This window comes from Lolium rigidum, chromosome 5 (assembly GCF_022539505.1).
Source record: "Lolium rigidum isolate FL_2022 chromosome 5, APGP_CSIRO_Lrig_0.1, whole genome shotgun sequence".
In the NCBI taxonomy this organism is placed as follows: Eukaryota; Viridiplantae; Streptophyta; class Magnoliopsida; order Poales; family Poaceae; genus Lolium; species Lolium rigidum.
Window position 1 is genome coordinate 20,933,410 of NC_061512.1, and position 72,089 is coordinate 21,005,498.

Below are 72,089 nucleotides of genomic sequence, written 5' to 3' on the forward strand. Positions count from 1 at the left end.
GATTATGAAGTTAACTATTGCTATGATAGTATTGATGTGATCTATTCCTCCTTTCGTAGTGTGAAGGTGACAGTGTGCATGCTATGTTAGTACTTGGTTTGGTTATGTTGATCTGTTATGCACTCTAAGGTTATTTAAATATGAACATTGAATATTGTGGAGCTTGTTAACTCCGGCATTGAGGGTTCGTGTAATCCTACACAGTTAGTGGTGTTCATCATCCAACAAGAGGGTGTAGAGTCTAGCATCTATCTATTTATTCTGTTATGTGATCAATGTTGAGAGTATCCACTAGTGAAAGTATGATCCCTAGGCCTTGTTCCTAAATACTGCTATCGCTGTTCGTTTACTGTTTTACTGCATCTATACTTCCTGCAATATTACCACCATCAACCACACACCAGTCCTGGACAGCAAAACACTTTTCTGGTGTCGTTGCTACTGCTCGCATTTATTCATACCACCTGTATTTCACTATCTCTTCGTCGAACTAGTGCACCTATTAGGTGTGTTGGGGACACAAGAGACTTCTTGCTTTGTGGTTGCAGTGGTTGCTTGAGAGGGATATCTTTGACCTCTTCCTCCCCGAGTTCGATAAACCTTGGGTGATCCACTTAAGGGAAACTTGCTCGCTGTTCTACAAACCTCTGCTCTTGGAGGCCCAACACTGTCTACAAGAATAGAAGCTCCCGTAGATATCAAGCTATTTTCACGGCGCCGTTGCCGGGGAGGAAAGGTAAAAGGCTCTCATACTCCGGTCCCAGGTAAAGTACTTTTTCTGGCGCCGTTGTGTGTGTGCTCGAAGCTATTTCCTTTAGATCCTGCAATTGCATCTTTTTGTTTCTTGTTTACACTAGTTAGGCATAATGGACAACAATGAGCTTCTTATTCTATTTCCTGATTTAAAACATGGATTGTTTGATGCGAAAATTAAAAAATCTATGGAATCTTATTTGCATCTGGTAGTAATATTAGTATGAACGCTTTGAACACCATTGTTGATAATGATATAGAAAGTTCTAAGCTTGGGGAAGCTGGTTTTCATGATCTTTTTAGTCCCCCAAGCATTGAGGAGAAAATTTTCTTTGATGATACTTTGCCTCCCATATATGATGATTATAATGATAGTGGTCTTTTGGTGCCACCTACTATGGAGAGTAAATTTTGTTGTGATTATACTATGCCTCCTACGCTTGATGAGAATAATAATGATAGCTACTTTGTTGAATTTGCTCCCACTACAACTAATAAAATTGATTATGCTTATGTTGGGAGTAGTAATAATTTTATGCATGAGACTCATGATAAGAATGCTTTATGTGATAGTTATATTGTTGAGTTTTCTCATGATGCTACTGGATATTATTATGAGAGAGGAAAATATGGTTGTATAAATTTTCATGTTACTAAAACACCTCTCTATGTGCTGAAATTTTTGAAGCTACAGTTGTTCTATCTTCCTATGCTTGTTACTTTGCTCTTCATGAACTTGTTTATTTACAAGATTCCTATGCATAGGAAGCATGTTAGACTTAAATGTGTTTTGAATTTGCCTCTTGATGCTCTCTTTTGCTTCAAATACTATTTCTTGCGAGTGCATCATTAAAACTGATGAGCCCATCTTAATGGCTATAAAGAAAGAACTTCTTGGGAGATAACCCATGTGTTTATTTGCTACAGTACTTTTATTTTGTATTTGTGTCTTAGAAGTTGTTACTACTGTAGCAACCTCTCCTTATCTTAATTTTGTTGCATTGTTGTGCCAAGTAAAGTCTTTGATAGTAAGGTTGATACTAGATTTGGATTACTGCGCAGAAACATATTTCTTGCTGTCACGAATCTGGGCCTAATTCTCTGTAGGTAACTCAGAAAATTATGCCAATTTACGTGAGTGATCCTCAGATATGTACGCAACTTTCATTTAATTTGAGAATTTTCATCTGAGCAAGTCTGGTGCCTCAATAAAATTCGTCTTTACGGACTGTTCTGTTTTGACAGATTCTGCCTTTTATTTCGCATTGCTTCTTTCGCTGTGTTGGGTGGATTTCTTTGTTCCATTACCTTCCGAGTAGCTTTGAGCAATGTCCGAAGTGTTAAGAATGATTGTGTCACCTCTTAACATGTGAATTTTTGATTATGCACTAACCCTCTAATGAGTTGTTTCGAGTTTGGTGTGGAGGAAGTTTTCAAGGGTCAAGAGAGGAGGATGATATACTATGATCAAGAAGAGTGAAAGCTCTAAGCTTGGGGATGCCCCGGTGGTTCACCCCTGCATATTTTAAGAAGACTCAAGCGTCTAAGCTTGGGGATGCCCAAGGCATCCCCTTCTTCATCGACAAATTATCAGGTCATTTCTCTTGAAACTATATTTTTATTCGGTGACATCTTATGTACTTTGCTTGGAGCGTCGGTTTGTTTTTGTTTTTGTTTTTTTTGAATAAAATGGATCCTAGCATTCATTGTGTGGGAGAGAGACACGCTCCGCTGTTGCATATGGACAAGTATGTCCTTAGGCTTTACTCATAGTATTCATGGCGAAGGTTGAATCTTCTTCGTTAAATTGTTATATGGTTGGAATCGGGAAATGCTACATGTAGTAATTCTAAAATGTCTTGAATAATTTGATACTTGGCAATTGTTGTGCTCATGTTTAAGCTCTTGCATCATATACTTTGCACCCATTAATGAAGAAACACCTAGAGCTTGCTAAATTTGGTTTGCATATTTGGTCTCTCTAAAGTCTAGATAATATCTAGTATTGAGTTTTGAACAACAAGGAAGACGGTGTAGAGTCTTATAATGTTTACAATATGTCTTTTATATGAGTTTTGCTGCACTGGTTCATCCTTGTGTTTGTTTCAAATAACCTTGCTAGCCTAAACCTTGTATCGAGAGGGAATACTTCTCATGCATCCAAAATCCTTGAGCCAACCACTATGCCATTTGTGTCCACCATACCTACCTACTACATGGTATTTCTCCGCCATTCCAAAGTAAATTGCTTGAGTGCTACCTTTAAAACTTCCATCATTCGCCTTTGCAATATATAGCTCATGGGACAAATAGCTTAAAAACTATTGTGGTATTGAATATGTACTTATGCACTTTATCTCTTATTAAGTTGCTTGTTGTGCGATAACCATGTTTTCTACGGGACGCCATCAACTACTCTTTGTTGAATATCATGTGAGTTGCTATGCATGTCCGTCTTGTCTGAAGTAAGGGAGATCTACCACTTTAATGGTTAGAGCGTGCATATTGTTAGAGAAGAACATTGGGCCGCTAACTAAAGCCATGAATCATGGTGGAAGTTTCAGTTTTGGACATATATCCTCAATCTCATACGAGAATACTAATTGTTGCTACATGCTTATGCATTAAAGAGGAGTCCATTATATGTTGTCCATGTTGTCCCGGTATGGATGTCTAAGTTGAGAATAATCAAAAGCGAGAAATCCAAAATGCGAGCTTTCTCCTTAGACCTTTGTACAGGCGGCACGGAGGTACCCCTTTGTGACACTTGGTTAAAACATGTGTATTGCGATGATCCAGGTAGTCCAGAGCTAATTAGGACAAGGTGCGGACACTATTAGTATACTATGCATGAGGCTTGCAACTTGTAAGATATAATTTACATGATACATATGCTTTATTACTACCGTTGACAAAATTGTTTCATGTTTTCAAAATAAAAGCTCTAGCACAAATATAGCAATCGATGCTTTCCTCTTTGAAGGACCTTTCTTTTACTTTTATGTTGAGTCAGTTCACCTATTTCTCTCCACCTCAAGAAGAAAACACTTGTGTGAACTGTGCATTGATTCCTACATATTTGCATATTGCACTTGTTATATTACTCTATGTTGACAATTATCCATGAGATATACATGTTACAAGTTGAAAGCAACCGCTGAAACTTAATCTTCCTTTGTGTTGCTTCAATACCTTTACTTTGATTTATTGCTTTATGAGTTAACTCTTATGCAAGACTTATTGATGCTTGTCTTTAAGTACTATTCATGAAAAGTCTTTGCTTTATGATTCAGTTGTTTACTCATGTCATTACCATTGTTTTGATCGCTGCATTCATTACATATGTTTACAATAGTATGATCAAGGTTATGATGGCATGTCACTCCAGAAATTATCTTTGTTATCGTTTACCTGCTCGGGACGAGCAGGAACTAAGCTTGGAGATGCTGATACGTCTCCGACGTATCGATAATTTCTTATGTTCCATGCCACATTATTGATGATATCTACATGTTTTATACACATTATATGTCGTATTTATGCATTTTCCGGCACTAACCTATTAACGAGATGCCGAAGAGCCGATTCTTGTTTTACTGCTGTTTTTGGTTTCGTAAATCCTAGTAAGGAAATATTCTCGGAATTGGACGAAATCAACGCCCAGGGGCCTATTTTGCCACGAAGCTTCCAGAAGACCGAAGACGTAACGAAGTGGGGCGACGAGGCGGCGACACGCCAGGGCGGTGCGGCCTGGGCCCAGGCCGCGCGGCCCTATCGTGTGGGCCCCTCGCGTCGCCCCTTTACCTGCCCTTCCGCCTACAAATAGCCTTCGTCGCAAAACGCCCAGTACGGAAAGCCACGGTACGAGAAACCTTCCAGAGCCGCCGCCATCGCGAAGCCAAGATCTGGGGGACAGGAGTCTCTGTTCCGGCACGCCGCCGGGACGGGGAAGTGCCCCGGAAGGCTCCTCCATCGACACCACCGCCATCTCCATCAATGCTGCTGTCTCCCATGAGGAGGGAGTAGTTCTCCATCGAGGCTCGGGGCATGTACCGGTAGCTATGTGGTTAATCTCTCTCCTATGTGCTTCAATACAATAATCTCATGAGCTGCCTTACATGATTGAGATTCATATGATGATGCTTGTAATCTAGATGTCATTGTGCTAGTCAAGTGGATTTTACTTATGTGATCTCCGGAGACTCCTTGTCCCACGTGTGTAAAGGTGACGAGTGTGTGCACCGTGTGGGTCTCTTAGGCTATATTTCACGAGAATACTTATTCATCGTTATGAATGGCATAGTGAAGTGCTTATTTATATCTCTTTATGATTGCAATGTGTTTTGTATCACAATATATCTGTGTGCTACTCTAGTGATGTTATTAAAGTAGTTTATTCCTCACTGCGGTGTAATGGTGACGAGTGTGTGCATCGTGTAGTACTTGGCGTAGGCTATGATTGTGATCTCTTGTAGATTATGAAGTTAACTATTGCTATGATAGTATTGATGTGATCTATTCCTCCTTTCGTAGTGTGAAGGTGACAGTGTGCATTCTATGTTAGTACTTGGTTTGGTTATGTTGATCTGTTATGCACTCTAAGGTTATTTAAATATGAACATTGAATATTGTGGAGCTTGTTAACTCCGGCATTGAGGGTTCGTGTAATCCTACACAGTTAGTGGTGTTCATCATCCAACAAGAGGGTGTAGAGTCTAGCATCTATCTATTTATTCTGTTATGTGATCAATGTTGAGAGTGTCCACTAGTGAAAGTATGATCCCTAGGCCTTGTTCCTAAATACTACTATCGCTGTTCGTTTACTGTTTTACTGCATCTATACTTCCTGCAATATTACCACCATCAACCACACACCAGTCCTGGACAGACAAAGCACTTTGTCTGGTGCCGTTGCTACTTGCTCGCATTTATTCATACCACCTGTATTTCACTATCTCTTCGCCGAACTAGTGCACCTATTAGGTGTGTTGGGAACACAAGAGACTTCTTGCTTTGTGGTTGCGGGGTTGCTTGAGAGGGATATCTTTGACCTCTTCCTCCCTGAGTTCGATAAACCTTGGGTGATCCACTTAAGGGAAACTTGTTGCTGTTCTACAAACCTCTGCTCTTGGAGGCCCAACACTGTCTACAAGAATAGAAGCTCCCGTAGACATCGGACCACGCTAGACGTCGACCATGCGGGCCTATGGTCGATGAATCATGGATGAAATGCAACTGAGGTTTAACCCAATTGCGACCCCAACTGCAACTAAACTTTAAACCCCAATTACAACCCACATGAAACTTAGGTTTATCCAAGTTGCGGTACATATGCAAATTGAGTTTTAAAAAACGATATGCAACCAGAAAAAACTAAAAAAATGCATAAATATCTACCACACTTACAACCCCCACATGCAAAATGCAACCGAATAAACCTCAGTTGCAAACCTACATGCAACTGACAACATACAATTCAACCGGGAAAAACTCAGTTTAAACCATATGTAACTGAGGTTTAACCAAAGTTACAAAACACATAAAACTGAGATTTTAATTTAGTTGTGACCCACATTCAAATGAGGTTTAACCAAAGTTGCGACCCCATTGCAACTGGGTTAATATCCAGTTTCGACTATATTCAATTGAGGTTTAATTCAAATGCACCCACATGCGATAACTTAGTTTGCAACCCCGCATGCAAAAAAAAAATGTTTAACCCATTTGCAAAACCACACACAACTAAGGTTAATCCAAAGCTGCATTTTTTCCCGATTATAAAACAATATGCGGGAATTTTTGTAGTTACAATGCTCGAAGCAAAAAAAAAAGTATTGGAGGTTCATCATCACATCCATTTAGTACATACCCAAAAAGCTAGATTAAAGTGCTAAATTACTAGTAAAGCCTAGTGGACCTGAGTATACTCCAAAAAATTCGCATCAATTCCTAAAAATCAACATAAAAAAGAAACTAATTAATCAAATGGATTTAATTTTGATTAGATGTCCCTTGTGTTAGGAATAACATCCATAAAAAAATCAGATATATAAGCATTACTAAAAAAAGTACAACAAAAAATACAAGAAAATAAAACTAGGGGGGTTCCAAAAAAATTTAACAAGAACATGGCCCGCAAAAAAGAAAAATTGAAACAGCAGCACACAGAAAAAAAACCCGCAGCCCATTTGGGGACAACAAACCACGACCCATCAGGCAGAAAAGCGGCCCACATAAAACATAAGAAAAGAAACAGGGCCCGAAAAAAGAACGGCCCAAAAAAGAAAGGAACAGGAAGCCCACAGCACAGCCCGACCGGGAAAACACGAAGAGAAAAAGCCTCGTACTGTACGTTAGCACGAATCTAACAGCAAAACAATGGACGGTTTGATACGTGACTGAGAGCTATTAAAAACCAGGCGACTTGGAATTAGCAATTCCAAAAAAATAACGGTTCGGTTTAGTTCCATCGCGTTTCGTCTGTTCCGTGTTTTCCTCGCTTTGGTCCCGCGCTACGGGAAAAACTAGTTTTGCCGTGTTGGCAAAAAACACGGTAAATCCGTTTCGGAACACGGCAAAGCGATCACCGTGTGGCAGCTCACGGCGAAGAGCACATGGCAAAAAACAGCTCGGCAAAGGTGCTTTGCCGTGTGTCTAACTGTCCGGAACACGGCATAGGCTTTGCCGTGTGCCTAACTGTGCGGTACACGGCAAAAAATGAATTGACGGTTTCCCTAGTTAACTTGCGGTGGCGGACTTTGCCGTGGGCCTCTCTTCCAATAGCACGGCGGAGCTAGATTCCAGAAATAAAAAAAAATAGAGGAGCGCCGCCCACAGGCGACGACCCGGCTGCCGTTCTCGCTCGCCGCCGGTCTTGGAGGTGCGGCGCTGGAGGCCAGAGGGCTGCAGGATTGAGCTCGCCGCCGGACTTGGAGGTGCTGCTGCTCGCTTGGCCTCATCCGAGTTGACATGCTCGTCGGCCATGAGGAAGTCGTCGGAGAGGAGCCGCCGCAGGTCGCCGAGAGTAGCCGCTGGAGGCAGAAACGCGATGGGGCTCTCCCTCGACGTCTTGTTGGCCTGGCCTGCTGGGAGGCGGCGGACTTCGGCGTGGAGGACATGGCCACTCGACGGCCGTGGGAGGTGCGCAAGTCGGACGTGCTCGCCGGCGGGGAAGACCCAGGCTTCACCCAGCCGTGGAGGGGCGCGAGATGCATCTGCGTGCGGTAGTTGGGATCTGGTCCAAGTCCGGCGGCGGCGCGTTTGAGGCAGAGGCGGAGGAGATTGGAGGTGGGTGGGTGAGCGATGGTCTCGTCCTGTGTTTGAGCATAGGAAGAGATAAGGCACAGGCTATTGATAGCTTTGAGCTGGCCACACACTGTCCACCGGGGAGAGAGCGGAAAAGAAAAGAAAAGAAAACAAATGGAAGTAGAGAGGACGGAGAGGATAGAGAACGAGCGAAGAGATCATGGCCGTTGATGTTTAGACGATCCAATGGCGCGGAGGGCACGATCCGCAGGAGTTTCATTTCGGCCAATCAGGAACTACGGTCTTTGTCGAGTGTCTAGAAAAACACACGGCAAAGCTTTCGCTCTGTCACGGCCCCGTTTCGTTCGACCGAAGTTGCCACGTGTCTCATTGTTTTGCTGAGTATATATTGTTTGCCGTGTGTTTTTTAGATCTTTGCCGAGTAGTTTCTTTTTGCCGTGTGTTCTTCAAAATTTTGCCGTGCGTTCTTTCTTTGCCGTGTGTTTTTTCAAATTTCGCCGAGTATTTTTTCTTTGCCGTGTGTTTTTTTGCGGACGCACGGCAAAGCTTCTCTTTGCCGTGTTCCGCAGAAGTATACACTCGGCAAACAATCTTGTACACGGTAAAAACAAATTTTCCGGTAGTCCTCGCAGAACTTTTTACCATTTGGCATAGTCCTCAATTCCTTATAAGTATATAGTTTTAGGGATGCTTCTCTTCCCATTGTTTCATCATCTACTGCTCATGCATCATGGTCCAAATAACAATTGAGAACGAAGAATCTGTATGGATAATGTAGTGCTATAGAGTATTTCAGGGAACTGTACAATTATAGGAGATCAAAACGTGCTGGTCGTAAAACTGTTAGGTCACAAGACAAACGAAGGGAAGTCAAATAGCTTGACAAATACATAAAACTGAACTGTTTAATCCAAAAATTAAAAAAGAAAAAAACAAATATAAATTGCAGCAAGCACAGCATTGAGGCAGAGAGTGCTCTGGCATCTTAGTGAACACCATGCACGCATCCCTGAGACGGTAGCATGTTGTCGGTCCCCACCATTGCAGTTTCCAACTTTCCATCTAGGGACAGCGAGGTCGTTGTGATTGTGAACTTGAAGCATGACACATGCCTCCTCGATAGAGCACATGCTTGAGGAGGCACGGAAATGTTAAGGCATCAAGACAGGCATAGGGTAGAGAGTATACAGAGAAATCAGGACCTGAAACAGGGGGATTTCAGCAGAAATATCTAAAGCTTAGTAATTTGATCTGATGGCTGCAGTATTTGACATGATAAAAATAATTAGTGCTAATCAACTGTAAGGATATATAGGACATGGGTCTGCAAACAGAGCAACTAATGCTACATATATCATATAATGATATATCATAAGAGCGCTATAATATTTGATTCGGAAATGGATGCGACAAGAAGACTTTATATGACAAGTTGTGCATTATAAATAAAAACTTATGACAAACTTTACACTTATGCACCAAGTAAGTCAAGCCGAAGTTGCGCAGAAGAACAAGTAAGGAGCACAATATTTGACTGCATGAGATTGTAAATTACATCAGATTAAATATAAAGAAGCCTGTGCATTACAAGATGGCAGGGGCCAATCTAGCATGTAGCCGTTGGGTTCAGCTGAACCCAATGAATTTGCACTAATCTAGTACTATTTGATTGCTTCGCACTATTATATTTTGCATGGACCCTGTAGTTTGATAGCCATGAACCCATTACCATATTTTCCAAGCTTCAACCCTGCTAGACGGTTGCAGGTCATGCACAAACATGAGAAAACTCAGCCAAAAGCTAGTTGAACTGGATCAACTGACAAAGAAACCCCATCCATGATGTGCATCAGTGTGCTGTCCTTCTCCTCGTCTGTCCAGGAGTGTTGCTGCGTCATCAACTCCCAGTCCCAGTGCCCCTTGTTCTGAGCATGCCCGTTCTTGAAGATAGAGACACGGCGCAACGCTGTGCATGCTCTCATGACAAAATTGACAAGGTAAATCTGCCTCTCTCTTCCCTCATAACCAACTATAGTAAACTCCTCCAAGTGATGGTGCCGAAGCTTGCTTGGTTTCCAGCGTATCTTGTCACCGGGCTCTTCTATGCAAGTTGCAATGTGGATGTGGAGGACCTCCAGAGCGGGCGCCGTCTCGATCAGGAGGCGGGGCCATGAGACATCCCAGGACGAAGGCACATCGGCGATCAGACACCGCCTCAGGTTAGGCAACAATGTGGACGGGGATCTAGACGGCACAATCCATCTGTCAGGTCCACTGATCCTGAGAATCAGATGTGTTATGTCTGGCATGTATTCAAGAAGCGACTCATGATCTATCTTCAAGTTTTCCTTCAAGTATTCGCGAAATCCTCGCATTGTCACACCGAGGCAAGACGTGAGGTTAAATTTCCTGAGACGGGGAAATGAGGCAGACTCGAGGTACACTCTAGGTCCCAGGAAGGCTAGGCTCTCGAGATTTGGAAGAGCCCTTAGACGGAACTGTCTGAATCTGCACTTGTCCACAACAAGCTCCCGGATTTTTGACATGGGGGCGTCCACGAATATGACCTTGCCGCTGCACTGGCAGGAGATGAGATGCAGAACCTGCAGCTGCTGGCACAAGGTGAAGACGCCCTGGTAGGCTGCCTCGGGCGTCGATTCCGGTATGTCTTGCAGGATCAGCGTAGTGAGCGCGCCGTACTCGTGCAGCGGTGGGAGCACGCAGCCTCCAAGCTTGAGGCTTTGCAGGCGTGACGCGCTGGGCTCCTTAGAGCATCTCTAGCAGATCCCGCAAACCGCAAACCGCATACGCGCGTATGCAGGCCGCGAAAAACGCGATATGCAGGCCGAAATTTGCTCCGGCCGAGCAGATCCCGCATGCGCAAACCGCATAACAGCATATTCGGGAATATGCTGTTATGCGGTTTGCGCATGCGGGATCTGCTCGGCCGGAGCACGCACGAAACCTGTATACTAGACTGCAAAACAGGGTTTTTGCACATTTCAACATTTCTATTCAACCTAGTTTATTTCTAATGCATAATATAACAGAATAAAACATAATAATTCATAGTTCAGCACACAATACAACAATAATCCATATTACAACAAGAGTTCAAATCCAAATAATTAAACAAATTATTACAAATACAAATGAATGTTTGAATCATACATCAAATAAATGTGAAAAATGTTCATCAATGGCCACCATGCCTCATCCAATGATGCTGAATCAGATCTTCCTGGAGTTGCTTGTGAGATCCCGCATTCTCAATGTTGCGGTATGTCTCAAGAAATGCTTCAATTTGATCCGGATTTCGGGCTGGCTTCACCCTAGTGCCGACATTGTCAAAGAAGAACTCCAAGTTCAAATCCCTCTCATCTTCGATAATCATGTTGTGAAGAATTACACAAGTTGTCATGATATCCTTGAGGGTCTCTTTGTCCCAAAACCTACTGGGACCTCTCACAATTGCAAACCTAGCTTGCAAAACACCGAAAGCTCTCTCAATGTCCTTTCGGGCTGCCTCTTGTGCTTTTGCAAATTCAGATTCAGCTCTACTAAGAGGATTTCGATTGTTTTCACAAATGTTGACCACTCCGGGTATATGCCATCGGCAAGGTAATAACCCATTGTGTAATCATGGCCATTGACGGTGTAGTTGCAAGCCGGGGCATCACCACTAGCTAGCCGGGCAAGAAGATGAGACCTATGCAAGCACATTGATATCATTGAGAGAACCCGGCAAACCAAAAAGCAATGCCAAATCCATAGATCCTCAGAGGCAACAGCCTCAAGAATAATTGTTGGATCATGGCTTTTGCCACAATATATGCCCTGGTATGCCTTCGGGCAATTCTTCCATGTCCAATGCATACAATCTATGCTGCCTAGCATTCCCGGCCAACCTCGAGCCTCATTTTGTGCCATCAGCCTCACCGTGTCTTGTTCATTGGGGGCTCGCAAATAAACAGGGCCATACATACGAATCATCACTTTGCAAAACCGCCGGACAGATTCCATTGATGTATCTTCACCAATGCGAAGATACTCATCGGCGTAATCGGCCGGGATGCCGTAAGCTAATATCCGCATGACCGCGGAGATCTTTTGATGCGCGCCGAAACCTAACAATCCGGCAGACATTGCGCTTGCGCTTGAAATAGCGAGTATTTGTCTCGCAAGTTCGCACAATTTTGTTGAAAAGAGATCGCCGCATTCGGTACCGGCGGCGAAAAAGATGAGGAGGATATGTCGGTACCTCGGCGAAGTAATCGCGCATCAACAGGTCGTTGCCGAGCTTGCGGTTGCGTGGAATGCAAAGGCGGCCGACCTTCGAGCCGCCCCGCACCTTCTTCCTCGCCTGTCCGCGAGCTCCTTCGCGGCGACAAGCACCACCGTGTCCTCCATGTCGTCGTCGAGCAGCTCGTCCATGTCGGAGTCGGAGGAGTCCGATGAATCCTCCATTAAAAACGGCGCCGCGGGGCTCAACGGCATCTACAAAGGAGCCGCGAGTGAGGTGGGCGAAGGCCGGCGAGAAATGGCGAAGAACAAGCCGAAGAACAAGCATACCTTGCGACGGCGGCGGCGCTCGAATCGCGGGCGGCGGCGCCGAATCTCGGGCGGCGGCGCTCGAATCGCGGGCGGGATTCGCTCGATTGGGTCGCCGACGGCCACCCGCGAGCGGCGATTCGGTGCGGCGAGCCGGCGAGGCGCTCCTACGCGGGGGGCGAGGTCGGACGTGCCCGAGATCTGCGGCGGCGCGCGGCGGCGGCGCTCGCTCGCGGAAGGGGCGACTGAAAGTTCCTTCGCGCGAGTTTTTTCCCTTCGCACCGACGCCTCGCACGCGATGCAGACCGGCCTGCATAGGGCACCAAAAACTGCTTTTGTGCGGTTTTGGGCGACGCGGATGGCGGCCCCTGCATCGAAATTTGCGGTTTTGGCGGCTATGCGGGATCTACCCTGGTCCATTTTTTGGCCAAAAACCGCATAGAGGCGATGCAGGGCGCGTTTGCGGGATCTGCTAGAGATGCTCTTACAAAGGCCATGGCTGGCAAAGTTGTGGACTGCACGTCGCCAGAAAATTGGCTTAGCAACAACGTGGAGGTCATCCACCCCACAAGCATCGATGGCCTCGGCGATGAGCTGATTCATGCAGGCGGTGCTTGGGGTTGGGGTGACAAAGAACTCGAGCCTCAGCCTACTGATCTTCCTGCGGCGGACGGCGGATGCAGCAGAGTCCAGGAAGCTCTCGACTGACCTGGTCAAGGCGCGCATGGCGCGGTGCTCGTACCTCCTGATGTTAGGCATGAGCTCTCGTGACACTTGAGTCCTGTCGTACGGAAAACTAGCCTTCCCGACTTGGTCGTGGAGCTGGATCCAACGGTGGTAGCGCGGCGGGAGCAAGGCGCCCACACTGAAGTCGAGGACGGGGAGCTCACGGCGGAGGCAAGCCCAGCGCCTGGAGAGCACCGCGGTGCCGACCGCCGCCCGGATGTCGAGGCGGCGCAGGACCAAAAAGAGGAGATCGTCGGAGAGGGCGCTGATCCGGTCGTCGCCGCGTGGACGGCGCCGGCGACTCGCCGCGGTCCTGGCCATGAGTGAGCTACCTCCAGCTGCGCGACGAATCAACGTGGAGGCGATTATATAGAGCCATCGGCATCAACACTGGAAGCTGTCCGGATTCAGATCGAGAAGGTTGTATGGGTCAAGGAGTGGGAGTCGGAATCGGAATCGATCGATGGTCCAAAAATAAGACCAGAGACCGGAGCACTGCCGTGCCGTCCAGAAGGAGGAGGTGGGATTCGGGACGGAGCGCCGCCTACAAGATCTGGGGACGGAGCGCCGGCGGCGAGAGAGAGTATCTGTGTGTGTGGGCGGGGGATTGAATGAAAAATGAACGGCTCAGTAGACTACTGGGGTAGATACTAGATAGGGTCCCGCCGCCGCCCTCACTTTTCTCCCCCGCCGCAGCCGCTCGCGTGTTGGCCGCGCCGCAGGAGGAGTGGACTGCGAGCGCGCTTGTCATGTCGTCGCCTGTAGCTGTGTTGGTGGCCATCGCCCATCGCGGTCGTGGTGCTAGCGACGGTGGCGTGACGGTTGTGTCGGTGCGCGTTTGAGCGGATGGAGTAGGTGCGGAGAGGCTGGCACGACAGCGGCGGTGGCTTCTCGAGCGAGTCCGACGAGAGAAAACGCGGGCGCCATGCATCCTGGCATCTCGTCCCTGTCTTCCTCGTTCCCCCTCTCTAACTTGCAATCAAGGATTCCCTGGTACCTCCTCATATCTCGTTTCTCCCCTGTGTCCCTTGCAACAGCGCGCGTCGGTGGATGCTGCGGCGCTGGTGATCTGAGGACGACCGTGGGGCGGCCGCCTGGAGAAATGATCTGAGCATGTGGGGCAGACTACTGAGGAAAGGGGGCGGTTCCCTGGGCTCATGGGGGTGGCGGTGGCCTGAGCTGATGCCTGATGGTTCGGATGTGATCTCTACTCTGTACTACTTCACAATACAATTCTTCTCTTGAAAGGGATTCACCTTCATCTCATTAATTGCAGCAGTACGATCAGAATAGTGACCATGATCATGGCCAGAGAAGTGACCTGCAGGACCTAGCAGAGACGATTGCTCACAAAGTGGCGGCATCAGAATGTAGAGGAGGGACATGATTCCTTGTTTCTTGATTTGGTTTCTAAATCTGATTGCGATGGTGAATTTTTTGGGTGGGTGAACCATCAATCTCTTGCTTGACAATCACGTCTTTTTCAAAAAAAATGTATATTGTTGTTCAGTTTGTGTAATCATAAAAGGGGAAATAGATGAAATATGAACCAACTGTGATATCTGGTATGTGTTTCATGAAAATTTTTGTGTAGAGGAAACAAGATTCAGATATTTTGTTGAAGCATGCATAAAAATATTCTAATGTTGATTTTATTTGATCTATGTATTTTCTTTTTGCAGAGCCCTCCACCTCTCTAAGATAATAGAGGAAACCATGTGCCCCTCCCAGAAATCCAAAATTGGCTGTCGGAGGACATTGAGATGCCTTAGATGCTTTGCATGTGCTGATGCCACCACTTCATTTCTTGATAATGATAAGAGGTAGTAGTGCTTAATTATATTGTTATTTACTTAGGGGGACTTTAAACATGCAAAATTTGGGAAGAGAGGATCCGATCTTTGGGAGGAGTGGCGGGGATATAGGGAAACACGGTCTAACCAATTTTTCAGTTAAACTAGTTGGGCCATCTGGTACATGCTGGTCAGTTTGCTCTCTGGCTCAAGATGCGGAGCTCAATTTTGTCCAGATGCAGTTCAAGATACACTAGCAAACGGGATACAAGGAACTTCAGATGAACAGGAGCAACACATAATATAAACTTGCAGATATTGGTGCGTTTAATACACATTGTCGGTTATGTATTTCAAATGTCATTTAACTATTCTACTGAATTTTTATTTCCTCGATTAGGTACTAGAAATAGTAACGAAATGATGTGTATGTTCAATTTGTCAGCACTGAGAGTAGTCTCAATACATATTTGGAGAGGCCAAGTTGGCCACCTTCCAGCGCTCATATCCGTTATGCTAGCTTCTGGACTAACACCAAACGAAGTCATGTGGCGAAACATAGGAAATACTATGTTGCATATTCTTGGTTATTTATTTATTTATTTGATAAGCTGGACTAATCCATTTTGACTATAGGACATGCACTGGAATGAAATCTTGCGGATATGTGCTGCCATGTCATCTGGTTGTCGAACAAACAAGTACGCTTTACAAAGAATAGTACGTTACGTGATTCCCCGTCTCACTATGTACTTATTGGTTGGTATGAGCGGGCAAAGGAAACGGAATAAGGTTGATGCATCACTGTGTTATTTCTTTGTCTATTCAGATTTTATTTCTTTGTCTATTCAGATTTTATTCCTTTAATGTTAACTGTCTCATAGCTGGATCATAGTGGCTATGCATATGTAAATTATAGTCATAGCTTTTTACTGGTGCTCTAGCTTAATAAAGGATAGTGTCCATGGTTCTTGGTACTGTACTGACCAATACATTTTCCAAAACTTCTGGGAGATGGTTATTCAATTGATCTAAGTGTTAAGATGTAAGAAAAGGGCTTAGTACTTACCTACAGAACTGCTCTTTTTTTTCTACTTTGATCAATAGGTTAGTGCCATACCACACCCTTCTGGCTTTTGCAAATACTTATCCTTGTCATATGTATGCTTACCAAAGGTCAAGGCCATTGCTTGTTTGCCTACTTGTGTCATACAATAGTTTAGGATCTCCTTGAAAACTTTGGTGGGTACCCATGTGAACTGAATTGGCCATATCCTGCATGCGACACAGTTCCGGTGTAATTATAAATGATAACATGGAGATTGGTTCTTCTTATAATTGCTTAGACGCATAGAAACATTTGTCTGACCAGCCCCTAGACCATGGACTTTCCGTTTGCAACTTTCATAACCGATTTTTTTCTTATGGTAGATGCAAGGCCATACGGAAGCTGTGAATGATATTCAAAAGGGGTGGCAATGCCATGACTAAACAAGTATCCTGGCAAATATTAGGGATCAATGAAAAGATAATCAGGGACAATATCATGCTAGCTACTGGTATTTATTTTGCTGGATATTTAAGTGAAATAAGGTTTTTCCTATGGGCTTCGTGAAATTAAAATTTTGAAGCACATCATTGTAATTTGCTATACGGGTTCGGGTATCAGGTTAATTTCTCAGGTATGGGCTTCGAGTGTCTGGTTATGTGCCCACCATCAATGCTAGAACTCTTTATATATTTTCCTTTTTATTGTATCTTTTATTGATGTAACCATTTTTTTCTCATTTTTATTATATAAAGAGGTGATGCACAACGGTGAGGGAAGAGTTGATAGAGATTATCCAACCGGCCACCTTTCCACTGTTTCTAAACGTTGCCGCAATGTAGAATGTCGGTTTTACCATGTAAACAAAAGAAACATCCCACACCGTCGATGGATTTTTTTTTTGAGAAAACGCAAAAACATTTGCGTTTCATTTCATTGAAAGGGTAGAAGGTTCAAGAGTACACTCCTCCTAAGAAGATATAATGGTTACAACAGGTTACATGAATGCACTCTTTTTATATTATTGGTTTGCATGGCAGGTTACTGGTCAGGTGATTCACTCTTTTTTTTCTACTGCCATCTATCTTACTTTTTTTTTTACTTATGTGACACCTTGAGGCCAAAGAGAGTGAGCAAGTGCAAGCATATCATATGCATCAGTATTCCCACATATGTGTGTCAGTAGCAGACCGAAGCTGTTGACGATGTGCCTCCAAAAAAAAGAGGGGAATCCATCAATAAAAGGATGCTAAGGGATTTCTCTGCATCCTATCAGTTGGGACTGTCAAGGTAATCACTTTGATTTGATCTCATAGTTTTTGTTCTGATGGTTGCTAGTATGCTTTCAGTTAAGGTGGTTTTATATTTGTACTACTAAATGTTCCCATAATAAAATAGGCTAACCTCTAAATTTATAGATTGAGCATCACATGTTGTATGCTGTCATTGCCTTGAATCCTTTACGAGTGAACAGTCGCAACACAAATAAATTGAGGCATGATGATTGCATAACAGACTCAAGAAACTTTTTTTTTTGCAATCTAAACTTCAGTTGATGTGTTAGTTTTACAGAGATAAGTAGGGCTTGTAAAGCTATGTTTTTTCAGATGTGATTTGGAGTTACTTTTCAATAGCTATTACTTCTTGAATGCTATCTCATTTTCCGGAAAATGAATCAGGTGAAAATTTAGGCGACTAAAGGTGTTATTTTCATTGCATCATTATCCATGAATGTTTTATTAATGTGATCTTATGGAAATCTTGCAAATGTATCTTCACTTGCATAAATGCAATGCTACTGTATGCGTGTGGGTGAACTTTTATCATCAGAGATGAATTCATTTAGAAAATGTTGGTATGTTGTATATTTTGGTCATTCGTCCTTATTTTAGTTCCCTTAGTTCAGTCCTAGAAACATGCATATATTTTCGGCTTTCGAGTCTGCATACAAGATTGGAGATGTGAACTCATATCGTGCAAAGGCTACAGCATTGTGCAAGTCACAAATATAGAACCTGAAAAAATCCAAGGAATTTTTGTTTTCTGATATAGGTGGCAATGCATCCGCTGGTGAAGTTGGCTCAGAAAAATCCTATTTGGACAAGCAGATCAAGTTTCTTACTCGGTTACTCCCTTGTTGGCTATTCTAGGGAAGCATGTGCGTAATTTAGATTTCAGTCATGCTACCTACTTTATTTTCCTCATGAACCGAGTACATTTGTACTGTATGGAAACTTGTAAGTGAACAGTGACATTTTTCAAGGTTTTTGGGTTCAGGTTTAACGCTTGAAGCCAACAGTGTCAATCTGGATCTCAATGGCAAGTGATCAGCAGAATATTGGCGCTGATGTAGTGATGTGCCAAGAGTTGCATCCTAAACTTCTTCACAAATTTCCGGACCAAGAAATACTACGTTTACAATAGCAATAGTACATGTGATTTGTTTTTCTTCAGCATTGTAACAACATTGTTTCCATTTATTTTGACCTGGCATATCTTGTTGTCTGAATTATTTTCATGCATTCAACGGAAATCAACCCATGTAACAGAATGCCATAGCGGGGAAGGGAGCCAGCCGCTCCTAACTGTGGTGCTATTTACAATGCTAACATAATATTTAGAAACTTTGTTACAATGAAAGAGAATGGATTCTCATGCATAGAAAAAATATAGGTCTGATTAAGCGCTAGGGTAGTCATTTTGACTGAAAAGAGAAGAGCATGCGGGTGTACACATCAAAAAGTTTTTCCTTTTTTTTGGTGTGTACATGCCATTTTGTTAAAGTGCAAATCAAATCGTGATCAAGCCTTACAAATTTTCAGGTTTGTGCCGTGGTAACGCTCACAAAACTTAACTTAGGGGCCTGTAGCAAGGCACGGGCATTCAACTAGTCTTTGTAATATTTAACTTTGGTTAAACCTAAAATGCAGGGTAATTGTGAGCGGAGGGAGAATGTTCCAAACAAGTCAAATCACATTCATTTCAGCAATCACAAGCTAATCATTACAATCAAAACACACACCGCCATCTATTCGGTCCGAGGTACAAGCTTCCTCCTCTAGCATTTATACCAAGGAGATTGGAGTACGTACATACAGAAAGCACATTAAAAGTACATGGTTTCTACTGATACTAGTAGTACCATATTTGTAGGAAAGTAAATGTAACATTTATAAGCAGATGCACGTTACATGATCATTTCTTATACTACTTTGTCCCTCCAATTGGTCATGCATGAACTGCCATGAAACCACATGATCATTAATTTGAAAGATCATCTTATTTACTATCATACCTCCTTAACATTTCATGAAGACGCTCTTCTACATCTGTCATCTCAGGCCTCTGATTGACATCGAGATTTACACATTGGTTAATCATCACTGTCAAACTTTGAATAAGCTCCGGATCATCTAACTCTACAAGTTCCTTGTCTACGAGCTCCGTGACAGATTTGTGCTTTGTATAAGCATCAAGAAAATTCCTGAGTAAACTGTTGTTGTCAGAATGCGAGGCCTTATTTCTTGTAATGAGCTCCAACAGCAAGACTCCAAAACTGTAGACATCACTCTTTTTTGTGAGTAGACCTGTTTGAAAATATACGGGATCCATATAACTCATATCACCAATAACATGTGCAGTGTGTTGCAGATCTGTGGCAATTAACCTAGATATACCAAAATCTGAGATCTTCGGTACAAAATCATCGGTTAAAAGTATATTAGCAGGTTTAACATCACCATGAAGGATTGTGGTATTTGCTTTCGAATGCATATAAGCTAGACCTTCTGCTGATTCTGCAGCAATTTTTAGACGGAGACCCATACTGAGAGGCACCTTCCTGCCACCATGGAGAATATCATCCAGGCTGCCATTGCGAATAAACTCATAGACCAAGATTGGAATGTCAACTTCTAAGCAACAGCCTACGAGCTTGACAATGTTCCTGTGGATAACTCGAGACTGAATGATGATCTCATTTACAAACTGACCCTTGTCCGCCGAAGTACCATTGATGGGCTCCTTCACTGCAACTGCTTGATTACTGTCCTCGATGCGCCCACTGTAAACACTACCGAAGGCACCTTTTCCAATGTATGTGCTAGTTTTCCGAATTTTCTTGATATCTTCCTTTGTGAATAGCTTTATATTATTAAGCTTTTCCAATGTTGGTCCACCATTCTTTTGAAAAAGTTTTTTCATCTTTCTTTTCTCTTTGGCAAGAATCCAGAAGAATGCGATAACTATTATGATGAAGACACTAACTACTACCACAACTGATGCACCTGCAAAACAAAACAAAATCCATGACCTTATTCCTCTGATGAATAAAAGAATGTAAAAAAATACTTCTGTAATTGATTTTACTGACGCTCGAATATTAAAATTTGAATAGTTTGTATATCGAGAATAAGAATCATAGATAATATAATTAGTGGCATGTACTAAAAATACTCAGGTAGTTATGTTCAATTTTTTTGAGATGTATTTAACTAGAAATCGTGATTTAATTTATAACAACTAGAAAAGTGTGTAGTATATGTTAGCTCGGTCTAACTTAAACATGATATACCAACATTAGTGGATCACGAATTAACTAATGTTGAGTGGACAACAACAAGCGCAAATGGCTCTTTAAATACCAAGAAGTAACTTTCCAATGTCTTCTCCCGTTCTCAGATAGGTGCTAACGAGGGCGAGAACATGTCTCAAGTTTTTTTTTTTGCAGGGTGACCTTGTCTCAAGATGAGTACCACTATAGGGTTTTGCTAGTTTTTAGCTGGATTAGTGGGTGTTAAAATTTATTTGGTTTCGGCTAGGGTGTTTCAATCTACAATTGGTCTCCAAATTTTCCATCATGGACGTGGAAGATCAGCCATTATCTATAAAATACCTAAAATTTTCGCTCGGGGGACTAGAATTGAGCAATCTAAAGTGCGGTAAATTAATTTAGATTGCACAATTCCTATCCCCACAAGCGAAAATTTTAGTTATTTCATAGATAATGACTGATTCCACGTCCATGATGGAAAATTTGGCGGCCAATTTTCTAGAATGAAACACCCTAGCTGAATCCAAATAAAAATTAATACCCACTAATCAAGCTAAAAACTAGGAAAAAACTAGAGCGGTACCCAACTTGAGACAAGGTTGCCCTGCAAAAAAAACTTGAGACAAGTTCTCGCCCTCGGTAGCACCTATGAGAGAACACTGGAGAATACATTGGAAAGTTGCTTATTCATTTTTAAAGAGCCATTTGCAATGTTAGCACTTAAAGAAAACTTGAGACAAGGTCTCGTCCTCGTAAGCTTCTCGTGGCTGTATAGTCTTATTGAGCACAAACCTTTTTGTAAAACTGAGCCTTTCCTTTGGAAAATAAATCTTTTTTATCTCCAAAATTTGCTCTCGTAACTTTCAGAGTATTTCATGTAATTTTGTTAACTTGTTCATTGAGCTAGTCTAATGTTCCGCAGCTTAATAATATTCAAGTTCACCACTTCAGAATTAAAATTTAAAAAATCCATGACAACTTCATGTATGTCTGTAGAGCTCCTAGTGCATTCATAGGAAATAAAACCTCCCATCCTTCGAGCCAAGTGGGGTATCACCAAAGCATTTGACATTGTGTGATGTGGTTTCCTTCTTGTCGGGTAGGTGGCTATGCACCTCCTCCTTGAGGATACCTCTCAACACTATCCCTGGCTCAAATATCATGCATGGCCGTGGACTTCGTCAAGGGGACCCTCTATCCACTATCATTTGACATATCTTTTGACCCTCTCCCGCGGATACTTCATATGAAAACTCAAGGCAGTCTCCTTTAGCCATTGTCACGAAGATCCACCACGACATGTACCTATGCCTACGTAGATGATGCATTGGTTTTCTGGCAGCCATCAGAAAGGATGTTATGGACCCTCTCAGTTATTTTGGAAAACATTAGCTTGGTCAATGGACCTTGCAAGAATATTTCCAAGAGTGACTTCACCCCCATCAACTGCCAAAACATTGAGCTAGACTACTCTCTAGGACTTCCCAACACCTAGGGTTGCCTTCCCCATCAAGTATCTCGGGCCACTTGTCTCCCCGGGGTCGCCTCAGTCGCGTGGATGTCTAGTTAATCATGGATAAGTATACAACCAAAACAAGCACATGGCAAGGAAGACTCATTGCAATGGTAGGAAGAGCCACCATGACCAAGTTAAATCTATCATCTTACTTGATTTACTTACTCACGACACTGAAGGTCGGCAAAGGAATGCTCACACCTTTCATCAAGAAATGTAGAAGCTTCCTCTAGGCTGGTGGGAAATGCAATGTTAATTGGGATTGAGTTTGAAGGCATAAGGATCTCGGCGAGCTTGATATTCTCGACCTTGATAAACTCTGTTGTGCTCTCCACTTTGGGTTGATCTTGCATGAATGTGCCTCGCCGCACATATGTTGGATTTGCTTACCCACTTCATGCAATGATATTGACCGACAAATCTGCAATGCTTCCACCGCCGTCACACCTAGGGACAGGAGTACCGCCAATTTATAGCACTCTGATTGGCTAGACATCACCTGCCACAAAGACCCGATCCCAACATTTCTCAAATATCCAACCATAAATCTAGTACAGTCGCCCAAGCTTCGCATAGCAAACACTAGCTCCACCTCTTCAGGGCCAACCATTTTGTACAATTTGTCGCTCTCTAAATAAGTTGTGTCGGAACTTTACAACCACGAATACATGTCTCCATTATCTAGACGCGGAATTTGAATGGACTCTACTCATCCAATTCATCTTATCACACACAATTTAGAGGCTCCATCTCCTACAGGTTCCACCCCTGGTGTGCGGCACATCAGGGCTGCCCAAGTGAAGGATCTTTGACTGGATAACCCTTCAAAAGAGTTTTTGGACTATCGACTGACTCTCTAGCAAGGGTTGGTCCCAGGACCCGCTTTCCATTTTTGCATGTCTCCACCAGAAACGATGCACCACATGTTATTTGGATCTCGGTTGGAAGGACATGGCTCTTAGAATTGGGCAACCAACTGCTTTTGCATACACGTTGTACACTGACATGTTGGCGCCAAGTGGGAGGTTCTCACAAATCCTCGGGGCACCCTCCCAATATGCTTAGATCAATATCCATTTTTTTTTCTTGGGGTTTTCGAAAGAGGATGTTCATGCGGGTGCCTCGCAGGTGGACCAGCTTTGGGAGTAGTGGCAGCTTGGCCTTTGTTCCCTTTCTACTTATATAGATTAAAAGGTAGAGCTCCGGCCCCATTATAACTTATTTATTAAAATCTCTTATTCACATGTCGTTCTAGTTGATAGTTTTCGTCCATCAGGTTGTACAAATAAAAAACTTTGATAGAACAAAGTGAAATAATTTCCTATCTTAATTCATTTTTATGGAATGTAATGGTAACATTTTTGTCCAACCATGTATTACGATCATAACAAATAAGTGACCAATGAACCTAATATATGCAATCCACAAAGCGGCAAACAAACAGTAGATCTAAATTCTAATATAATAAAATTGCAGAATAACTACAGTGTATATACCTATGGCGATCTTCTGTTTCCGTGTCAAATTTGGCACGCACGGCGTTGTGTACGGATTAACACTGTGTGTGCCCTTGTCGCATCTACATTTGTAGGAACCTTGCGTGTTCTCGCAGGTTCCCCCGCAAGCATCAGGGTCGTCACACTCATTGATATCTGCATTGTTTATTAACTGTAGTCAGCAGAACACACTATTGAACTGACATAGAAAAAAGTATATTTTTCCATATAGAAACTAGTGACCGAGTTAATAAGCTTGATCAAAATAATCCAAACCAATTAATTTAACTTCTGCATGCCGGAAAACTTTGGTCCCGGACCTAAGAGTTACGTACTAAAGATGACATGATTAATGTGCATGTAATAATAACCTTGAAAAAAATAAAAAATGTTGAAAAAACTATAAAACATAGAAATAGAAAGAATTTGTTTATATTGCAAAAAAGAATTTCTTTCAGAGTTCTAATGAGATTGATGAAAAAATTAAGTAATATCAGAAAATGTAGAAAAAATGGCAATTCAAAAGGATTAAGTAAAACCAAACATTTTGATTAACTCATTGGTAATTCATGAGCGCTCACAATATGTTGTCACTAGAGTTTCTTGTTCAAGACGGGGAGTTGTACATAGAGGTCAAGGCCCACTTCGCAGTTGTGGTAATCATGGACACGATTACGGGTGGACATAATGACTTCTTGTTGGTCTAGATGGGAGTACAACATATGCCATTATTGAGTGCCTCCGGGGATTTGCTACATTAGCTAGAAAAGGTTCAGTCACAAGAGAAAAAAAAAAGACCCATCCCGCATAGATCTCTTGGGACATATCGGCAAAGAGCTCACCAAAGACCTCACCGGAGACCTCGTAGTAAAAAGTTTGTGTTGTTGTAGCAACCTCGTATCAAAAGTTATGTGTTACTGCAGCAAAACCGTAGATCTATTGTAGCAAAACATTTATTCCTATGATGAAATTGTGCAAAATCATATAACGGTTGTACAATAAGTTTCTCATGATCCAAGTCCACAGGAATGTTGTAGCAGAATTTTATTTCGCAATGATGCAAATCCGATAAAAATGATGTAACAACGTTGGTGAAGGCGCCCATTTGACGCGGACATGTCCATTTTTTTTTAATCTCCATTCAACCCAAAGTTGCCAGGAATCACCTTTCGATGTGGAGATAAAAACCAACAAGATAATTAGATAGAGAACGAACTAGCACAGCTTGCAACGGCCGGAATCCAATCCAACAACACATATACGGCCAGAATCCAATCAAACAGTAAATCTAGAAAATTAGATAGAGAAAGTTGGGGACTGCTCGGCTAGGAGCAGCATGAGTTGGTGGCCGCTGGCAGCGGAGGCGCTGGTGTTGGGCCCGGGGCTGGGCTGCTCTGCGCTGGCCTGGTGGTTTGGACGGTGTCGCGGCGCGGTGGTTCGCTGCCGTGCGCAAGAGAGAAACAGCACGGGAAGTGGATGCGAGAGATACTGGGAAGTGGTGTTGGGCCGGATGCGACATACATAAACGGACATGCTTACCATAGATTTAGGGCATCTCCAACGGGAACGGGATGACCCATTTTCGATACAATTTATGTCTATGTGCGTTTGTATGGACATAAAAAATGGTCACGTGTCCGTATGTATCTGCCCCATCTTTAGCGGTAAAGATGTATTTTTTTACCGCAAGAGCCTGTCATGCATTGAGAGAGAGACAAATACCATATGTGTTGTCAGGAGGGAGCTAGCACATGGGTCTGGCCTGCATTAAAGGAGGAGAGAGTGGGGCATGCAGGCCCAATGGATGTGAACGGACACGCGGAGCGTCCGCGCATACGTATTCTTAACGCACATTTGGTCCATGTTTGCGTCAGAACGGATGTTCGGTCATTTTGCGTTTAGCCGCTGGAACACGTTTTTTATCCGCACAGATGCATTCTTAACGATTTTAGTCCATTTGCATGGCTCCAATGGAGATGCCCTTAAGCGAACTTTGGATCAAAACGGACGAAACAAGGATAAGCCATAAAATGGGCCGCTCCGTTCGAGCTTATAGTCTTATCTGTGGGGATTCTGTGCTCAAAAAAAAAAAAATCTGTGGGGATTCAAACGGATAGAACGGACCTGATGGGTGTTGCCTTCCATGCATGAAGGACCAACCTACGGGCGTTTTGAGTCATCTTCCTAGGGCAAATATGGATCATGCTTCATAGTGAACTAGACAGCTCAATATTGTGGCGCTTTACATGGGCCATGTATTTGTTCTTGGCCTTTATTCTTTTCTACAATTCTTGTTACAATGGTTGGTTTCCTGAATTGAATTGACTTTTCGTCTATGGATTTTTTACGTGGCACATATAGTGGTCATTATATTATCTCAATAGCATCTTGATTAATGCTTCGTTTTTCTTGAACTTACTTTTACAGAACAATAATTTTTTTGTTTTCGTATTTGCATAAAATATTTCAGGATGTTTAAAAAAATTAAGAAACCTAAGTATTGCAACATCGACTCACCTATAATTATATTTTGGGTTTTTAGCAAAACCAAATATTCTACTCGTATGTCTGATTTATTTCGTAAATTTTTCAAAGTGTTCATTGCACAGATCGCATTAAACGGGTCAGATAACTATATATGCCAGTACAAAAATGTGTCCATAACTATCTTGCTAGTTTTAGATTTCCAAAATTATTAATTTACTAGCTAGTTAATAGATGTGAGAATGAAAAAAGGGAAATCTTTATTATGGTACAAAGAAAAGCTATTGAGGAAAATATGAATTGAAACAAGCTAAGTTACCACTATCAAGGCATATAAATTTGATCAAAGGTCCAAGTTTGCTAATTTGACCAAATATATACAAGAAAATACATGCATTTACAATATTTATAAATATATTATGATTGTTGATTTAATTTATTGATATTAATGATATTAATTGTTTTGTCTAAAAGATGGTCAAACTTAAAAAAACATTGACTCCTAACTAAATCTATATGCCTTATTTTATGAAAGGGAGGGAGTATGCCAGATGCACAAAGATGACAAACGTAAAAATGATCGATAAGGCCACATAATGGAGGGAAAATCCTGTGTGTGGATTGATGATGGCCTAGAACCTACGGGTACATCTCATGTCAGCATGTTTTGCGAAAAAAATCTGGCTTTAAGTGGCCTGCCTATTTTGTAACAAGGATGTGCTGATTTTAGAACCAATACGGTGGCAACTTTATAAATCACCGGAGACTATTTTTTAGGCAAAAAATGGTCAAGACATACAACCACGTGTTAGTTTTTACGATCACGTTGAGACAAACTAAGCTAAGTACTCCCATATAAAGATGAATTGTACACTGAAATCATTGTTTGGGAAATAAATCACTTAGTATTTCAAGTTTACAATAATCTTAATGACAATAATGTAGTAGAAAAAGGGCAGTCGTGCGCTAATAAAATGACATTAATGTAGTAAAAAAGAGCAGTCTCGCGATAATACAATGACATTAATGTATAGTAGAAAGAGGTTCAGTTTCCCAAATTTTATCTGAAGGGATAGTTACACATGAGAAGTGTGGATCGGAGCTAGCAGGGTAATACAACTTATGAAAAGGAATTTTGGAACGCGCGTGTTCAAGGAGGAACGTACCGGTACAACCATATTCAGTATAGGGATTGCCCTGGTAGCCGCCGCTGCAGTTGCAGATGTATCCAGGTCCATTGGTGGAATTGAGGCAGTTGCTGTTGGAGCTTATGCAGGCGTAATTTCCCTTGTTCTTCATGGCCTCCTCGCACGTGGGGCTGTCACGGATAGCCCAGTCGAGCCTCACCGGCATGGACCGCGGGGCCTGGTGCAGGTTCATGTTCAGGTCGGCGGTTTGGAAGGTGTAGTAGCCCTTCTGCACCACAAACGCGTAATCGCAGGGGCTGAAGCTGATCGAGCTGACATTGACATCGTCGAAGATGCGGATAAAGTATAGCTTGTTGTCAATGAGGCCCCGCGGGATGGAAGTCTCGCAGCAGCCTACGCCATGGCAGACGCCGTCCACCGCGCTCTGGTTGTTTCTGCAATAGCCCGTGCAGCCGATGAGCTGGTTGTAGGCGCTGTCGTCGGCCAGCATGCTCCAGAGATAGCCCAGGGTGTTGCAGCCGAGTATAAAGAAGGAGTTGTGTGTGCTGGAGAGGCGATACACGCGCTTGTTGTTGAAATTTATGTTCCAGTAGTCCGATGACCCGTTCAGATTACCGGAGGGGTTGTAGCACTGCCACCTTACAGGCAGCCACACGGTAACCTCCGACGTCTTGATGGAGAAATTGCCCATCGGGACGGATTTTCTATCGCCGATGAGGGGGAATACCGGCTTGCCGGCCTCACAGGCGACACGGAACCCCTCCTCGCCATGGCGGAAGTTGCCATTGCCGGTGTCGTCGACGATGCCGAACGGGTAGGGGACTTCAACGCCCCCGCAGCTGTGCGGGCCGTCGGTGACGTTGTTAGAGGCAGCATCTGCCGTAACTATTCCTGCTAGCGCAATAAGTAGCACCAACTCTACTGTCTTCGACATCCCTAGCTATACTTCTCTCTCGACGGTGTGGCTCTCGCTTTGTAACTTGTACTGATCACACAGTTACCGTCCCTGTTTAAATAGCATATGCACCCCTGCCCATTCACGTGAACGGGCACTACATCGAGGAAGCTTCGAAAGTCACGGGGAATTCAAAATAGCCCTATTCTATTATTGGTTTCCTTTTTTAACTTGTACCACGACCTCGTTGAGGATTACAGAGAAAGAAAAGTACTCCGAGCCTTGGAATCTTAGACACAATATGTCTAAATCAAGCAATGACTTTTTCCCAATTAATCCAATACTTTTTTGGCCTCCGGGTTTATGACGAATGTAAAGGGAAGGATCACAGACAAAGTATGACATCATGCATTGAAGTGAGCTAGGAGATTTGAAAATATGCAGCCGTCTTGAAGAACGTATAATAATAATATAAAAAGCAGAGTGATGTTTTGGCACATGGGTGCATATGCCCCCTTTATTTTGAAATGCATCTTAGACACATATTGAAATGTTGAAAATTTTGAAACAAAAAATTCGCACATACATCTTCACGTGCTACACGCTCACAAAGTCGTTTCATGAAAATTCAACTTGTTATGTGGCGTGTGTAAAAAAGATAAAACTTGATGCTAAAAATAATAGTTTTCACAAGAATTGTTTTCTCTTTTTGACATAGACCATAAAAATTATCGTTTTTTCGCGAAAGTTGACGAACGAACATATATCATGGAGACATACATGTAGATTTATTTATCAAAAAAATTCGACATTTCAAAAAAAAATTCTGTTACAGGGAACATATGCACCCGAGAGCTAAATTGAGTTTTCCCTATAAAATGTCCCTGCCCAGGGAGATTGCTTCTATCTACTGATGTTTGGCTAATATGCATATTCTCTTATGTGGTTTTACGCTTTGGGATAGGGAGATCACAAGAATATGGACAGTGTACAAAGAGTATCTTTTGTGGGAATAGTGCTCCTAGTCTCTTTTTTTTTTAAAAAAAACGGGAAGAGTGATCTAGAAGGACCCCGGATGGTGCTTTATATTATTGCCAGTGGGATACATTTTAAACATACAGCACTAATAAAAATAAAAATATACAACATAGTCCTAGAAATTTGCACAGCGGACCCTAGAACAAAATAAGAAAAGGGAATCCAGTCCTTTAGTCCTCCCCACTGGATCTGAGACACCGCAGCCGATCTCGGAAAGAGGCCTCGGCATATGAGGTTGAAGAAACGCCAAAATTTGGCGCTTGGAGATGTCTCCGTATCGGCCACATATCACGACATCGAACATGGCCACCATGTAGTATTCTCCAGATTGCAGCACAAACTGACATCCCCTTCTTTCTCCAGCTCTAAAATATAGCACTCTGCTCTTCTCCACCCTCTCGCCACAATGCCGGGCCAGGAGAAGAAATCTCGAAGAATTGTTCTGGATCCAGACGAAAAACACCAGACCAGCAATTTTACTAAAATGTCCTTTGCCATCTCCAGCACTGCAACATATCCACCATGGAAATAGACTGCAGGAGGAGTTGCCTAGCTCCAGCGTCGTTTGGGGTCGTCGTAAACTAGCCAAGGAGGAAGAAACATAGCGGCATGAATCCTAAAAGTAGCATAAAGCCAAAGACAAATGTAGATCTACCTGTACAAGATCCATCCCTCGTCCTAGCACATCTCGTGGCCACCTAGCAAGGGCACCAACCGCAGGAGAGGTTGGATCTATGGCGGCTAAGTGGGAGTCGACTCTCAAGGCTGACGGATAGCTAGATGTGGAGAGAAAGAAAGCACTTCCTCTTAGGTTGGACGTTGTGCTCCTAGTCTTTGAAACATCAAATGAGTAAAGAGAAAACATATGTGTCGCAGCGTACTACAAGAAAAAACTGTCGCTGCTGAGTGGTTGTAACATCCCAACATTTAGGACCAACCTCGGGCCAGATTTAGATTTTGTGCATCAGTATGCATGCATTTGAAAATGAGGGGAAATTTTTTGTGCTTTAAACAAAACCTTAGAGGGAACAAAATCTCTTATGAATGGCGACTAGGTTTAGGTTATCATTTGAATGTTATAGGTTTTGTAGGAAAAAATGTCATAATTTTGGGGACAGTAATTTGAGTTCACATTTGAATCTTGACTTAGTTCTTCATCTTATTGTTCGACAAGATTTATGCAGTGGCTGTATAAAATTTAGATTATATCCGAGTGCTAAGGCAAATTGGATTTTATATGGCAGCGATTAATTATATCAGAGGCTAAGCATGGAGACTATGCAAACACACATTCGAGCCTGTCCCTCATCATTTATATGTGCATACACGGCCAGATTCACGACCAGGCAGGCAGCTAGTATATGCGAAACTGCAGATGCAAATCAATCTTCACCGTGTTTGTAAGTTGTACGTATACATGTTAAATACGGTGAATACATATACGGTATACCAGGTGGCCGGCCGGAGAGGTCCACCTGACAGGTGCAGTCGTCGATCGGCCGGAGACATCCACACAACGATCAATGAGTCCATTGGTTGTTACGTGCATGTATAAGATGTTCGATTATTGCACCTACGTATATGAGTCCGGTTCAACACGGCTTGTGCATGAGCTGAGTCGATCGGCCGGATGTAGACTCGCATACGTGACATGTTATCTCGGAGGAGAGTTCCGAAACAACACTTTTCCCGTCATACCATCCAGAGGTTCTAGAAGCAGAAGAGATTTAAACAGCGAGCCAACCTCATGAAGATAAGACGTGGCTCCTACGAAAGAAATTGAGCTGAGGATATCGGGGAATTGGTTGCGGAAGTCACGGCCGTATCCTTATCTGGTGGCTGGGCTGCCGCCTATAAAAGGCAAGGGATCAAGGCATCTGAGGAAAAAGAAAAGACCAGCCGGAGGCAGAAGACACGCACGGGAGAAGAAACCCAGCTCTCGTACACGGCGACAAACTCATCCATCTCCATACATCCATCAAGCCAGGAGCAAGATCGGAGAAGCATCCATGGAGGCGAAGCTCAGCTTTCCCAATGGTGAGAATCACGAATAATATGGCCAATCCCTCTTCTTGTTTCTGCCTCGCAGCTAGCATGGTGGTGGTGAGTCGGACGCCGCTGCCATGGCGTTCGCCATTGTGCAGCCCAACGGCCGGCGCGTCTGTCACACCAACGAAGTTCGCCGTCACCTGTCCGTTCGCGGCGAGCTGGAGTCGATGAGGGCAACACCGTGGAGGGGAGTCACCGGCATACAGGTGCAGCCCCGGCTTCTCGACGTACAGGTACACGGCGTACCGCTCGGCTCATGGAAGCGGCCCGGCGTACCGGTTCGGCCTTGTGCTCGACGCATAGGCGCAGCTCGGCGGCAGCATATATACAGGAGCGGCTCGGTGTATAGGCGCAGCCCGGAACACGCGACAAGCAGCTCAGCTCTCAGAAGAAGTCCGGCGGACAGGTTCATCCAGGCACTTGACGTACGGGCTCAGCGCGCCCAAAGTGCAGGTCCAGCTCCACCAACGGGCGTTCGGTGTACAGGTACAGGAGTTGACGTGTATGCAGTTGCGCCCTAGCCGCTGCCATGGCGCTCACCATCGTGCAGCCCAGCGAGTGCCCAAGGACAAGCCGGTGTACAGGTTCAGAGATGCACTTCGTGTAGGAACCGACGGACAGGCGTGGTTCAGCCCGGTGAACAGGCACAACAGTTGGCGGTCGACCGGTGCAACGGCATCGATATTGTTGCTCCCGGTGTATCGCCGCTGCGCGCTGGCCTTGTTATCCTCTACTGGTTGCAGGACGTACAGGAGTATAAAGGCAGGAGATGAGAAAAGGTTGCAGCAGACGTACATGTTGAAGTGGATGGATGGCTCCCGTGCACACATCCATGCATGTCCCATGCGCATGGGCTGATGAGTTGGCCGACCCTCGCGACGTACAGGTTGCTCACGACGTACAGGTTGCTGCGGTGCTGCTCCGCTGGACGGCGCCCCGACACGACTCTACCGCGACCTCGTGAGACGGCGCCCAAGCTGCGCCGACTGCCGTGTACTCGGCGTCGGGCCCAGTCACGGCGCCGACCACACCGGCCATGCCGACATGAGCGTGTGTTGGTTTTACACCGACGCAGGTCTCCAGATAATTTACTCCCGCGAGGCGTACCCCTTGCACACCCCGACGATGCCGCTAAGTCGTCAAGAAGTCCTAGCTAAACGGACTGCATCATGCTACTTCAACAACATACATCATCGCCGCTCAAGACCGACGAGGCGCGACGGCGAGGGCGGGCGAGGCCGCAGCACAGGCCACGCTTACAGTGGCGCGTGTACCGACGAGGACACGGGCCCTGCCGCTGCCCACACACATCTTCATCATCATCATGCATGCAGGACGTGAAGCGAAGACGACGAAGACGACCACACGGCTTAATCGGAGGTGTCTCGCGGCGTAACCCGCGGGAGTAATTAACCGGGAGCCTCCCGAGGCCCCGGGAATCAGGAGACTGCAATCGCCCTAGTCAGGCTGGCCGCGCTAGTAGGCCACGGAGCGCAACACATGGGAATTGTATTTGTTATCTATATGATTAATGAAATACTGTTCCCGAATCTCTTTTGTTTCTTTGTGTATTATTATACACTGGCACGCCCGCACTTTCTTTCTTTTACCGATCCCCGGTGTGCATGAGAGAAACCACGCCCTTCCGCCCTACTCGCGGGAGTCGCGCCGTACGTTTTTCTCGTGTCAAACAAATTGGCACGCCCGGTGGGACTCTGGTTCTCCTCCCATCTTCGCTTCGCCGTGGTCGTCGGAATCGTCTTCGCCCGTCCATCCATCCGCACATCATGCTGCATGACAAGGCAAAGGTATAGAGCTCCGCTGATCGAAGATATCTTATGCAGGAGGACTATACAAGTACACGGAGCCGATGACGATCCACTTCGGGACGCGGCCTCCGACTCGTGTTCTTCGAGGTTGGCGCCAAGGTGTACATGCACCAAGCGCAGGACCCTGCACAATTCCAAGTTGTGCAGTCCAAGAAGGCGCAAAGGCGGGCGGCCGCCAAAGCAAAGAAGGAGCGCCGCGAGCTTATGCTTGAGGCCCGCGCCCTGTTGAAGGAGTCAACAAGGGCCGAAATGCGAGGAGATGTGGAGGCAGCAGAACGCCTACGCATCATGGCCATCAACAGGAGAACAGGTGCGGCGTCACTGCGTGCGCCTACACCGACACCACCTCCAGCCGCTGCTCGCACCAACAACTAGGCGCACCGAGGTCGAGCTCCTCGAGGGCTTGGAAGCGGCGTCCTACCACTTGCGGAGGCTTATGGCAAGCGCTCGCTTGTCCGATAGCCCGCACCCGCTCGAAACTACAGGAGGAAGTACCGTAAGGTACAAAACCTCCAACAACGAGATAAGCTCCCGCATCGCTCAATGCGCGGTGCCGGAGGAAGATTGGTCCCTTGATGCGAAGGACCTTGCTCGACAAGGTGTTCACCTACGCGAATACCTTGACCCCACCCTACAACTTGTTCCCCGATGAGTGGGCGAACGAGCCGTTGAAGGTCAAGGAGATGGTGCGGCGAACCATCATGAAGGAGTTTTGGAAACGGCGCTCACGCAAAGAGCCCATTCTTCCAGGTCCTACGGTCTCCATCAACCTTGAAGACTATAGGCGGGGAACGTGGGCAACGTGCCTCCACACGTCGACGGTGGACGGGAAGTCACTTCCCAATGACAATAGGTTCTCCGTTCTTCGGAACGAGGCACCTGCGCCACGCAACGAGGACCTGCGGCGAGAATTTCGCCAGCTGCAGGACCAAATGGACAACATCCAACGGCGGCTTCGTGATCAAGGGGCGCCACGTACATCGCCGACGCGAGCTGGGGGCAGGACGACGCGCCAAGTCCCGAGTTATCGTCCTCAACATGAGCGTCGAACCTTGGCGCCTCGACGTCCGCCTTCACCAACTCGACCCATCTATGGGAGGCATCCTAACATGCCCCCACGGTGGAACCGATGGTCACGCCATCAAGACGAGGAGCGGGACTCTCGTCCCACGCAAGTGTGGTGACCAAGGGATCCTCTACGGGCGCCATTTCCCCTTCGACCTTCTTCCCCTCATAGGCGGGGAGAGCAACTTCATGCGCGCTTACCAAGAGAAGCGGCCACTTCATCTACTCGTGCTGCACCACCAGTTCTTCCCACCCCACAGGTACCTTCGAGGGCCGCCACGGAGAACCAACGCAAGCGGGAGAGACGCCGAAGGAACCGACGAGTTCTGTACAAAGAACTCGAGGACTTGGTGTTGCGGTACACCCGGGTTCGTGTGCGACCCGATGGCGGGGTCGTGCAAGAAAATGACAGGATCGGCTTCCGCATCTCCCCCGAGTTGGAGCGTCATGAGCGGTACAATTACCTGCTCAACCGCCTAACACCGAAGCCACGCAAGACACCCCCAGGACCAGCGGAAGCAAAGAGTGCAGAGGTTCCACCCTCGCTTCCTTCAGCAACTCCTCGACAAGACGATGAACAGGTGAAGGTTACCACGACACCTCGCGTCTTCGGCGAAGAAGAAGGCGCCAACGTCAACAGCTACGCCCATGGAAGGCATCGAGAGATCTCATTCCCCGTCCTACTCCAACAACGGAGTGGATCTTGGGGCGGAAACCAATGTCACCTCGGGACAAGGCACGATGCTCTCCGCGGAACCCTCTCTTGTTTCCCTTTCAGGTGTAGAACAAGACAAGGAAGCTATCGCACGACAAAAGGCTGCAGAGGAGAAGGTGTCTTCAGAGAAGAACCTCGCTTTGTGCGGCACTGTAGCAGTGCGCCCACGGCTAGAGCAAAATGAAGAATGGAAGCCTCCCCAAGTTACCCATGAGTTCGACTATCCCTCAGATGAGGAGATTGTCCCAAACCCAAAGGCGGACTTCAAGATGGCGTTCCTACCACGTCTTGGCCATGTACGCTCATGGTTCAAGGGTGCCGATGCAGGGACGAAGTCAAGCACATCCACGTCAGAGGAGGGAGCAAGATCGGCTGCCCCATGTCTTCCCATCATGACCGGGAAGGGCTCACTTTCCGATGGAGACTCGGGATATCATCCGGATATATCACCGCGTCACTACACCGACATAACCTCGAGACTTCCACTGGATCGAGATGAGCTTTTGCAGGTAGCAAGTCGACCTGGACCCAGCACACGACTAAAGTCCATTGCACTTCGAAGTGTGACGGACGGGTCAGCCGAAGAGGAGGGCACGGATGATGACCACAATGACGAAGAAAGCTTCTCCGACGCCTCTTCATCATCTTCGTTGCAGAACCTTCCACACTCTCCGCCATACCACGAACTCGCTCCTTCCGAGTTGTCGGATCGCGAGGACAGACTTGAAGATCTCCACACCGCACCTGCCCACATGGCGATAGACGAGGTGAACAAGGATGGCACCGCATCTGCGGAAGCAAGTGCGCCAACGGCGCGAGAGATGGCCCTGGAGGAGCAAGTGAAGAAGCAAGGCAACGCGCTTAACAACCTGACGACAAAGCTTGACACATTCATCGAGCTCATGATGAATAAAACGAACAACACCACCAACAATGGCGCTCCATCACCAAGCTCGCCGCACAGAGTGGTAGACCCACAGGAGAAGGAGCTTCAAGATGGCGCTGTAGCAGCAACGCAGCTCAACGATGGGCGCCAACTTCAAGAACCAAACACACACGCTCGACAGTGGGCAAGCCCGGCAGGTGCTTCCAATGAAGCACCACAACCAAGCGTGTTAAAAGGATACCACGACTTCATTGAAGACATGGTGACCAAGAGGTTCAAGCAGGCTGACGGTCGATCAAACCCCTCAAACCTCGAGAGAGCGAGCTAGAAAAGCCATACGAAGCATGGCACGACAGGGTGTCATTCCCCGCCGGATGGCACCCACCAAAGTTCCGTCAATTTGATGGGACTGGCGACGCAAGGGAGCACTTGGCATACTTCGAGGCGGCGTGCGGCGACACCGCAAATAGCTCATCCCTTCTCCTTCGCCAATTTTCAGGGTCATTAACCGGCCCCGCCTTCCACTGGTATAGCCGCTTGCCGGTCGGAGCCATCGGAAGTTGGGCAGGCATGAAGGAGGTCTTCAAGAAGCACTTCGTCGCCATGAAGAAAGACTTCTCTATTGTTGAACTATCGCAGGTCCGACAGCGTCGAGAGGAGTCCATCGACGAGTATATCATCCGCTTCCGCAACGGCCTACGTGCGTCTCGCTCGGGAGATGCACCTTGAGGACGCCATCGAGATGTGCGTCCATGGGATGCAGCAACATTGGTCGCTTGAGGTATCTCGGCGTGAGCCAAGAACTTTTAGTGCCTTAAGCTCGGCGGTGGCAGCCACGAAGTTAGAGTTCGAGAAGTCACCGCAGATCATGGAGCTCTACAAGAACGCCAGCGCATTCGACCCCACTAGACGCTTCGCATCGACATCCAAGCCAATTAACAATGGAGGCAAGATGAAGGCAACTGCGGAGGCGAACGCCACCAGGGTCTTCTCCTCGACACCACAAGGCAATGTGCCCTTCTTGGGTGCAAGAGGTGATCAAGCCGGAGGAAGGCAACGCCCATCATTGCAGGAACTCCTCAAGAAGCAATACATCTTCCGCAGGGAGCTAGTAAAGGACATGTTCAATCAATTGATGGAACATCGAGCCTTGAACCTACCAGAACCTCAAAGACCCGACCAGGTGAGAATGACGGATAATGCTCTATTTTGCCCATATCATAGGTACGTGGGTCATGTCATCGAGGATTGCATCGCCTTCAAAGAATGGCTACAAAGAGCCGTCAATGAAAAGAGGATCAACCTGGACCCAGAAGCCATCAATCCCGATTATCATGCGGTGAACATGGTAAGCGTCACGCCAACCGCTACATCAAGCCAAGGCATGGAGCACGAAGATGCATGGGTGCCGCTCTCACAAGTTGAGAGCCAGCTATCCAACGTTGTCCTTGCTGCGGTGCCCATGCCCATCTCTCAAAGGGGTGCGACCCCGACCGCATGCAAGGAGGAGCCATGGAGCATGGCGCGTAGAAGGTCGTACTCGAGGAACCTCCCACTTCCACCTCATCGCTCGACATCATCAACACGCGCTCCTCCAACAATCTTAAAGCGATTCAACCCAAGTCAACGCCGCCCTCCGTCAAGGTTTGTCCCTCTATCAGAGGGAGACGAGGCGTTCCCTCGACGGGGCACGTTCTGCCCACTTTGGCACAGTTCATGCCAAAGAAGAAGGCGCCAAGCGGTGGGACGGAGGAAGTACAAGAGGAAGCTACCTCTTCCCAATCATCCAACGTCGTGAGCTGCAACGTCATCCTTGACTACAAGGACACGCCTAGTTCCGATTCCGATGGCGTGCTTACTCCCGAAGAACAGGAGGCGTTCCTTGCTGAAGACGCCATGAAGAACTTGCAGGTGGAAGAGGTGAACATGAACCTGCGTGGAGGCAAAGTTCTGCCCGACCCCGTGAAGCCCAAGCAAGCTAGAGTTGACAAGCCGGCGGCCCAGAAGGAGGTCCCTTCGCACGAGGAAGCGCCAGAAGGTCATGGTGAAGGGAAGACGAAGCCACACGACGTTGACTACAACATCATCGCCCACCTCAAGAGGATCCCTGCACTTCTGAGTGTGCATGATGCACTCATGATGGTCCCGGACCTTCGTGAAGCCCTTGTCAAGGCGCTCCAAGCTCCGGAACTCTACGAGGTGTGCATGGCAAAACACCGCCTCTTCTCCAACCCCTTATTCGTGAATGAGATCACGTTTGACGAAGAGGACAACCTCATAGAAGATGGCGCCCACAATCGTCCGCTCTATGTGGAGGGAAACATTGGCGTTGCATACCTTCGTCGGATCCTCATCAACCCAGGATCTGCGGTAAACATCTTGCCCCTCCGGAGCTTGAAGCGGGCCGGTTTCACGGAAGAAGACTTGGAGTCCACAGATGTGATGATATGCGGCTTCGACAACCAAGGAAAGCCGACGTTGGGCGCCATCACGGTGAAGATCCAAATGTCAACTTTCAGCTTCAAGGTGCGATTCTTCGTCATTGAAGCGAACACCTCTTACTCGGCCCTCTTGGGGAGGCCATGGATACATAAGTATCGTGTGGTGCCTTCTACTCTTCACCAATGCCTGAAGTTCCTCGACGGCAACGGCACACAGCAACGCATCATCGGCAACACCAACCCCTACACCATCCAGGAGTCGCATCATGCAGATGCGAAGTACTACTTCCCCGTTGAAGATAGCGACTAGAAGATGGGGCGTACAACACCACCGGTTGATGTTTTAGTCAAACCAGGTGTCACATCCGAAGTGGAAGCAAGGCGCCTCATCATGCCGTGTTCTCCGGCCGACGTACAGGGCGCTTCCTCCCGGAGTCACAAACATGCTGGGCGTAGACGATCTTCCTCAACAGCGCAACGGCAATTCAAGCACTCCTTCCCGTCGGGGGCGGGAGGTTCTACTCCAACCTCGCTGGGGGCAGGCTCTTCGACACCTACCCCATCAGCACCGTTACTATTGAAGGCAAGATTACCATCACCGACAACAATCACATTGAGGTCGACCGCGACGCCTTCAAGCGAGACTACCACATCCTCATCGACTTTGGCGCACCATGAGCCCGGTTGTTTAACTCTTGGAAGCTCGCAGGTGCCCAGATGGACTCAAAGGTGCCTATCGGCAGCAGTGATGCGCCGGCGCCCATCACGCTGCGGGCACGCGGCGCCCGAAAGGACGAGCACATGCCCGCGCAAGGAGGGGTGGTTAGGAGAAGAATACAAGAAATGGAGGAAGTCGCAAGGGGAGCTCAAGGCATGCAGCCCCCGTCTCTCTACATATCTATGGCTTCCCCATTGGAGGTTTGGGCAATCCCAAGTTTGTCTGGATCTAAAACCCAAACCATTTTCTATAAAGTTCCGCAGGTACAACATTGTGATTCTATATTTGAACTTCCTCAACCTCGCGGTGATACAGAAGAAGCACTATCCACTATGAAGGCTGAGCCCAAGATGGCTCGCTTGATGGAGAAAGCCGGCTTCACTCTTCAGCGAAACAACAGAATACCCCCACCACCCGCGGTGTGCGAGGAGTGGTGGAGGCAAGCAGAAGATCTCATCAAAAGGAAGCACAAGGCTCGTCCCAAGTTCGGGCTTGGCTACATCAACCTCGAAGGATCCGACGAGGAAGAGGAGGGCCCACGAGTCACTTGCCATGCTACTTTCGTCTCTTCAGGCGACGACGCCGAAACTTCACATCGCGGTCTTCACCGACAAAGCTACCACAACGGTGATCCATCGGAGGTACGGGAGGAGCTCGGGTCCACATCAGCTCCACCAGAGTTAGAAGATGGTGGACAACCCACTGTCGACGAGCTCGTTGAAGTCAACCTTGGGACGGAAGATGATCCACGCCCAACTTTTGTTAGCGCCACGCTGACGGAAGAGGAGCGAGAAGGCTATCGATGCTTTCTGATGGAGTACAGGGATTGCTTCGCCTGGAACTACAAGGAGATGCCGGGCCTCGACCCTCGTGTCGCCACTCACAAGCTGGCGATTGACCCATATCACCGTCCGGTCAAGCAACCTCCGCGACGCTTACGTCCAGAGTTTGAAGACCAGGTCATCGCCGAGGTAGACAAACTTATCCTTGCAGGTTTCATCAAGGAGGCCAAATACACCCGGTGGCTCGCAAATATTGTGCCCGTGGAGAAGAAGAACGGCCAGGTACGGGTCTGCCAGGATTTCCGCGACCTAAACCGAGCATGCCCCAAGGACGACTTTCCCTTGCCCATCACGGAGATGGTTGTCGACTCCACCACGGGCCACGGCGCACTGTCCTTTATGGATGGTTCGTCTGGCTATAATCAGATCAAGATGGACCCAGAAGACGCCATCGACACCGCGTTCAGGACCCCGAAGGGCAACTTCTACTACACCGTCATGCCATTCGGCTTGAAGAATGCAGGTGCAACATACCAACGTGCCATGACGTACATACTCGGAGACCTCATCCATCGGTCGGTGGAATGCTACGTCGACGATATGGTGGTCAAGACCAAAGAACGCCAAGATCACAAGGAGGACCTGCGGGTTGTCTTTGAGCGTCTACGTCGACACCAGCTCAAGATGAACCCGCTGAAATGCGCCTTCGCCGTGCAATCAGGGCTCTTCCTCGGCTTCATCGTACACCACCGAGGCATAGAGATCGAGCCCAAGAAGATCAAGGCCATCCTCAACATGCCACCACCCCGCAATCTCAAGGAGTTGCGGGCCTTGCGAGGAAGCTAGCATACATTCGTCGTTTCATCTCCAACCTCTCCGGACGCATTCAGCCCTTCTCAAGCCTTATGAAGAAAGGAGCTCCGTTCGTATGGGATGAAGCTTGTCAAAGAGGCTTCGACGACATCAAGAGGTACTTGCTTAGTCCGCCCGTCTTGGCAGCTCCTGTAAAAGGGCGCCCCCTTATTCTATACATTGCAGCGCAGCCTGCTTCGATAGGCGCTCTACTCGCTCAACACAATGATGAAGGGAAGGAGGTGGCTTGCTACTACCTAAGCCGCACCATGGTGGGCGCTGAGCGGAACTACTCTCCAATAGAGAAGTTATGCTTGGCGCTAATTTTCTCCTTGAAGAAGCTGAGACACTACATGCTAGCGCTACAGATCCAGCTCGTTGCAAGAGCGGACCCTATAAGGTACGTACTAAGTCAGCCTGCGTTGATGGGGCGACTAGGAAAATGGGCGCTCCTCATGATGGAGTTTGACCTAACATTTGTCCCCCAGAAAGCGATCAAGGGGCAAGCATTGGCAGATTTTCTTGCAGCGCACCCCATCCCCGGAGGACTCCCCGCTCATCACCAACCTTCCACGATGAGGAGGTGTTCGTCGCCGAGCTCGAAGGTCCATGGGAGCTCTACTTCGACGGTGCTTCCCGTACGGAGGCCAATTCAGACGGAACCCCAAGACGAAGGGCCGGTGCAGGACTGGTGTTCAAGACTCCACGAGGGGAGGTGATGTATCACTCCTTCTCCCTTCTCAAGGAGGAGTGCTCTAACAACGAGGCGGAGTACGAGGCACTCATCTTCGGCCTCCTCCTGGCTCTCTCCATGGATGTCCGTTCTTTACGGGCCTATGGAGATTCCCAGCTCATCGTCAGGCAGGTCAACGGCATCTATGAAGTACGCAAGCCTGAACTGGTGCCGTACTACAATGCGGCCCGGAATCTCATGGAGAAATTTCTCCAGGTTGAAGTTCTCCATGTGCCACGAAGCAGAAATGCGCCTGCGAGACGCCTTGGCGAAACTGGCGGCAGCACTGGTGCTTCCAGATGATAAATCCATGCAGGTGACGGTCGAAGAAAGGTGGCTTCTTCCCGCTGTTCTGGAACTCATCCCGCCGGAGTATGAAGTCAACACCATCACAACAAACGTGGTGGATGAGGATGAGTGGATGCAACCCTTCCTCGACTACTTCAAGCACGGCAGCCTCCCCGACGACCCCGTCAAGAGGCGCCAACTCCAAAGACGATTGCCCTCCTACGTCTATAAGGCCGGTGTCTTATACAAACGGTCTCATGGGCAGGAGATCCTACTTAGATGCGTCAACCGAGGTGAGGCCGAAAAGATTTTGCAGGAAATGCACCACGGAGTCTGCGGCGGACACCAAGGCGGAGCAAAGATGTACCACAGCATACGCTTAGCTGGGTACTATTGGCCCGGTATCATGACGGACTGCCTTCGGGTAGCCAAGTCATGCCACGGTTGCCAAATCCACGGCGACTTCAAGCATCAACCGCCAGTTCCCCTACATCCCACTGTTCCCTCCTGGCCATTCGACGCCTGGGGAATCGACGTCATCGGCCCAATCGATCCACCTTCCTCGAGGGGCCATCGTTTTATCCTTGCAGCGACAGACTACTTCTCCAAATGGGCGGAAGCTGTCCCGCTACGGGAGGTGAAGAGCGACAACGTCATCAACTTCCTAGAGCGAAATATTATATATCGCTTTGGGATTCCACACCGCATCACCTCGGACAACGCCAAAGCCTTCAAGTCCAAGAAGATGTACAGGTTCATGGCGAAGTACAAGATCAAGTGGAACTACTCCACCGGCTACTACCCTCAAGCCAATGGAGCCATTGAAGCCTTCAACAAGACGCTCGGCAAGATACTCAAGAAGACGGTGACAAGACATAGAAGAGACTGGCATGACCGTCTCTTCGAGTCTTTATGGGCGTACCGCGTCACGGTACACCTGCGATTCCAGGAGCTCGACGCCCTCGAGGAGGAGCGTCTTTATGCCCTGCAGAACTTGGAGCTTTATCGCCAGAACATGGTGAGAGCCTACGACAAGCTCGTCAAGCATCTCGTGTTTCGAAAAGGTGAACTAGTCCTTGTGCTAAGGCGCCCTATCGTTGTCACGCACAAGACGAAGGGGAAGTTCGAGCCAAAGTGGGAAGGGCCCTACGCCATCGAACAAGTCTACGACGGGGGTGCATACCAGCTGGTTGATTCTCAAGGATCCCGGCCTATGCCCCCAATCAACGGAAGGTTCCTCAAGAAGTATTTTTGTTGAAATTTGCCTCTTCCGTTGCCATTTTTTTTCTTTTCTTTGGCGTTTCTTGTGATGGGGAACTTTTCAGTCGGCTCGAACCCATGGTGCATTCACATATGCATTGCGTGGATATTCACTTTCCCCATTTTCAAACAAAAAAAAGGCTTTCCCTCAACATACCCCATGCTGGTGATTGAAGATTGGGCTGCCTTAGGACTCGTCGGAGGGCGGCACAAAGTGTTGCAAACAAGGCAACCAACACACCCGCAAATCACGACACGTACCAAGTGTATGCTTTCGGAGGCAGTGGAGAAGATTACTTGGGCACTTCATCGTACCGAGGCTCCGCGCCGCTATGCTTCCCGGCGGGCCACTCGCTCACAGAGGCTCACGCCCCAGGGAAGCCCCTAGGAAAGAGATCATTGAACGGCCGCCTGACCGACGCAAGTTGGACTGGGTGCGAAGCCGCGTGACAACCCTGGGGTGTGCCACCATAAGCTCCAGATAAAGTGCCAGAGGGTTCTTTAGTCCACCAAAGTGAGTGGTTGCCTTCCAAGTTCTCAAGGTGGGTCCCCCATCAAGCAAAGAAGAATCTCGAAGAAGTCCAAACAACAAAGAATCCCAAAGAAGTTCAAGCAATCCAAGAAAATCACAAAGAAGTACAAGAAGTCTCATGAAGTCCATGGCCGTTCAAATGGCCTGTACAAAGCGTCCTCACAAGAGGGCAAATATCCAAATATGAAGAAGTCCAATAGCCCGAAGCATCAAAGGGACCACTGGAAAGAAGGCGGAAGGTAACCGTTCACCACCCCTCAACAAGGCATGGAAATCCACAATCCATCATCCTAAAACCATTCAGCCTCAACTTACCACGCCCAAGTCTCTGGGTTTGTGGGGCATCATGCAGGGGGCATGGTCCGGCTGTGGGACTCCTCGGTATCATGATGGGCTAGAGTATGACATTCTACTGCCTCTCGGAAGCATCGCCGAAGACGGCGTCTCCACACACGTACACGTAAGGACATGTTGTAACCGTCACGGTCTTTCGACGGTTCCCAATGACAAGTCTTTCGGCGGCCTTCTCGGATATCACACATATAGCTAGTGTATAAAGGGAAAGCCAACATTTTAAAAACACAACCCCAAAGACATTTGTTTTCCTCGCAATTTGCCTTTTGCGTATTTTCTGGCTCTCGGTTGCTTCGTGCCTTAAGCCCAAGCAGGTACACCAAAGCTTTTGCAGGAAAAACATCGACGGGACATGGGGCCAGCGACGAGTCTCGGTTTTAGGTCTCTACACCAACCTACATCAACAACACCAGAGGCGTTTCCATCTCTGGTCCGTCTACATCACCGAGGCACCTCGTCTACGACATCGCCAACACTGCGGGACTGCTCTTTACCTTGCAGGTGGTGCCTCCACACAATGATGTTCATGCCGACGGCTTACCGGTGTCTCATCTACATCAACACATCAAGATACAGGAGCAGTGTAGCGCGCCAGTGCGGTTAGCGTGAAGCTGTGAAACCCTTCAACCTAGTCGGCTGGCACCACATGGCTAGACGGTCGCGACTAGATTGATAAAAATATCTTCAGAAAATGGCAAGGTATTTCGCCACAAAGTGAAGATGAAGAAAATGTAGCTGGTTGGCTGGCACCATACACGGTCTCAACCCGCTCCAGGAAGCTCAACCACAGACGCACCTCTACTAGCGGCGGACTGTGTCAGTCACCGACCGACATCCCCGACGCATGTCGACACACTCTTCTCGGGTGCAAAGGCTTTAAGAGAAGACTTAAGGCACATGTGGCACATGGTGGACGTACCGTCGACACGCCGGGCAGAGAAAAGGAAGCGACATACCATGGTGCTCATCGTCGGTGGGGTGGCCGGCCGGCTGCCGATTAACAAGCAGTGCCGGTCGCAGCAGGTTCAGGAGGCGTTGCGCTGTTCCAATGGCGTGACTGCATTTTGGCCAAAGTGTTGCTCTCATGCCTCACGATTGCTCCTTGTTGTAGTGATGAGACACGAATGGTTATCTCTGAAGACACGAGTAAATCGATGATGTGACTCCTTGCCGTGCTAGCCTAGGCTGGATCAGGCGAGAGCAAGTTACAAGTAAATTTTTCTTTTTCTCCTTTTCTTTTCTTGTTGTTATGGCAGGTGCTGAGAGCCGGATTCTTAAGGAAGAATAGGGAACGCGAGTTGCGGCATGTCTTACCAGGCCAATGGTATCAAAACGACAACAACAAAATCAGAATACAAGCCATCACCTTATTGCAAATAAAGATGATGAAAGATCCCGACAAGACTACACAACTAGCTGCGCTTTTGGTCGTTCTCGTCCACCAAGTTGAGTCTGCTCCGCTGCGCTCCCCTCAGCTCGCAAACCCAACTCGGTGGGGGGCATTTGTTCGACAAGATTTATGCAGTGGCTGTATAAAATTTAGATTATATCCGAGTGCTAAGGCAAATTGGATTTTATATGGCAGCGATTAATTATATCAGAGGCTAAGCATGGAGACTATGCAAACACACATTCGAGCCTGTCCCTCATCATTTATATGTGCATACACGGCCAGATTCACGACCAGGCAGGCAGCTAGTATATGCGAAACTGCAGATGCAAATCAATCTTCACCGTGTTTGTAAGTTGTACGTATACATGTTAAATACGGTGAATACATATACGGTATACCAGGTGGCCGGCCGGAGAGGTCCACCTGACAGGTGCAGTCGTCGATCGGCCGGAGACATCCACACAACGATCAATGAGTCCATTGGTTGTTACGTGCATGTATAAGATGTTCGATTATTGCACCTACGTATATGAGTCCGGTTCAACACGGCTTGTGCATGAGCTGAGTCGATCGGCCGGATGTAGACTCGCATACGTGACATGTTATCTCGGAGGAGAGTTCCGAAACAACACTTTTCCCGTCATACCATCCAGAGGTTCTAGAAGCAGAAGAGATTTAAACAGCGAGCCAACCTCATGAAGATAAGACGTGGCTCCTACGAAAGAAATTGAGCTGAGGATATCGGGGAATTGGTTGCGGAAGTCACGGCCGTATCCTTATCTGGTGGCTGGGCTGCCGCCTATAAAAGGCAAGGGATCAAGGCATCTGAGGAAAAAGAAAAGACCAGCCGGAGGCAGAAGACACGCACGGGAGAAGAAACCCAGCTCTCGTACACGGCGACAAACTCATCCATCTCCATACATCCATCAAGCCAGGAGCAAGATCGGAGAAGCATCCATGGAGGCGAAGCTCAGCTTTCCCAATGGTGAGAATCACGAATAATATGGCCAATCCCTCTTCTTGTTTCTGCCTCGCAGCTAGCATGGTGGTGGTGAGTCGGACGCCGCTGCCATGGCGTTCGCCATTGTGCAGCCCAACGGCCGGCGCGTCTGTCACACCAACGAAGTTCGCCGTCACCTGTCCGTTCGCGGCGAGCTGGAGTCGATGAGGGCAACACCGTGGAGGGGAGTCACCGGCATACAGGTGCAGCCCCGGCTTCTCGACGTACAGGTACACGGCGTACCGCTCGGCTCATGGAAGCGGCCCGGCGTACCGGTTCGGCCTTGTGCTCGACGCATAGGCGCAGCTCGGCGGCAGCATATATACAGGAGCGGCTCGGTGTATAGGCGCAGCCCGGAACACGCGACAAGCAGCTCAGCTCTCAGAAGAAGTCCGGCGGACAGGTTCATCCAGGCACTTGACGTACGGGCTCAGCGCGCCCAAAGTGCAGGTCCAGCTCCACCAACGGGCGTTCGGTGTACAGGTACAGGAGTTGACGTGTATGCAGTTGCGCCCTAGCCGCTGCCATGGCGCTCACCATCGTGCAGCCCAGCGAGTGCCCAAGGACAAGCCGGTGTACAGGTTCAGAGATGCACTTCGTGTAGGAACCGACGGACAGGCGTGGTTCAGCCCGGTGAACAGGCACAACAGTTGGCGGTCGACCGGTGCAACGGCATCGATATTGTTGCTCCTGGTGTATCGCCGCTGCGCGCTGGCCTTGTTATCCTCTACTGGTTGCAGGACGTACAGGAGTATAAAGGCAGGAGATGAGAAAAGGTTGCAGCAGACGTACATGTTGAAGTGGATGGATGGCTCCCGTGCACACATCCATGCATGTCCCATGCGCATGGGCTGATGAGTTGGCCGACCCTCGCGACGTACAGGTTGCTCACGACGTACAGGTTGCTGCGGTGCTGCTCCGCTGGACGGCGCCCCGACACGACTCTACCGCGACCTCGTGAGACGGCGCCCAAGCTGCGCCGACTGCCGTGTACTCGGCGTCGGGCCCAGTCACGGCGCCGACCACACCGGCCATGCCGACATGAGCGTGTGTTGGTTTTACACCGACGCCGGTCTCCCGATAATTTACTCCCGCGAGGCGTACCCCTTGCACACCCCGACGATGCCGCTAAGTCGTCAAGAAGTCCTAGCTAAACGGACTGCATCATGCTACTTCAACAACATACATCATCGCCGCTCAAGACCGACGAGGCGCGACGGCGAGGGCGGGCGAGGCCGCAGCACAGGCCACGCTTACAGCGGCGCGTGTACCGACGAGGACACGGGCCCTGCCGCTGCCCACACACATCTTCATCATCATCATGCATGCAGGACGTGAAGCGAAGACGACGAAGACGACCACACGGCTTAATCGGAGGTGTCTCGCGGCGTAACCCGCGGGAGTAATTAACCGGGAGCCTCCCGAGGCCCGGGAATCGAGAGACTGCAATCGCCCTAGTCGGGCTGGCCGCGCTAGTAGGCCACGGAGCGCAACACATGGGAATTGTATTTGTTATCTATATGATTAATGAAATACTGTTCCCGAATCTCTTTTGTTTCTTTGTGTATTATTATACACTGGCACGCCCGCACTTTCTTTCTTTTACCGATCCCCGGTGTGCATGAGAGAAACCACGCCCTTCCGCCCTACTCGCGGGAGTCGCGCCGTACGTTTTTCTCGTGTCAAACACTTATGAATTAGAATTTGAAAGATAAATCAAATATAAACTCAAAACAAAGAATCACATATTTGAGTTTGACTTTCATTATAGCAAAGGAGGCACAATATAGAACAAAAATATATCAAATAATACAATTATCAACAAGGGAAATTATATCTTTATTGCTCATCACATAAATATACATTGTCTTTACAAAAATAAATAAAGTAAAAGAACATTATTGCGATTACATGTATAAGAGAAGGAAAATAAATAAAAACCAAAGGAAACTAATGGTCAGATGTTTTCTATCTGCCAAGAATATCTGAAGTTGAAGATGCACCACACCAGCACGCACGCACCACGCACCCACACACGCACAATCCAACATGGCTCTGTTGTCTACCATGTATAGCACCAGGGCACCATATAAATTGGTTTTCTTGCAGCACATAGTTGTTTAGCAACCACAACTCTCACAACCATCGACCAAACCAAGAACAACCAATAACAGTCAAATGTTCTTCAGCCAGCCCACCAGATAAGAATCATGAAATAACAAAGAAAATCAATAGATCATAACCAAACCACAAAACTAGAATAATCATCAAGATCATGGTGACATTACTTAAGCCAGGAGGAGCAGGTTTAGCATGATGATATGAAGATTCAGATATACCAGAAAATCACCAAGAGCAGCTAGCATACACGTTATCTAGGAGCTGACCTGAGGTATACATCTTATCATGAAGTATATAATATGGGATATGAATTAAAAAGTATCACAAATTCCAACTAAAACTTAGGACCAAACATAAAGTGTTTGTTAGATTTTAACATCATTTTGTTTCAAACCAAATAAACTGCTGGCAACTTAAAGTAGCATAGAAAGACAAAGAGACCAAGTCTATCTAAGCTCAGAATCTTTATTTGTTGTGCTTAATTATGGAACAAATCCACATGGCAGATGGGCACATCCGACTATTTTTTTTATTCCATTAGAACCTTGGAATGCATCTTAGACATGAACTTATAGTACCAACAGAAATCACGATATATACTAATACTATCTCACAACCTAAGAATTATATAATCAATCTAGATCATCTCGGATAGAGAGGTAGAGACAAACCCTAATCCCAAATTGTCACCGAGCTCGTTTTATTTGTGATAGAGCAGAGAGTAGATTTCAGAGAGAGATAGAGAAGGAGGAGAAGAACTCACGAGCACCCCGGGGAAACCACCATGGCATGGGACGCATGGTGAGGCATGTCTCACGCGGCAATGGCAGCTGCGAATAACCGGCGAAGGCGTCGACAAATTCCAGTGACACCACAATGAGAACGATCTGGGCACCAGGGGGTTACCCAAGACCTCAGTGAACGATGATGAGGTTTAGGGTAGCCGAAGAGAGCACCACCCCGAAGCCCTATGTTTCCAAGAGGTGTGTGTGAGGAAAAGAGAGAGAGAGAGAGAGAGAGAGAGAGAGAGAGAGAGAGAGAGGAAAAATAGATTGTTGTGGACCAATCAATGGAGCGGAGAAAGCCTCGTCAAACGTGGCCAACGACAGCGGCAGGCCATGCTGGAGCTGGCCGGAGCAGCGCGACTAGTGCTAAGGTGGCGCGGAAGCCATCGGCACCACAAGGGAGAAGGGAATGAGCGAGGGATGAGTAACGCTGGTGGCTCGGGTCAATGACTCGACCGAGTTGGTCGATCTGGCCTAACCCACTCGGGTTGGTGTGATAAGTGGGTTCCAGCAGATTTTCTTATTTATTTCTTAAAGAAAATCCAGTAAATCATTATAATGGTGTAAAATCATTACCCTACTCAAAAGAATTGGACACAAATACCAAAATAATTCTAACAATTACCAAGAAAAGATTTTGATTTTTGATAAGCCAGTTTCTTATTCCAACTTGAAAATACTCCGTTTTTCAAAAAATGATTTTTATCTTAGACCATTAAAAATTCAAGAAAAATCTTGAAAATACAAAATAATATTATTTGAATTCAAAATTCAAATAAGAGTCCAAACAATTCATTCAAATAAAATAAAACTTACTTAAATGGATTAAATGTTTAAAAATCATTATTAAATAGCAGGAATGCTATTTAATATTTAAAACCCCTAATAAATTCATAAAAGGGGGTAAAAACACAAAGAAATCTAGTGCATAACATTAATATGCACAATAGCATATCTTCTCAACCAAGGTCTTGGGTCAGTCCGAAGCATTGAACTGCACCACCTCGCAGTTTACATGCAAGTTCAGCGCTTGCTCATGCCTTTAATTATTTAATATTAAATGTTTGCAAAGTATTATACTTATCATTCCCGCACTGAAAACCAAAACAATATTTTTCACAAGTTACAACCTCATCTTGTGGTGGGCAATGAAACCATCATTTGTGTTGATGGTGGAGGTTCCATTACAAGTGGGTATATGATCACATAGGACTAACACCAAATAGTGTCTAATGATTCTTGCGCCGTATATTGAGCATTAACCATAAGGTCTGGAGTTGGGTGGAAAAGTAAACTGTATCTTATTTCCTTCGCATATCAACGGACAAAGAAGTAAGGGTTGATCCGGAATAGTCTATCTATATAGTAAATGTGAGGACTCATGTCCAGAGCAATCTACCTATAGATATAGCTGATGACACACTGACTAAATTGTCTATGAGGGATTGTAAGGGTTGTGTGGAACACTATCTATATGGTATAGGTGATGGCACATTGTTCGGAATAATCTACCTATATTGTAGAAGTGAGGACTTATGCCTAGAACAGCCTACCTATATGACAAAGGTGAGGACAAACTTACAAAAGAGTGGGTATGCGGGATTGCGGAGAAGAACAATGACTGGATTGGATCTTCTACAGGGCCATTCACCAGGGAAGTGTGGACATGAAGGATAAGTATCTCTCATGGGAAAAGTAACGCATCTCTACAGAGTGTATTTAATTGTGTCTTGTCATTCGTTTTTCTGGGAAAGAACTGCGAACATAGCAGGAAAGGAACTCCATGAAGTTCTGGTCAGTCTACGAAGAGTGGTGGGCATAAATTTTTAGAATAAAATAAACATTTTGAAGGAATGATTATGAAAATGCATTAGCGTATGATTTCATGACCTGTGGTTGTAGCTAGTGGACCAAACACCCTTTTTCTTTAAATTGAGCTTATTTAGTATGCTCCTACTCTCTCCTTTACTTCCCAAAAAAAATCCTTGCTAGACTGTGAGCATGATGACGGAATGTATATCGAAGATCAGGATGGTAATTACGAAGTCATCTACGAGTAGCCTGACCTTTGGGGAGGACTAGAAAGCACGGACTATGGCATAGTCTACGGAACAAAATAAGTCGAGGCCGAGCAGTAAAGAGTCTAGAGTAGTAGTAGTCGGGTTGAGCAGCCCAAAACATTACTGAGCTCCCAAAAATGATCAGTTTATTACTTCCGCTAGTTGTTAATTTGTTAAGATTTGGAGTTGAGTTTGAATGATATCCTCACTAGACCGATGAGGATATCGAAGAGTTTGTACATTTTTGTCTTGTAATAATAAATGTTTGATATTTAGATCCACAATGTTTCTGTTGTAGCGCTTTTAGGGATGTATTATTTGTGGATTGGTATGACTTGCGTACTATAACATGAAGTGGTATGCTGGGTCACCGCAACGGTGGCATGTTTGCATCGGCGTAAAAATCCTAGAAAACTAATCAAACAAGAGTGGTCCCTTAGTGTATCCATGAAACACATGGAAAAGAAACACCACTCAGAAAAAAAAAAGCTAAAATACACAAGGAAAAAAACCAACTCACGGGAAAACACACGCCAAAATGGCAAATATTCAAAAATACACATAGCAAAGAGGCCATCAGGTGTAAATGGCATGGCCATGTGGTTGTGGTGGCCGCGTTGGACGGTGTTGTCATGGTAAGGGCTTTGCCGAGTGACCTCTATCGTATACTCAGTAAAGGTTGGACGGATTTTCATGCCCTTCCCCTCCTATGCAGGATGATCCCTCCCGCCAAAAGCTTGCATAGTGTTTTCGTGTGATACGCTCGGCAAACACACCCTAGTGTCTTTGCTTGTGTGCCGGACAGTTTCCCTCCACCTTTTCGCACACCAAAATTGCTTCCCACCACTTTCTTGCTGAGCGTATGTGGGGATACAGTCGGGAAAAATCCTTCCCATGTTTTACTTCCCACCTATGTTTTCCGCCATTTTCTTCCCGCCATCTTTCAGCCCTCATGCTCCTATATATATATAGGTCATCTCTTAGACATGGAATTCACTCCGCGGTGTTCTTTCTCCCATCCCCTCTATGTTCTTTTTGCTCGTCAAATACAAATCATCTCCTTTTGTTTCATAGTTTCATTTATCGAGACGTAGATCTAGACACTTAGTTTTTATTTCCTCTGGCCTGCAATCATCGTAGATTGCTTGAATACACTTGCAACAAGAAATAAGGTAGTTTCATGGCATAATTTTAGTTTATTACTGGGCTATCTGGACATATGACATGGATAGTTGATGGACTTACAAAGCCGCAGGTTAAAAAGATATACTCCCTCCTATCCAAAATAAGTGTCGGTGATTTAGTATAAACTTTATACCAAATCAGTACAAAATTTCCGACGGTTTGTACCTTTAAAGCTGTCCATGGAAAAAATCTTTGCCTAGTGGATATGAACAACAGGGACCTATTTGTCGCAAAAAAAAAAAACCTTCTTGTGGTTGTGGTGTACCCTTGAGGCCTTGACGCAATCAGCTTTGCCTAGCTTCCACAAATGGCGGTAGGTCGCTGACGATACCAAATGAACGGATTCCACGCCAAAACAGACGAAGCTCTCGCCCTCCGCGGTGTACAAGGCTCCGCACGCAATATAAAGCGCATACAAATCTTCGGCGTTGATTTTGTGGAAACGGACGAGCGTCGAGTTATCGAAGAAGACGCGACCCATGCATTGGACAAACTCGCGCCCTCCGAGTTCCACCGCCACTTGCACAAAGTATCCATCATCAGTCAATATTCTTTTCTAGCCCACTAGCTGTGGGAAGTCCTTAAACACAAATGAGTAGTGAGTGACCAGCCAAGTCCTTAAACTACATATATACGAGTCCAATCAAAACGGCCTATATCACAGGTGAGTGAGTTTCCAATCTCTCTGTGCGCATCTATCTAGGACGTGGAAGCCATAACGTGAGGTGCATATTATCTATCGTAACTTCTTCTGTGGAAAAAATTTGCGGTCAACTTTGAGACTGGACTTTCGCGCAAAAACAAACGATTGAGATGGACATAAAAAATAACATTTGCGAACGTTGACGTGGACGAGTACTATTTGGCCCAATGTGCACCGCAAGCTTGTGTATGACTATACTTGCTTGGGGAGATGATGATTTACATGCTTGCGTCCTTTTTGCATCTCTTGCTTTGTGTATATAGGCCAACTTTACAAACAACTCACCAACTTTGTGTCTAATCGTACTCTATCGTGCGAAAAAAGATGTCTTAGTTTTATCTACATACGCCATGTATTTAGATGAGTTATTTTTCGACAAAGGGAATATATTAATATCAGAAGATACCAATTACACCAAGCCTTTGCAACAACACAACACCCTAATGGCAGTACCAAAAAAGGAAAAAGAAAACTAAGAAACAAAAGTCCCGCTACAGCATTCTAGGCCTAGCAACAACAATACATCTACCACTAAGACATCACCTGAAATACACACACTCCAAAAGCGACGCCTCCAAGAAGGAAACAGTGCACCAGCGCCGTCATCGCCCGATCAAAGATCTTAGGTTTTCACCCTGAAGATAGTCCCCGCTCTCAAAAACATTGTCTCCAACAAGGTCATTGCCAGACACAACCAGTTAAGGCCAGACCTTGGATTTTCACCCTAAAAGGTAGGACTCTGAACTTCACCTGTGTTGCCACCCCCACTTGCATACCACTGCTACGAAGCCCGGAACACCAAGCAACTCCCTCAACAGCGCGGATACTTAAATCTCCATTAGCTAGACCTCCGATCCGGCCTTCATGATATTCTCTTCTTCTGACTTCACCATGGACCAAAATGTCACTTGGTGTCAACACAGAACAGAGCTTCGCGCCGCTCCCTCCAGAACCAAACGGCTGAAATAAAAACATGGGTGCGCGCGACCGAATGCCACCCGATCCAGCAAACTCCAGGCAAAAGAAGCACTGTTACATTCGCCGGCGGCGCCTTCCGGAACTCAACACTCCGGCTAGATCAAGAAGGGAAGACCTCGGGAAGGTCTCCATCTTCGCGCAAGAGAAACCCTAGGACCACCACCTTCAAACTGTGAAACAGATGAACAGGCCCTCTCACTGTCATCTGCTAGCCAGCGAAAACGAAGGAGGAATCGGTGAACGCACCATCCGAGACCCACGCGACCCAGATCAAAGATCGGTCCTGCCACGCCACGCGGTCTTGGACGCCGGTACCACACCATCCACACCTCGCAAAGTCGCTGCCCCCTCCTCGCACCGTCAGGAGAACCGACGACGGGTCTGTGTGGGAACCAGACCCGCAGCCACCACCACCACCACCCATCGCCGGGAAGCCATGGAAGGAGCAGCTGCCGCCACACATCAGGGGATCACCACCCCGGATGTCGTGCTCGCGTCCCCGCAGCAGCCGCCCCAGCCGCCACATCAGGTCGTCGCCACGACCACCCCCGACTCCCTTTGGCGCTGGGCCCGCCGCCACTGTGGCCAGCGCCGACGGCAGCGGCGGAGGGAGGGATACGGAGGGGAGACGGCGGCTGGCGGCGCTAATTCGCCCAAGCGTCGCCCTGGGGGACGACGCGTTGGCGAGAGTGAACCGTTTTCAACCGGAAATACCTCTTTTAAAATGGGGAGAATTTCACTTCCCGGTCTCTGCACCAACCAGGGATGCACATAGCCATTTGGCATGAGTACTAAGATTTTTAATCTTAATTAAGTTTAAAGCATAGTCCTCAAGATAAATTGCATGAGTACCAGAAATAGCCTGGGCCTCTAGTATAAATAGGAACCTAAATTCGCGTCCATGAGGATTTGAACTCAGGTGCTGGGTTTGTACATCCACTCACTCAACCAGTTGAGCTAGGCTCATGTCAACACCCGGATTTTTATGTCCAGATGCCTATTATGCCGTACATCGCAATCCGAGGAACATTGTTTTTGCGAGACATAATAGATTGATATCACAGAACATCATTTATTACAACACATAATCGTCTTACATAGAGGGATCACATGATCCAGTCTTAATACAACATAGTGGATCTAGAGATCCTATTACAAAACACATAGCGGAAGCGAAGTAACGGTTGCGGTCCATCTGTTCCACAGGCAACTGTTGACGTCAGGAGTAGTCCTAGTTGTCGTAGACGTCCTGCTGTCCATCTTCCTCGTACTGTTGTTCCTCTTCATAGTCTGGCCATTTGAATAGCCAGGGACAAAGCCATGAGTACTTTAAAGTACTCGCAAACTAATACTAGTGTAAGTACTATCAACTATAGTAAGGGGGTGCTAAGCTCTAAGTTTATTTGCATAAAGCCAATTTTAGTTCACAAACATTTAGTAAAAGCCTGCTAACTAACTCAAGTGGGAACATTAATGTCATTCCCACAACTCTGTTGCGATTCAAGTTAAATTCACCATTCACCTTTCAAGTTCAAGTCGCAAGTCATATGTCATATTTTTGAAAATGGTCTGATGACGGAACAGTATGGCCTTTCCAATCGTCCGTAATCGTGGACACGGCTATTCGAATAGTTGTACACTCTGCAGAGGTCGTACATTTGTGCCACAACATTTGCAATAATCCGTCAGGGTTAACTGGCCCTGATTTATCACACTCCGTGTGCGGACTACAAACCATAACCTTTCACTTACATATCCTAGTATAGGCACCTCTCCCCATGAGCTTGGCCTCCCAGTGAAGACAAACGGTCAGCCTGGGAACTGCACAGGGCTTGGGCCGGATATTCACCTCATTCACGTCATTTCACATCATTTCACATTTCAATTGGAGGCAGCCTCGGCATAACCCCTATGACGCTTGTTTAGAGGGAACCCATACTAAGATACATAAATTTATAGTTAAGCCCTTACCCATAATCAGGTATTGTGGGGGTACTTGTAAAATTGGAATGGTATCGCATCCAAACCCAACCATCAGTTTTTGTAAAGTTCACCATTTCATTCACCAGTCATATTCACCTTCAAAATCTTTCAGTATAATGACTCATCATTCAAAGGTTTTCAAAGTCATGTCATTTCACATTTCCCATCTAGAGTAGTCACTTTTAGTTTTTAGCACTAGCAACTAATCATGAGGGGGTGCTAATTTGCTTGTATTGCTCTAGGCTAAATTTGATACTCTTGTACTACTCTATATCTAGACCAAGTGAATCATAAATCAAAAAGTAAACTTTGATAAACAAGACTCAAAAGCTTGCAAGATAAAAACTGGGGATAGGATCATTAAACATAAAGTAAATTGTGATGAGGCCTTGATCTTGTAGAGCTTTTCCTAGGGCAACTTGCAAGAATATTAGCTTGCAACAATATAACTTGCATTAGTCTAGCTTGCCTTGATTGGGGTAGTGATCAAAGTTCTCTTCTTCTTCCTCTTGGTAGAAAACCTCCTCTTCTTGATAGTCTCCGGGACTGGCGTCTATAAACGAATACGGAGGATACAATCACCAAACAATACTTAAGTAGACTTAATTAGCCTTGATGGCTCACACAAATGATCTATCATCATTACTTAACATTACTCCATATTAAGCTAGGGTTTTCTTACTTAGTGTTAGGAAAAATAATTTCCTCTCATTGAAATGTGGATTAGGGTTTCTCTTTAGTTTGGGAGAAATAATTTCCTCTCATTGAATCCTGTTAAGATTTAATCTCCTCAAATAACAATGTATGGTCACATGTTGACCAAGGTGAACACTTCACACTTATTATTTAAGAAACATAATTTAAATGAGGTTCTATACCCCATGCAATTTAAATCCTATTTGATTTAATATCCTCAAGTGAGCAAATATGAGACCAAGCAACAAGGGTCATCACATTACTTCATACCACTTGGGAAGATGATTTAAATGAGGTGCTACACCTCATAGATTTAAAATCCTAAATTTGAAAATGATTTAAATGGGCTAGAATGGACTACATAGCCAATTTTTTATTCTAGCCCATGATCATATACAGTACCCATATCATATTTTTGCATAATAAATTAGAGTACTTGAAATGTGAATTATGAGAATTTGAATCATCTCAAAATTCATCATGGTTGATTTTATAAATTTATTTGAATTATGAAAACTCTCTGACTTGTTATTTTTACTATTCAAATTCTACAACTGATCTTGGTTTGAATCTAGTGTGGTTGGATGGAGCATTTCATAGGCTTTCCAACAACATCAAAATTACTAAATTTGGCCAAGTGGATTGAGAGTTATTCAAATTCTAAGTGAGCACCATTATTGAAATTCATTGAAACGAATTAATTCGAATTTGGACTAAACGGGCTAGGCGGGAAACGACTGGGCCGAAAAGATTTGAAAAGGCAAAAGTCAGCCCAACAGAGCTTCTCACGCAGCGGGCCACCTGACTAGGTGGGGTCTACCTGTCAGCGAGTCTTAAATGCCGAAGCGGTACAGGATGATGCGGGCCGTTGGATTAAAAGGAGATCGCACGGCTCTGGGTCGTCACCTTCCGCGACATGAGCTCGCCGGAGAGCGAACCTGTTACCACCCGATTTTGGCCAAATCAGGAGATGGGCCGTAAGTGGAGATGGGCTTTGAAGATTACATGTGGAGCATCTTTGAAGCGGCCTTGCGCTAAGAGTTTGGGCTAAATCGCCCGTGTATCTGTAATTTAGTAGATCGTGTTGTATTTAGATTAAAAAGATAGAGTCTGGCCCGTGCACGGTTAGGTGCACGCCTCAATTAGAAAGTCCCTTGGACTATAAATATGTATCTAGGGTTATCGGAAAAGGAGGACAATCATCGTTCAACCAACACAAATCAGGCGCATCGCCACCCCTTTCTTCGAGGGTTTCTCCCGGGTAAGCACCATGCTGCCTAGATCGCATCTAGCGATCTAGGCAGTATACGTTTATTCGTCTACCTTGTACTGCTCGTGCTGAAGCCTTGTTGATGGCGAGCAATACTATTTATCATTAGGTGTTTAGGGACTTGCATTGATGCTTTCTCGTGCATATCTGCGTGGCAATGCCGTCCCTCGACACCTAGCTGCCCTTACACCCATCTGGGTGTAAGGGCAGCATCTTGCTTGTTCGTTACTTAATAGATCCGATCTGTTATAGTTGCACTTTGCTCCGCAAGGATTAGTTTAATATCTGCATAGTTAGGCCTTATGCTGGGGTCGGACGATCCGGTAGTGCGTTAGGTGTTGTTCACCGTCCCTGCAAGGGATGTTCAGGAATCAACGTTATGTTCGTTTTTAGGCCTCTCGTAGGGGTAGTTTGCATCATCTTCCGTAGCTGCTAGGCCCGATCACACGTAGGACGTTCCGGTTATGCGGTGAAAACCCTAAACTGTCGTGGATCGCTTTAGCTTTGTTTTGATCAAGCACGATCCCCATGCCATTGTAAATCCAACGTGAAACATGGGGCGATCGGCTCCTTGAGCCGATCCACAGGGCAACCTGGGAGCCGATAGGGCTCGTATTTAATGTTTACGTGTCTACCATGCAGGAACAATCGAAGCACTCTAACACCTTCCTGATCGGGTCTAGGTCAGGTGGCACGCCCTAGCAACCGCCAGGACGTGGCTGGAAGATTTGCGGGACGACGCGAGGTGCCAGGGTCCACTAAGCGGCCTTGGGAGCCTTCCGGCTCTTCGTGTTGCTTAGCCATTGCCCGTCGGTGGGTTTTGGAGGGTAACAGAACCCTACCAGCGGCTAGAGGGTCGCGACGAGGAGCCTACCGGCGTCCAGCGGGGTCGGCGAGGCGGGCGATCGGCGTTGGAGACGACGGCGAGGCAGAGGGTGGTCGCGGCAGAGCTTGGGGTGGAGGAAATCAACGGCCCCGAGATGATGATAGACGGTACCTAACCAAGGAGGAGGTGAGAGGCACACGGTATCAACGACCACTCTCCGCGCACCTCCTCAACAAATATGAGCAGCAGTATGACCGACGTCGGCGCTACGACGAAGACGATGAAAGATATCGTCGGTCTGATGCAGACAGGAGGTACCGTCAGTATGATAGAAACAACGACGGGTACGAACGTCACGCTAGAGGGAGGTCAAGGGAGCAAGACAACATGGATGAGCACTGGGACTGTCCTTTTTCTTCAAACATTGCTGGGACTCCGGAATGAGCCGATTGCCAACAATCGAGAATTGCCCAGAATGCAAACGGCAAAGGAGAAGGACAAATGAAGTCTCAGTGTTCGAGCGTCTAGGACCTCTCCCACCTCATAACAAGCGAGCTGAGTCATCTCAAGAAGAAGACTTCGAGGAGTCAGATGGAGAAGAAGATAGGTATCACCGACCAAGGTGGTGCCCTGATGGACTCAGCCATTCTCAGAAGCGTAGAGTGCAGCGGCTGCAAAACCCGGAAGAAGCCGAGGCACGATGCACCGTACACGTTGAGAAGAGCACGGCCCGATCTGGCCGTGAAAATTCAGCAAACATTGGAGACGAAGGCACGCTCGCCAAAGAAAGTATGGCGCCCAAAACAGGCGAAAGCCGATGCACAGGCATCGGCTGATGCCGATGCAGAGACATCGGCTGATACAAACATGGTGTTCATACTCCCGTCGGAGTTTCGCGCTCCAAGCGACGAGGAAGTTTCAGTGGCTCAATTCGACTGCGGTCCACGACCAGTTATCTTTGAGAAGCCACGAGATAGAAGCTACAGGCATCTGAAAGCCCTATACTTGAGGGGTTACATCAACGGGCAGCCTGTAGGCAAGATGTTGGTTGATACCGGAGCGGCAGTCAACATAATGCCGTATTCCATGCTACGTCGTTTGGGGCATTCCAGCGATGATCTGATCAAGACCAACATCACATTAAGCGACTTCAACGGCCAGGCGTCAGAAGCGAAAGGTGTTCTGAATGTAGAGCTTACTGTAGGCCGGAAGACCATACCTACCGCGTTCTTCATCGTCGACAGCAAAACCAATTACGCCGTCCTATTGGGAAGGGACTGGATTCATGCTAACTGTTGCATTCCGTCTACAATGCACCAATGCATCATATAGTGGGATGGAGATGAAATGGAAGTCGTTCAGGCGGATGACTCAATCGAGATATCGTTAGCTGCCATGAGTGTGTGGGAAGCAGATAACCAAGAGCCGCTCTCTGGAATCAGTTTAGAGGGTTGTGAGCGCATCGAAGCTTCAAAAAATGGGGTAAGGCTGGTTTTATCCACCGGCCTAACAGAGTAGCAGGTCCAAGACATTGGACGTACGTGGCAAGGCCGATCCCTGAGATCGGCCCTCAAAAAAAAATGAAAAGCAAGGGATCTTATCTCCAGCATGCCACGTAGCTACAGCGGAAATCCAAGAAGTTGCAAACCATCGTCAAGCATTGCAACGGAAAAGGAGGCCGATTCTGGCAATCGGCCGAAACTATCCTCAACATACCTTTGTCTGTGTGCAGCATTGATCCAGCAGATGCCTGAAGAGCCGATACCATCAATTACTTAACAGAATCGGCTCGGGGGGCACATAGATGGATAAGACACGAGGATACGAGGCTGAGAATGGATATCAACTGCCCAACAGAGCAGCTCAAATATGGGGACCGATACGTAAACAAATCGGCCGTAAAAAATGGAAAATCCAAAAAATTTGAGCACAGCCGATGCATAGACATCGACTTAAGAATTCAAAGCCGATGCATGGCCATCGACTCAAGGGATACAACGGTTACAAGCGGAAGCCTAATGGAGCAGTCATCAAGTTACGTGGCAAGGCTCTACTGAAGGAGCCCCTCAGTGGAATGGTTGTAGGCTCCGTTAGCAAACCTTCAAGTCCAGCAGTGCTAGCAGAAGCGACAGACATGTGTTGGCGATATCGGTTGAGGCAAGTTTAAGGGATCCCTACCCTGATCAACCACAGGAACAACACAAACATGCAGTTCAGATTAAGGTTGAGCCCGACGAAGGGGCATGTCTCTTCTAAGACCAGGAGGATAGTCGATGATGAAGCAATCGGCTATGGCATTTTTTGCTTAAGGTTTGGCTAGGATGGTGACTTGGTCGGCGTTACGGTCAAAGGTTGTTGTGACCAAAGTTGCCCTGAAGGATCCTTTGCTAAAGGAAGCCGATTTTTTCGGAATCAGCTGGCTCTGCATCGCAACTTGTCTGAGGAATGGTGCTGATGTCGCAAAAATATCAATTTCCGCATACAAGTCAATTGAGCGACAAGCCCAGAGCTCTATTGTAGACATCTGCCCAAAACCAGATTACCAGCCTGCTGGGTTGGCTGGTAAGAGTCATGATCCTGTTTGAGGTGTCTCATGGTGCAAAGCCGATACACAGCCATCGACTCTAGTACAAGTGCTCAAAGTTGCCTCGTTGCCAGTTTGGCAGTACTGTCAGGAGAGGGTTGGTATCCAAGACAGCCTGTTGCTCATTGAGCTGTGGGTGATCATCTAAAGTATCGGCCGACAATGGAAGAAAGGTGATCGGCTGGTTGGCCCTGCGTGATGTCTCTTTCAGACGTGATCAAACCCGGGACTGTTTGTCTAAATTACGGGTCCTCATCACTGTGTTCACCTCGGCTGAGGCTTGGGGGGCAGCTGGCCTCGTGGATGCTCTGTTCTTAGAAGCCGATTGGAGAGTCATCGGCTGATCCCGCAGACATTGATTTATTGAGCATTGACCAAATTCACGATCACTCCGATGTCAAAAAGATGAAGAGTGGATCATGGGGGGATCGATGCGTGGAGATCGGCTTATTAGACATCGATCGAGTTGACAATCGGCTAAATTAGCATAAAAAAAGAATCGGTAAAATCAAATTGGAGGAATTCTTCCTTGATAAACCAGATTACAAAAGAAGAGCCGATTGCTTAAGAAAGGGGGAACAAAAGAAGGGTCTGTTGACCAATCTACTACTGCTAGGCCTACACTAGTAGATCCTAGTCTACGGGCCGTCACTGCCCTCATCATCATCTTCGGAGCTCCCATCGGCGCTGCTGCCGACGGGCTCCTCATCGCTGCTCCCGAAGCCCTCTGCCGGAGCTTCATCCTCTTCTTCATCATCGCTGTCGTCGTCGTCCCACCACATACGGAGGCGTTTCGCTGGTGGGTAACCCTCGAGGGAGTCGTCGTCTTCTTCCTCCTCTTCTTCCTCCTCGTCGGAGGAAAAGCTCCCCTCCCAGGGGAAGAGGTCGTCCTCGCTTGTTGCCTCCAGCTCCCCGTCAACGAGGAACTGAAGTTCTTCTTCCCCGTCGGTGAGGGGTTCGTCGTCCTCCGACTCGTTGGAGGAGTCCCAGTCCTGCGCGTCCCAATGCTCTGGGGCGCGGGCCTCGTAGATGGCCATCAGATCGACCTCCTGCTCGAGCTCGCTGGAGGAGGAGGACTGGAGAGACAGGCCAGAGGAGACGGAGGAGGAGGAAGAATCCATGGGGGCTAAGGAGGGTTTTTTGGGTTGCCGATGGCTACTGTGGAGCAGGGGGATGAAGAGGGGAACTACAGGAAGTGGCCAAATAAAAAGGGGGATATGGTGGTTTAATGCCTAAGCAGTTTCCGAGGACGTGGTGCCAGAACCGTCAAGTCGTGCAGAGAAGTTGAGAAGGCAAGACGTCATCATGAAGAAAACTGCAACGGTTCTGCCATGACATGACCCTTCGAAGGAGACAGATGGTTTTGCAATTATCATTATCAAAACCAGGGGGGCATGTGTTACCACCCGATTTTGGCCAAATCAGGAGATGGGCCGTAAGTGGAGATGGGCTTTGAAGATTACACGTGGAGCATCTTTGAAGCGGCCTTGCGCTAAGAGTTTGGGCTAAATCACCCGTGTATCTGTAATTTAGTAGATCGTGTTGTATTTAGATTAAAAAGATAGAGTCTGGCCCGTGCACGGTTAGGTGCACGCCTCAATTAGAAAGTCCCTTGGACTATAAATATGTATCTAGGGTTATCGGAAAAGGAGGACAATCATCGTTCAACCAACACAAATCAGGCGCATCGCCACCCCTTTCTTCGAGGGTTTCTCCCGGGTAAGCACCATGCTGCCTAGATCGCATCTAGCGATCTAGGCGATATACGTTTATTCGTCTACCTTGTACTGCTCGTGCTGAAGCCTTGTTGATGGCGAGCAAGTACTATTTATCATTAGGTGTTTAGGGGCTTGCATTGATGCTTTCTCGTGCATATCTCGCGTGGCAATGCCGTCCCTCGACACCTAGCTGCCCTTACACCCATCTGGGTGTAAGGGCAGCATCTTGCTTGTTCGTTACTTAGTAGATCCGATCCGTTATAGTTGCTCCTTGCTCCGCAAGGATTAGTTTAATATCTGCATAGTTAGGCCTTATGCTTCGGGGTCGGACGATCCGGTAGTGCGTTAGGTGTTGTTCACCATCCCCGCAAGGGATGTTCCGGAATCAACGTTATGTTCGTTTTTAGGCCTCTCGTAGGGGTAGTTTGCATCATCTTCCGTAGCTGCTAGGCCCGATCACACGTAGGACGTTCCGGTTATGCGGTGAAAACCCTAAACTGTCGTGGATCGCTTTAGCTTTGTTTTGATCAGCGGGATCCCCATGCCATTGTAAATCCAACGTGAAACATGGGGCGATCGGCTCCTTGAGCCGATCCACAAGGCAACCTGAGAGCCGATAGGGCTCGTATTTAATGTTTACGTGTCTACCATGCAGGAACAATCGAAGCACTCTAACACCTTCCTGATCGGGTCTAGGTCAGGTGGCACGCCCTAGCAACCGCCAGGACGTGGCCGGAAGATTTGCGGGACGACGCGAGGTGCCAGGGTCCACTAAGCGGCCTTGGGAGCCTCCCGGCTCTTCGTGTTGCTTAGCCATTGCCCATCGGTGGGTTTTGGAGGGTAACAGAACCCTACCGGCGGCCAGAGGGTCGCGACGAGGGGCTTACCGGCGTCCAGCGGGGTCGGCGAGGCGGGCGATCGGCGTTGGAGACGACGGCGAGACAGAGGGTGGTCGCGGCAGAGCTTGGGGTGGAGGAAATCAACGGCGTCGCTGAGTGATACGTCTCCAACGTATCGATAATTTCTTATGTTCCATGCTACTTTATTGATGATACCTACATGTTTTATGCACATTATATGTCATATTTATGCATTTTCTGGAACTAACCTATTAACAAGATGCCGAAGAGCCGATTCTGTTTTCTGCTGTTTTTGGTTTCAGAAATCCTAGTAAGGAAATATTCTCGGAATTGGACGAAATCACCGCCCAGGGTCCTATTTTTGCACGAAGCTTCCAGAAGACCGAAGAGGATTCGAAGTGGGGCCACGAGGTGGCGACACCACAGGGCGGCGCGGCCCAGGCCCTGGCCGCGCCGACCTATGGTGTGGGCCCCTCGTCAGCCCCCCTGACCTACCCTTTCGCCTACTTATAGCCTCCGTCGCGAAAACCCCAGTACCGAGAGCCACGATACGGAAAACCTTCCAGAGACGCCGCCGCCGCGAATCCCATCTCGGGGGATTCAGGAGATCGCCTCCGGCACCCTCGCCGGAGAGGGGATTCATCTCCCGGAGGACTCTACACCGCCATGGTCGCCTCCGGAGTGATGAGTGAGTAGTTCACCCCTGGACTATGGGTCCATAGCGGTAGCTAGATGGTCGTCTTCTCCTAATTGTGCTTCATTGTTGGATCTTGTGAGCTGCCTAACATGATCAAGATCATCTATCTGTAATACTATATGTTGTGTTTGTCGGGATCCGATGGATAGAGATGCTATGTTATGATGATTATCAATCTATTGTTTATGTGTTGTTTATGATCTTGCATGCTCTCCGTTATTAGTAGAGGCTCTGGCCAAGTTTTTGCTCTTAACTCCAAGAGGGAGTATTTATGCTCGATAGTGGGTTCATGCCTTCATTGACACCTGGGACGGTGACGAAAAGTTCTAAGGTTGTGATGTGCTGTTGCCACTAGGGATAAAACATTGATTCTATGTCTAAGGATGTAGTTGTCGATTACATTACGCACCATACTTAATTCAATTGTCTGTTGCTTTGCAACTTAATACTGGATGGGGTTCGGATGATAACTCGAAGGTGGACTTTTTAGGCATAGATGCGGTTGGATGGCGGTCTATGTACTTTGTCGTAATGCCCGGATTAAATCTCACTATATTTATCATATCATGTATATGCATTGTTATGCCCTTCTCTATTTGTCAATTGCCCGACTGTAATTTGTTCACCCAACATGCTTTTATCTTATGGGAGAGACACCTCTAGTGAACTGTGGACCCCGGTCCTATTCTTTACATAGCATACAATCTACTCGCAATACTTGTTTTACTTGTTTTCTTGCAAACAATCATCTTCCACACAATACGGTTAATCCTTTGTTACAGCAAGCCGGTGAGATTGACAACCTCACTCGTTTCGTTGGGGCAAAGTACTTGGGTTGTGTTGTGCAGGTTCCACGTTGGCGCCGGAATCCCTGTTGTTGCGCCGCATCACATTTCGCCACCATCAACCTTCAACGTGCTTCTTGGCTCCTACTGGTTCGATTAAACCTTGGTTTCATACTGAGGGAAACTTGCTTCTATACGCATCATACCTTCCACTTTGGGTTCCCAACGGACGTGTGCATCTACACGTATCAAGCTAAATTTCTGGCGCCGTTGCCGGGGAGATCAAGACACGCTGCAAGGGGAGTCTCCACTTCTCAATCTCTTTACTTTGTTTTTGTCTTGCTTTATTTTATTTACTACTTTGTTTGCTGCAACTAAACAAAACACAAAAAAATTAGTTGCTAGTTTTACTTTATTTACTGTCTTGCTCTCTATATCAAAAACACAAAAAAATTAGTTACTTGTCTTTACTTTGTTTGCCTAGTTTACTTTTTGCTTATTTCATCATGCTTAATCCTAAGTTTACTTTGGAAGAGATACCGGTAGGACGAGGGTGTATCATTGGAAGAGATAATATAGAAGAATTTTTCACCCATGTTAGTATGGATGAAGATTTTGAAGATATACCATTATTAAAAACTGCTCCTACTTATGAAAGTGCTTCTGCTCTGTTTGACACACATGTTAGAAACTAGATTTGTTAATCTCAATCCCATAATACAACATATGTTTCTTACACTTTCGGATATGGAGATGGGGGAAAAGAGAAATTTTGTTTTAAAAGTCCTTGTTAGAGAATTTGAGGATATAGTTAAAGAAGCTAGAAAAGTTTTTATTAAGCATAAGAGGCTTGGTTTCTTTCCTAATTTTAAGCAAATACTTGAAAAGATGGATATGGATAGAGTTAAGTATACTAATAATGTTAATGATGGTAGAGAAATTAAAGCGCCAATACCTAGTAAACTACTAGGAATGCATGAAGCTTTGGAAAACAACTATGCTTGGCTTGTTCCCGAAAATTTGTTTGATGAGAATAGTAAGCCTAGGAGCAATGAGAGAGGAGTTACTTATATAGACCAGATACAATGCATTGTTGAGAAAACTCCCAGCTCCCAAGGTAATGATGTTGATACTTCTACTCTCGATGTTACTTGATTTGCACTTTCTGCGCCTAGCTGAAAGGCGTTAAAGAAAAGCGCTTATGGGAGACAACCCATGTTTTTTACTATAGTACTTTGTTTTATATTTGAGTCTTGGAAGTTGTTTACTACTGTACCAACCTCTCCTTATCATGTTTTTGTGCCAAGTAAAGTTTCTATGTCAAAGTTGACGTTATATTTGGGATCGCTGCGCAGAAACAGCATTGCTGTCTGTCACGAATCTGGGCACAAGTCTCTGTAGAAAATTCGAAAAAAAATCTGCCTATTTACGAGCGTGATCCTCAGATATGTACGCAACTTTCATTAGTTTTGAGTTTTTCCATTTGAGCAAGTCTGGTGCCATTTTAAAATTCGTCTTTACGGACTGTTCTGTTTTTGACAGATTCTGCCTTTTATTTCGCATTGCCTCTTTTGCTATGTTGGATTTATTTCTTCGATCCATTAATGTCCAGTAGCTTTATGCAATGTCCAGAAGTGTAAAGAATGATTGTGTCACCTCTGAACATGTGAATTATTAATTGTGCACTAACCCTCTAATGAGTTTGCTTGAAGTTTGGTGTGAAGGAAGTTTTCAAGGGTCAAGAGAGGAGAATAATATACTATGATCAAGAGGAGTGAAAGCTCTAAGCTTGGGGATGCCCCCGTGGTTCACCCCTGCATATTCTAAGAAGACTCAAGCGTCTAAGCTTGGGGATGCCCAAGGCATCCCCTTCTTCATCGACAACATCATCGGGTTCCTCCCCCGAAACTATATTTTTATTCAATCACATCTTGTGTTCTTTACTTGGAGCGTCGGTTTGTTTTTGTTTTTGTTTTTGTTTGAATAAAATGGATCCTAGCATTCACTTTGTGGGAGAGAGACACGCTCCGCTGTTGCATATGGACAAATATGTCCTTAGGCTTTACTCATAATGTTCAAGGCGAAGTTTCTTCTTCGTTAAATTGTTATATGGTTGGAATTGGAAAATGCTACATGTAGTAATTCTAAAATGTCTTGGATAATGTGATACTTGGCAATTGTTGTGCTCATGTTTAAGCTCTTGCATCATATGCTTTGCACCCATTAATGAAGAAATACATAGAGCTTGCTAAAATTTGATTTGCATATTTGGTCTCTCTAAGGTCTAGATAATATCTAGTATTGAGTTTTGAACAACAAGGAAGACGGTGTAGAGTCTTATAATGTTTACAATATGTCTTTTATGTGAGTTTTTCTGCACCGGTTCATCCTTGAGTTTGCTTCAAATAACCTTGCTAGCCTAAACCTTGTATCGAGAGGGAATACTTCTCATGCATCCAAAATCCTTGAGCCAACTACTATGCCATTTGTGTCCACTATACCTACCTACTACATGGTATTTCTCCGCCATTCCAAAGTAAATTGCTTGAGTGCTACCTTTAAAATTCCATCACTCACCTTTGCAATATATAGCTCATGGGACAAAATAGCCTTAAAAACTATCGTAGTATTGAATATGTACTTATGCACTTTATCTTTTATTAAGTTGCTTGTTGTGCGATAACCATGCTTCTGGGGAACGCCATCAACTATTGTTGAATATCATGTGAGTTGCTATGCATGTCCGTCTTGTCCGAAGGATCTATCACCTTAATGATTGGAGCATGCAAATTGTTAGAGAAGAACATTGGGCCGCTAACTAAAGCCATGAATCATGGTTGAAGTTTCAGTTTTGGACATATATCCTCAATCTCATATGAGAATAATAATTGTTGCTACATGCTTATGCATTTAAGAGGAGTCCATTATATGTTGTCCATGTTGTCCCGGTATGGATGTCTAAGTTGAGAATAATCAAAAGCGAGAAATCCAAAATGCGAGCTTTCTCCTTAGACCTTTGTACAGGCGGCATGGAGGTACCCCTTTGTGACACTTGGTTGAAACATGGCATTGCAAAGATCAGGTAGTCCAAGCTAAGTAGGACGAGGTGCGGGCACTATTAGTATACTATGCATGAGGCTTGCAACTTGTAAGATATAATTTACATAACTCATATGCTTTATTACTACCGTTGACAAAATTGTTTCATGTTTTCAAAATAAAAGCTCTAGCACAAATACAGCAATCGATGCTTTCCTCTTTGAAGGACCTTTCTTTTACTTTTATTGTTGAGTCAATTTACCTATCTCCCTCCACCTTAAGAAGCAAACACTTGTGTGAACTGTGCATTGAATCCTACATACTTGCATATTGCACTTGTTATATTACTTTATGTTGACAATATCCATGAGATATACATGTTATAAGTTGAAAGCAACCGCTGAAACTTAATCTTCCTTTGTGTTGCTTCAACACCTTTACTTTGATTTATTGCCTTATGAGTTAACTCTTATGCAAGACTTATTGATGCTTGTCTTGAAGTACTATTCATGAAAAGTCTTTGCTTTATGATTCAGTTGTTTACTCATGTCATTACCTTTGTTTTGATCGCTGCATTCATTACATATGTTTACAATAGTATGATCAAGATTATGATGGCATGTCACTTCAGAAATTATCTTTGTTATCGTTTTACCTCGCTCGGGACGAGCAGAACTAAGCTTGGGGATGCTGATACGTCTCCAACGTATCGATAATTTCTTATGTTCCATGCTACTTTATTGATGATACCTACATGTTTTATGCACATTATATGTCATATTTATGCATTTTCCGGAACTAACCTATTAACAAGATGCCGAAGAGCCAGTTCTGTCGTTTTCTCGCTGTTTTTGGTTTCAGAAATCCTAGTAAGGAAATATTCTCGGAATTGGACGAAATCACCGCCCAGGGTCCTATTTTTGCACGAAGCTTCCAGAAGACCGAAGAGGAGTCGAAGTGGGGCCACGAGGTGGCGACACCATAGGGCGGCGCGGCCCAGGCCCTGGCCGCGCCGACCTATGGTGTGGGCCCCTCGTCAGCCCCCCTGACCTACCCTTTCGCCTACTTATAGCCTCCGTCGCGAAAACCCCAGTACCGAGAGCCACGATACGGAAAACCTTCCAGAGACGCCGCCGCCGCGAATCCCATCTCGGGGGATTCAGGAGATCGCCTCCGGCACCCCGCCGGAGAGGGGATTCATCTCCCGGAGGACTCTACACCGCCATGGTCGCCTCCGGAGTGATGAGTGAGTAGTTCACCCCTGGACTATGGGTCCATAGCAGTAGCTAGATGGTCGTCTTCTCCTAATTGTGCTTCATTGTTGGATCTTGTGAGCTGCCTAACATGATCAAGATCATCTATCTGTAATACTATATGTTGTGTTTGTCGGGATCCGATGGATAGAGAATGCTATGTTATGATGATTATCAATCTATTGTTTATGTGTTGTTTATGATCTTGCATGCTCTCCGTTATTAGTAGAGGCTCGGCCAAGTTTTTGCTCTTAACTCCAAGAGGGAGTATTTATGCTCGATAGTGGGTTCATGCCTTCATTGACACTCGGGACGGTGACGTGAAAGTTCTAAGGTTGTGATGTGCTGTTGCCACTAGGGATAAAACATTAATTCTATTTCTAAGGATGTAGTTGTCGATTACATTACGCACCATACTTAATGCAATTGTCTGTTGCTTTGCAACTTAATACTGGATGGGGTTCGGATGATAACCTGAAGGTGGACTTTTTAGGCATAGATGCAGTTGGATGGCGGTCTATGTACTTTGTCGTAATGCCCGGATTAAATCTCACTATATTTATCATATCATGTATATGCATTGTGTTGGAGATATGCCCAAGAGGCAATAATAAAATGGTTATTATAATATATCTTTGTGTTTATGATAATGTTTGCATACCATGCTATAATTGTATTAACCGAAACATTGATACATGTGTGTTATGTAAACAACAAGGAGTCCCTAGTAACCTCTTGTATAACTAGCTTGTTGATTAATAGATGATCATAGTTTCATGATCATGAACATTGGATGTTATTAATAACAAGGTTATGTCATTATGTGAATGATGTAATGGACACACCCCATTAAGCATAGCATAAGATCACGTCATTAAGTTCATTTGCTATAAGCTTTCGATACATAGTTACCTAGTCCTTTCGACCATGAGATCATATAAATCACTTATTCCGGAAGGGTACTTTGATTACATCAAACGCCACTGCGTAAATGGGTGGTTATAAAGGTGGGATTAGGTATCCGGAAAGTATGAGTTGAGGCATATGGATCAACAGTGGGATTTGTCCATCCCGATGACGGATAGATATACTCTGGGCCCTCTCGGTGGAATGTCGTCGAATTAGCTTGCAAGCATATGAATGGTTCATAAGAGACCACATACCACGGTACGAGTAAAGAGTACTTTTCAGGAGACGAGGTTGAACAAGGTATAGAGATACCGATGATCAAACCTCGGACAAGTAAAATATCGCGTGACAAAGGGAATCGGTATCGTATGTAAATGGTTCAATCGATCACTAAGTCATCGTTGAATATGTGGGAGCTATTATGGATCTCCAGGTCCCGCTATTAGTTATTGATCGGAGAGGAGTCTCGATCATGTCCGCATAGTTCTCGAACCGTAGGGTGACACACTTAAGGTTTGATGTCGTTTTAAGTAGATATGGAATATGGAATGGAGCTCGAATGTTGTTTGGAGTCTCGGATGGGATCCGAGACATCACGAGGAGGTTCGGAATGGTCCGGAGAATAAGATTCATATATGGGAAGTCATTTTCCGGGGTTCGGAAAAAGTCCGGTGTTTTGACCGGAGCTTCTAGAAGGTTCTAGAAGGACCGGAATAGTCCAGAATATTATGGAAGGTTCCGGAAGTGTCCGGGACGACCCGGGATGTCTAAGGAAGTCCGGAGGGTTCCATAATAGGTGCAACCACGTTGCCTTAAGGGAAAAGGAGTCTTTCCTTAATGCAATTTCGGAATTGGCAAAAGAGTCCGAGTAGGACTAGGTTTTCGAAACCGGAAACCTATCGGAACTCAGTCAAACTTGGGGGCAGGTTTTTGGACGACCCAAGGGGCTTGGCCACCTATTTAAAGAGGCCAAGGGGCACCCCAAGGGCACCACAAGTCGCAGCCCTAGCTCCCCAAGTCGCAGCACCACCCTGCGCCCAAACCCTAGCTATTCCCTCCTCCTTCTTCTCCCGCAGCGCTTGCGGCGAAGCCCTGCCGGAGATCTCCACCACCACCGTCACCACGCCGTCGTGCTAGCGGGATTCCGAGGAGGATCTACTACATCCGCTGCCCGCTGGAACGGGGAGGAGGACGTCGTCTTCATCAACACCGTACGTGTGACCGAGTACGGAGGTGCTGCCCGATTGTGGCACCGTCAAGTTCTTCTACGCGCTTTTGCAAGCGGTCAAGATCTTCTACGCGCTTTTGCAAGCGGCAAGTGATTGACTACATCCACCACGAGATCTAATCTCGTTAGGCTTTGGAAATCTTCGAGGGTTAGTCTCATGATCTTCTTGTTGCTACCATCTACTAGATTAGATCTTGGCTTGTGTTTTTGTTCTTGCGGTAGGAAATTTTTTGTTTTCTATGCTAC

General features: G+C 46.3%; 2 protein-coding genes across 2 annotated transcripts; both read right to left on the reverse strand.

Annotated features, from left to right (window-relative positions):
• Positions 1–9,580: 9,580 nt before the first annotated feature.
• On the reverse strand, positions 9,581–13,617 carry LOC124655701. The gene is made up of 2 exons (XM_047194554.1): positions 13,058–13,617; positions 9,581–10,788 (listed from the first exon to the last, which is right to left on the reverse strand). Exons 1-2 carry the CDS (start codon positions 13,615–13,617, stop codon positions 9,810–9,812), a joined length of 1,539 nt encoding a protein of 512 aa, XP_047050510.1. The 3' UTR covers positions 9,581–9,809.
• A 5,799-nt stretch (positions 13,618–19,416) lies between these two features.
• LOC124651602 (wall-associated receptor kinase 3-like) lies at positions 19,417–28,267 on the reverse strand. Its single transcript, XM_047190654.1, has 3 exons — positions 27,352–28,267; positions 23,702–23,857; positions 19,417–20,423 (listed from the first exon to the last, which is right to left on the reverse strand). The coding sequence occupies exons 1-3, from the start codon at positions 28,265–28,267 to the stop codon at positions 19,417–19,419; spliced, it is 2,079 nt and encodes a 692-aa protein (XP_047046610.1).
• Positions 28,268–72,089: the final 43,822 nt, after the last annotated feature.

What these genes read in the sequence shown, in the direction of transcription:
- LOC124651602 (XM_047190654.1), bottom strand. Translation starts at nt 28,267, where the DNA reads ATGTCGAAGACAGTAGAGTTGGTGCTACTTATTGCGCTAGCAGGAATA. An exon ending in TACTGAATATGGTTGTACCG is followed by an intron (nt 23,858 to 27,351) that starts GTACGTTCCTCC and finishes TAAACAATGCAG; the next exon opens with ATATCAATGAGTGTGACGAC. An exon ending in GAAACAGAAGATCGCCATAG is followed by an intron (nt 20,424 to 23,701) that starts GTATATACACTG and finishes TTTGTTTTGCAG; the next exon opens with GTGCATCAGTTGTGGTAGTA.
- LOC124655701 (XM_047194554.1), bottom strand. Translation starts at nt 13,617, where the DNA reads ATGGCCAGGACCGCGGCGAGTCGCCGGCGCCGTCCACGCGGCGACGAC. An exon ending in TTTGCCAGCCATGGCCTTTG is followed by an intron (nt 10,789 to 13,057) that starts TAAGAGCATCTC and finishes CTAGAGATGCTC; the next exon opens with TAAGGAGCCCAGCGCGTCAC.